Consider the following 63077-nt stretch of genomic DNA (forward strand, 5'->3'; position numbering starts at 1 on the left):
TTTAAGTATTTTAATTACCTATAATTTACTTTATCTTTGTTTTGAAGGACTACCCTCTTGTTCCAATATTATTTCTAAAATGAGCCATCTTTCTCTGTGGGTTTGAAATGCTGACTCTACTAAATTTCTGTTGGTATTGGGGTCTATTTATGGACCCAATAAATATTTTCATTGTTTCATCGAACTTTATGACTATTCATGTGTCAGTACCACACCATTTTGCTTATTATATTTTGATAACATGTTTTATTATCTAATAAGTCCTGTGCTGTCATCACTTTTCTTTTAGAAAATGATAAGCTTGTTTATATTAATTTAATCATGGTATTGGGCCCATACCTAAGGAGGGATCTGACTCTCCATCCTAGCGTACATATTTTTTCTTGGCCCCAGGCCTGAGTCAGGTCTCTATGCTTTAATTCTCTGTGCACAGTTAGAAGATGCTTTACTGAAATGTAAGCCCCCTTAATCCACCCTTGTTTGGCAGGGGCTTCCCAAGACCTCCCCTAATAGTGCTTCCTAGAGGGTTTTACCCTCCCCTGGACCAAACACAGGGTTTGAAGTACTTCTCTTGTTCAAGTTCTCAGAATAAGTTCTGAGGTTTGATGTTATTCTCCAACTAATGTCAAATAGCAGACCTGTAATTTTCCTCAATTTAATAATATTTTCCCCTAGCTTCCTGGCTGACTCAGACTTGTGAAAATATTCTTCATTTCAACCTCACTTCCTCTAACACTGTGTAAGATAGTGTGTGGCAAAGCCTTAGAATATAAAATGTTTCTGACATTTTCACTCTGCAACTTGCCAATTTTTCATTTGATTCTTGTCTCTTCTATAAAGACAAATTAGAAAGCAATCACTCCACAACCTTTGGCTTTGTTATTTCTTTTTCCTTTGTACTACCCACTCCTATTTCCCTGTCACTCTTTCCTATTGATTTCGGGTAGTTTGATGTTTGCCTTTGTGCTTTGCAAAGAGAGCCATTGATTTTGAGTAGATCTAGAAATGTTGGGAGCTTTTTGTGGCATAGCCAGTCTTAGTGTTGTTACTAAAGACATTAGACATTGTTTTGCAAGGGAGATTATTGTTTCTGTCTCTCATTATGGAAATAAAGACTGCTGACAGCTAGCTGTTGGCAAAGACTTTTAGAGATATTATCTGTGTATTCATGGCAAGAGGCAGGAGTGACCTGTTGAATTTCCTGATGGAAAATGTGTTTTCAATTTCAACTCTAGAAATTAAGATATGGTGTAATGGAAAGAAAACTTCTGATGCAGAATCAGGAGACCTGACTATAGTCTTAGTGTGCTCTGGCCAGGTGGAATTCCTCACCAGGGTCTGGACAAGAAGGTTGCTGAATAACTCATAAAAAGAAGGTTGTAGCATAGAGACTATTCTAGAATGCCCCTTAATGATAATATGTTTAGTAAAAGCTACCTTATGTTTTTATCTTTACTTCTCACAAATGATCCCCCAAATTCTTACCCAGTGTCTGGATGATACTGTACTTGAGATATTAGTGGCCAAAGGTAAGCAGTGGAAAAGAGCAAAGGAAAAAATTTAAGTCATCTTCAGGTTGAAGGACTAGATGCTAATCATTTGAAAATTGCCTATAAATATATAGGAAGGATGATGGTGTGGGATGAGCTCAGCCAGCTCCAGCCCCAGAGATGGTGCCATGAGGATGGCCAGAGGGAAGCCTTCGCCCCGGATGCAGTCTAAGGCGCCATGAGGGTGGCCAGAGGGAAGCCTTCGCCCCGGATGCAGTCTAAGGCGCCATGAGGGTGGCCAGAGGGAAGCCTTCGCCCCGGATGCAGTCTAAGGCGCCATGAGGGTGGCCAGAGGGAAGCCTTCGCCCCGGATGCAGTCTAAGGCGCCATGGGGTGGCCAGAGGGAAGCCTTCGCCCCGGATGCAGTCTAAGGTGTCTGCTGCTGACTCAGCCAGGCTGACCTGCTCAGTGTCCCTTGTCACTAAGATCATTCATTCCTGTCAGTGATTCTGCCTCTAAAGAACAAAAGAACTGTTCCTCCATATAAAGTGATATGTGGTAGGTAGCTAGACAGACATGAACAGAGCAAAAACAATGGGCCAGGTACCTAGCAATGGCAAAACGAGGAAAGCAAGGATTTCGCCCTTAGGGTAAACTTTCCACCCCTAGCATATCACTGGTCATGTGTTTTAGACCCTCCCCTGACCTTTCCTCCCCTGACTTTTCCTCCCCTAGCTCGTTGCTAGTCATGCGGGTTAGCCCCCCTTAGAGCGGAATGAACAAGGATGCCAGAGAATCGCCCTTAAGTACTAAGATGCCAGGGCAAGGAGGTTCTGGCCTGCATCAAATACATCTAGGCCTAAATTTTGACTCAGCTGCAGGTCCAGAAAAGCAGCAAAACCGGCCCTGGTTGAATAGCTCAGTTGGAGCATAGTACCAACATCCCTGGTCAGAGCACATACAAAGAGCAAAGAGTTTGCATTTATGAATGCATAAATAAGTAGAGCAACAAATCAATGTTTCTCTCTCTCTCTCTCCCTCCTTCCCTCTCCCTTTCTCCTGCCCCATTCCTTTTTCTCTTTCTACAATGACCCCCTGCTGTGGTATCTACCAATCAGTGGAGACCAGGACCCTGAAAGGACACACCTAGAGAGCTGATGAATATCCTATTGGGATCTTACCCTGCGACTTCCAGATAAATATCCTAACGACAGAAGGCCCAGTGTGGCTCTCTCTATGGAGCATGCTCGTGACTTCCCTCACCTCCTTTCCCCAGGCATGTTTTCCTTGTCTCCCTCTTTCTCCGAAGCTCCGGGGCCTTTCTTTTGCCTCTGTGGTGTGTTTCCTGAGCCCATTTCTCCTGCAGCTCGCTTCTATCCCTGTGACTTTCTAAATCAACTTTTGCTGTTTGAGTCTTGGCTCTGAAATCTTTCTTAGCCAGAACTCGAGGACCAAGGTTCCTGAGCCCAGGTTCAGTCTGACTCCACCGGTCTAACATCTGGTGCCTGTTTTCTACCAACACTTAGGAACTCATAGGCTAATGTATGATGATACTTCAAGGTAAAAGGAATATTTCAAAATAAGAAATGCATCTGCTTACCTGACTGATACTTGCACAGTGGATAGAGCATTGACTTGGACGTGAAGGTCCCAGGTTCAAAACCCAAAGGTCACCAGCTTGAGCACAGCCTCATCTGGCTGGAGGGCAGGTTCACCAGCTTGAGCGCAGGGTGACTGGGTTGAGTGTGGGATCATAGACATAACCCCATGGTCACTGTCTTGAGCCGAAAGGTCACTGGATTGACCCCAGGGTCACTGGCTTAAGCAAGGGGTCACTGGCTCAGCTGTGGCCCATCGGTCAAGGCACATATGAGAAGTAATTGATGAACAACTAAAGTGCTGCAACTTCGAGTTGATGCTTCTCATTTCTCTCCCTTCCTATCTGTCTGTCTTTCTTTCTCTCTCTCTCTCTTGCTAAAAAAAATAATAATAATAAAGAAAGAAAGAAAAGAGAAATGTACTTGCCCTTTGACTCAGCAATTCTTAGGTGAAAACTTGAGAGACCATTAATTTGAAAAATAGATTTTTCAGTTGCTTGAGCTATGGTGAAAAATATGTCCCCTTGAAATCATCAATAAATTCTATGATTCTCATGAGAGGCATAATTTTAAGGGCTACTAAGGAAAGAGCTTACATATTTGGTGAAAAATAAAGAAATGGGTGGCTGACTAGTAACAGCTGGGACTACGGCTCACAAGTTTGTGTGCTGATTTACCTGCTAGTCAAGCAAGACTCTATCCAGGGCATACCTTTGAAGGGGGAATGAAGAAATGTCTCAGGAACATTCACCATTTCACCCCAGGCTGAGTCAGCCTGGCTTCATTCAGACTCATTCATGCTTTTTATCTTCCTGGATATTCAAGCAGGGACCCTGTGTCCAATTAAAAGTCAAAAACTTTTTGGGGGGTCATTTTCTTCTTTTCTTTTTTCCAAAAATTTAACAACTTTTTTTCTCTTAGTTTCTCAGTTTTATTTAAAATATTCTGGGTTTGTCATATATGTATGTTCATATATGTATTGTTATTCCTTTTAAAGATTTTTTTTAATTTTTAAAAATTTTTATTGAATTTATAGGGGTGACATTGGTTATAAGCTAATATAGGTTTCAGGTGTGCACTTCTATAACACATCATCTGTACACTGTATTCTGTGTTCACCACACCAAGTCAAATCTCCCTCCATCACCTTCTATCTCCCTGCTACCCTCCTCTGCCTCCCCTCACTCCTTTTCTCTCTTGCAATCTCCACACTGTTTTCTGTGTCTATAAGTTTATTTTCCCTTTGCTTAATCCCTTCACCATTTTCACCCAGCTTTTATACTTGATTTTCATCTAATGAGTCATTCTCACATTGGTGAGTCACTGTGTCTTAGCCACCTCTGCCTCTTCCTCAGCCAGAGCAGCCCAGACTCCCCACTAATCACAGTAGTGGGAGAGGGTGGGGTGGAGGACTGAGGGGTGGAGCAAAACCAGCATTCTTTCTACCATGGTTGACCATGTGTACAGATGGCCGAGGAGAGACTCTGCCTATACCACACCCTGATTTACCTTACTCAGCTCTCCCTCCCGCTTGGGGAGCTGACTCACATTTACCCGTGGGGGAGTATCTGGAATCCTGTCATCTTATAACAGTCACTTCAATTTTTTATCTTCCACAATGTCTATCTCACCCAATATTTAAAGTGAAAGAACTAGGAAATGTGTCATTCTGGGGCGAACTCTTTTCAGGGGAAAAACCCAGTCATCTTTAATCTGATAAAGGGTGCCTACCAAGTTCCTACTGAGAATAGGTAGGTACATCATGGAGTACTACCCAGCAGTAGAAATAAATGAATTACATCTATGCAGTAGAATGGATGTCCTAGAAACAATTTCCCAGTCTTTATGCTATAATCTCCTATTTGTGAGTTATTCAGCAGCCTTTCTCTCCAGAGCCTGGTGAGAAATTCCACCTAGCCAGAGCTCATAAAAAAAAAAAAAATTTAATGGGCCTGACCTGTGGTGATGCAGTGGACAAAGCACTGACCTGGAGTGCTGAGGTCGCTGGTTCAAAACCCTGGGCTTGCCGGGTCAAGGCACACACAACAAGCAATCAATGAACAACTATAGTGAAGCAACTATGAGTTGATTCTTCTTGCCACCTCCCCTCTTGTCTCTGTAAAATCAATCAATAAAAAATTAATGCCTATATACTGTATATAATGATATAGCATTTTTATAATGATAAAATGTAGTTAAATGAACTAGGTAGATACTTTTGTTTTGTTTTTTTGTTTTTTTTTAATTTTATTTATTCATTTTAGAGAGGAGAGAGAGAGAGAGAGAGGAGAGAGGAGCTGGAAGCATCAACTCCCATATGTGCCTTGACCAGGCAAGCCCAGGGTTTCGAACCGGCGACCTCAGCATTTCCAGGTCGATGCTTTATCCACTGCGCCACCACAGGTCAGGCGGTAGATACTTTTATAGTGCATATGTGTGAAACACTATGTGTGTGTGTTCATTTCCTGTGTCCACTGTAACATATTACCCCAGACTTTGTGGTTTAAAATAACAGATGATCATTCTTTCACAGTTCTGGAGGTCAGAGGGTTGAAATCAGTTTCATGCGGCCAAAATCAGGGTGTCGGCTGGGCTTTGTTTCCTCCCAAGAACTTAGGAAAGAATTCATACTTTGCTTCTTCCAGTTTCTTGTGGCTGCCAACATTCCTTGGCCATCACTCCGATGTCTGCCTCCATGGTCACATTGCTTTCTCTTCTTCTATAGTCGAATCTCTCTCTGCCTCCATCTTATAAAGGACACTTGTGAATGTGTGTATGGTCCACCTGGATGATCCAAAATAATCTCCACATATCCAAATCCTTAACTTAATATGCATACTCTTTGCCATACAAAGTAACATTCACAGGCTCCAGGGATTAGGATATTTTAGGGATCCAGTTTTCAGCCTACAATAAGGCTGGATAAATACTAAATTCAGGGTCAGTGGTGCTGGAACAGGCTTGCAGTCTTGCTAAAGCTGATTCTACACATTTCTTCCCAGCTCCCAACTCAGTTACTTCAGGTTGAAAGCTTGAAATCAATCATGTGGGGGTATTTACACCACAGAAATCAACAAGCATTGTAAATCAGAGCTTCCCCACCCCACCCCCACTTCCCCAGAGAACTGGTTTATGCTGTCAGGAGTGTGATCCCTCATTCAGAAGAGTTACTCTCGTAGGAGGCAGAAGGGCAAAATTGCTTTGGTAATACTCGAGTTTTTAAATTGGGTAGTGTGCTAACAAATGATTGTCTTTTTATTTTTTAAAGAACTTTAAATTTATTTTTCAATTGCAGTTTACATGTTTGCTTTATTATTATGACTTGACCTTAAATAGATTTAAAAATATATGTGTGTGTACAACACACATGCCCCATATAAAATACTGAAATTTTTTTTGTTTAAAGAAGAAAAAAGGGAAGGTAGCAGGAAGTTTCTGATCTTTCAGAAAAGAAAGAAAACAACACCAACTGCTAGTGAGAATGTGGAGATATTAAATCCTTCATACATTGCTGGTAGGAATGTAAAATGGTACAGCCATTCTGGAAAATAGTATGGCCATTTCTTACAAAATTAACATATCTTATTATACAACCTAGCAATTGCACTCTTGGGAATTTATCCCAGGGAAAACTAGGTACAGTATTCATAGCGGCTTTATTTGCAATAGCTAAACATTGGAAGCAACCAAAATGTCCTTCCTTCAATAGCTTACTGGTTAAACATACTATTGTGTTTAAATATTGATACATGCGAAGACTCGAAAAGTTTCAAAAGAAAAAAATAAGTGAAAAAGTGAAAGGCTGTGATTGCCTTTTTTACCCCCCAAATTCAACACAAAGCCTAACTGTGTGCTAATATCTCCTTCAGTTTTCTTCAAACCACCTTTCAAAATACAATAGGTTCCAAAACAAAGCACCTGCTGTTGTTCAGCATTATCACTGAGCACCCTGCCTCCCTGTGTAAGCTGTTTCTCTGACAGCCATCACTGAAGATGCCTTTCACTTGTTTCTCCCTGTCTACTGTGTTTATGAAACCATGTCTGGCTGCCCTGTGCCTTATCTTGACCATGCATCCCCCTAATATTCCTATAACAATCTGCTCGTCAGTATGAGGAGCAAACACAGGGTTTCTTCCTTGTCCTAATCTGCTGGGACTTTCCTCCTCTGCAGCCTGCCTTTAATCTCTGTCCATGCTTGCCCTGCTGACCTTTATCACAGACACTGACCACTGCGCATAGGTTAAAAATATCTTTTGATGATAGCAGTCCACTGAATATTGTATATCTTTTCTCTGCTTTTTTATCATATTTGCATGTTTCCAGCTGGTCAATAATAATTCTTTTTCTCTTCTCTTCCAGTAATTAAATCCCAGCCAGGATCAATAACATCCCTTGAACAGACCAGAGAACTCCAAGTTTCATAAACCAGGGGGTAGAGTTAATGAAAGAAGGACTTACTAATCATGGACAGTCAGAGTCTAACTTACAGAGTCACAGACTCTCGTGGAGGGGACCTGAGGCCCGCACTCCACGTGGGGGAGAGCACCGGGACAAGGATGATGTCAGGCTGACACTCCTCCCACCATTCTTTCCTCGGAATTTCTGCAGATTCCTGCTGGGAACCTACACCTATAGATGAGCTTTCTACTGCCTGCCTACAAGTATTCTTTCTTTTTGTAAACTCATTAATTTTTTTATTTACATGCACAAAGTTCAAGTCAAATTGTATTCCAAGCCTGTGAAGGGAAGCAGTGCTGCTCCACCGCCACCTCCCACTCCAGTCCCCGGAGGCGACACTTTGAACTCCTGCACAAGTTCTCCCACTGTTTGCCATAGTTATCTCCTGCTATTACAGAAATATTGACTCTAGACACAGAACATAATCTGTTGACTTTCCAACTAATGATAGAATGGGGCTTTAACTTTCTTTCGCTACCATCCCTATTTCATCCTCCCTGATAGAGTAGCACAATTTTTTAAAATAAAATTCATGTTTAGTTTTTATATTTTTATGTTCTCAGTCAAGTAGTTAGGGTGATTATATTTCTTATCTTCTATGACTTTTGTCTTATCTGTAGTTATTTGAATTTGCTTTATCTTAGTCTTGTATAATCAGTCATGTGCCGCATAATGATGTTTGGGTCACTGACGAACGTATGTATCAGTGGTCCCGTACGATTCCAATAGCGCTGGAAAAGGCCTGTGGCCTGGTGGACGGGGAGCCATCGTAATACTGTGACACAGGCACTCCACTGTGGTGCTGCTGCTGTAAACACACCTGCACTAGCAGCCATGTCCAAGTATAGTGCATTTAGTTGTGTACAGTACATACTGCTCGGTCATGATAATAGACAACTGTTACTAGTCTATATATTCATAGTACTATACTTCTTATCGTTTTAAAAATTATTTGTTTATTTATTTTCTTGAGAGAGAGATAAGAAGGGAGAGAGATGAGAAGCATTAATTCATAGTTGCTTCACTTTAGTTGTACATTGATTGCTTCTCATATGTGCCTTGACTGTGGATCAGACCTTGGCTGAAGCCAAGCCAGCAGCCCCTTGGTCAAGCCAACGACCTCTGGGATAATGTGAGTGATTCCGCACTCAAGCCAACAACTGCATGCTCAAGCTGACAAGCCCACACTCAAGCTGACGAGTCCACATTCAAGCTGACAACCTCAGGGTTTCTAACCAGCGACCTCAGCATTCCAGACCGGCGCTCTGTCCACTGTGTCACCACCAGTCAGACTATCCTTTTTTAAGAGTGTACTCTTTCTACTTATGAAAAGAGAAGTCTCCTGTAAACAGTTTTATACATTTCATGTTACTGTCTCTTGATTGCATCATTTTATCCCGTGCTCGATTTAATCTTGTGTTGTTTAGTGTAGTGACACGCTGTTCAGGCTTGTAGCCTAGGAGCAGTAGGCTGTCTAAGACAGCCTAGGTGTGCAGTAGGCTATGCCTACTGTTCTGTAAGTGCCTGTGTTCTGTAAGTGCCCTTTATGATGTTTGCACAAGATCAAAATCACCGAACACCGCATTTCTTGGAATGTATCCTTGCTGTTAAGTGATGGTATCCTTGTTCCAGAATCTTTCCAGACTCCCCCACAGAACTGTGAGATTCCACTTAAAATCATTTTCCACATTTTTAACTCTATCAGATTGTCTAATCAGCTTTTGTTGTTTGTTTAGTTTAACCTGGAGGTTGTCTTCTGAGAGCCTGAAGGCTTTCTATCTTAATCCAGGCTGGTTACTCCTCAGGCCTACTGAACAACCATCATTCTAGAACTTCTCTTTGCTTCTCTTCTGTGTTAGGCCCTGTGCATTGGCATTGGTTGAAAGTGTAAAAGAATTATTTGTGAGTGATACCTATGCAAGGAAAGGGGAGAGCAGGATTGAACAAAAGCTGTCAGATTGTATTGCAAACCTGACAATGACTCTTGCAGCCCAATGGGGAACGCCAGGACAGTGTTCTTTGAGAAACTGCATAATGATAGAATTGGCTAGGTCCTTTTATACCCACCTTGCCTTGCTCAGTTATTGATGAAGGGCCACCCCAACAAAAATGTGACCTTTGCTCAAAAGCTGTAGCATATCCCAGAGGAGCTCCTAGCTAGAAGTAGCTAGCTATAACCATGCTGCTTTCAGTTGAGCAACAAGTCACTTCCTAAAGGGGACGTGAGCACCTGATTTCTAGGTCTGCACATCTCTTGTTTTCTGAATCCTGTCTTTCTCGTTCTTGTTTCACTCCCTCATTTTGGTGGAGCACATTCTCAGTAGTACCTTAGACAGAGCACTTAGAATGTAAAGGTTTTAAGACTTAGAATGTCTTCAAATGTCATTAGTCTATCTCACATGTGATAGTCTGCTTGGGTATAGAACCCCACATTTCTTAGATTTATAATTTTGATGGCACTACTTTACTGTCTTTTAGATTCTGGTGTTGCTGTTGATGAATCTGATGTCATTCTGTTTCCCATGCTTATATTCTTACTTTTTTCTTTTTCTGAAAACTTTTAGGATCCAATGTAATTCCCATTGTAATTTAATGTAATATACTTGGTGGACATTTTTTATTCATTAAGTTGGGCACACAATGGGCATATTCAATCAGGAGAATAATGTTATTGTAAACTGAGAACTATATTACCTATTTGATCATTTTCTTCACTCAATTTTTTTCTGTTCTCTCTTCCATGAACCTCCATTAGTCAGCTGTAGAACTTTCTGGATTGACTCTCTACTTTTATTTCCCCTATCTTTTCTCTCCCATTGTTTATTTTTAAATCTCTTTTTATCAACTCTCTGGAAGAGATTTTATCTTTCAATATTTCCATTGACTTTTTAATTTCAATTATCATGACAAATTTCCAAGGTAATTTATTCTCTAATTACTTCTTCATAATATCCAGTTCTTGTTTTATAGACCAAATATCTTCTCCTATTTCTTTGATGGTATTAGAGTTTTGTTTTTTTTCCTTCAATTCTTCTCTCTGTATTATCTTGATTTTTTCAAGTTCTTTTTTTTTCCTGTATGTTTTGTTCTCTTACAAGTTGGAGATTTTCCTCAGCTCTCTGGTGACCCTTAGTTGTCTGGTCATGTTTGAGAGTGAGATATTATAAAGAACACTGAAAAGTATACAGATAGGGCTTGTTAAATGGTGGGCTCTGCTCTAGGGAGACCAAGATGTAAGCTGGCCTTTTAAAAGGTCAGAATCTGTAGGACTTTTCTGTAGAATCTTTAAGTTTCTTACAAAGAAAACTCCAGTCTTTTCTCTGTGTGCTACACTCCTGGCTGTGCTTGTTCTGAAAGCAAGGAGGAAAAGGAGCTGAGGGACTATGTACAGTACCCAGAAGTTTATTCAGCTTCCCTGTTTTCAATAAGGCATTATCCTCCATCCTCCCCTAAGATCTACAATGTTCTGATATCCTGAAATGGGGAGCTCCTTGTGTTCAGATTTTCCAGAGAATAAATTTATTATTTCCAAACTAGGGGGAAGAAAGCATAGAAGGTAAGTAGTTGCTTGCTGGTTTGCTGAGGGGGAAAGACATGGGGTTTTTAATTTTCTTTATACAACTTTCAACTAGCTCTTGATTTTCATTTTCATAATTAATCTATAACTTCCATAACACTTAACACTTCAATTCCTGAGACTTTCCAGGGTTCTGGCGTGTGAATTGGCTTGCTTCTCACTCTGCAGTACTTAGATTCCAGCTTTCTCAGGTCTACTGTATCAATAACTGCTCCTACACCTACTTCTTTCTAAAGTGTTATACCTCTAAGTGACTGTTGTCTCCTTTTCTTTGGATAGTATTGTGTGTGTGTGTGTGTGCATGCACACGTGTGTGTTTAATGTGTCTTTACAGCACTCTTTTAGGCAAAAGGGATATAAATGCATATTTTTAATGTACTGTGTTTAATGGTGGGCTCTGCTCTGGTGGAAATTCCTGACATGAATTTCCAGTGAGGTTACAGGAAGATCATAATAATTTCCTTTTACTTTTATTCCAATTCTTGCAAACATTTGTGCATCCTTATGATACATTTAGGAAACACTGAATTTTAAATAGGCACTCTAGCATACTACGTATGACTCTGGAAATGCTGCTTCCTTAACTGTCCTGGCTGTAACAGTTTCTTTATGCTGTGTTCATGTCTGTCAAGATTGGGTTCTTTGCTCTTTGGGAATGTATTTTGCCATCAGTTTGTTTTGTGATTCATATTCTCATTTTGGTATAAGGGTGGGATAGAAGTAAGCATTGTGTAATGTCATAACTTCCCTGTAGAAATTCAAATCAAAAGGCTTCAGATTTTTATACACAAAGGCTAAGGGTTGGCTGCCCAGAAAGAGTAAATGTTTTCACTGAAAGCAAACCAGCAATCATTTTGCAAGCATGAAACTGTGTTCTCTACCTCTCCTGAGAGTCATAAAATAGCTCAGGGTGAAAAGGACTTCAAAAGTTGTCCAGTTCAACCACTCATGCAATGCTTAAACCTTTCCCTCCTCCAACATGCCCCCTCCCCCAAAAGGGAGGTTGCGACTGTACTTGAGCACCTCTGGTGTTTACTCCTCAGGCAATCTCTTCACCCCTCACAGCCTTGCCTATTCTTATTTTTTGTCATTTACTGCTTATTTGGCCCCATAATGGGCCCAGCTTTTTGCTAAGAGCTTCACAAACATCTTGTTCAATTCTCATCACAGCCCTGGAACTTGTTATTCCCATTTTCCAATTCAGGAGCCTCAGAGAGATTGCGTGCTGGACTGAGACCCGCAGCGCTGAGCGGCCGGCCGGCAGGGGAGCCGCACTCTGTCCAGCTGCACCTCCTTAGTGCTCCTATTTGTTCTCTTTGTCAAGCCAACATATTCCCTCTCTGTAGCTTCCACACACTGGGGCTATTATTTTTTTCTTTTATTGATTTAATTGATTGTGTTTACATAGATTCAAGTGTCCCACTGAGTATAACCCCCCACCTTCCCCATGTTCCCCTCAACATCCCCCTTGCCCCCTCCCCGCAATGCCTTCCCCACTTCCCTCCAGGATTTGCTGTCCTGTTCTCTATAACGCCATGTTTTATATATATATATATATATAATTTCACCAATCTCTTTCCCTTCTCTGATCCCATTCTCTCATCCCCTTTCCCTCTGTCCACTTTCCCTCTGGTCCCTTTGACCCCGCCTCTGCCTCTATTCCGTTCTTCAGTTCACATTGTTCATTGGATTCCTCAAATGAGTGAGGTCATATGATATTTTTCTTTCTCTGCCTGGCTAATTTCACTTTACATAATAGTTTCTAGGTCCCTCCATGTTGTCGCAAAAGGTAAGATTTCCTTCTTTTTCATGGCCCCATAGTATTCCATTGTGTATATGTACCACTGCTTTTTAATCCACTGACAGACACTTGAGCTGTTTCCAGATCTTGGCTATTGTGAACAATGCTGCCATTAACATGGGGGTGCATTTTTTCTTTTGAATCAATAATGTGGTGTTCTTGGAATATATTCCTAAGAGTGGGATAGCTGGGTCAAAAGGTAGTTCCATTTCTAATTTTTTGAGGAATCTCCATACTGTTTTCCACAGTGGCTGCACCAGTCTGCATTCCCACCAGCAGTGCAGGAGGGTTCCCTTTTCTCCACATCCTCACCAGCACTTACTATGTGTTGTTTTGTTGAGGAGCGCCAGTCTGACTGGTGTGAGGTGGTATCTCATTGTCCACCTACTGGGGCTATTTCTGTCTCTGGAGAGCAGGAAGGGAAAAGCCAAATCTCTCTTTCACTTGGGCACCCTTCACCTATTTCAAGATATTTATCTGTTGTCCTTTCCACTCCCAGCTAAAACTTTCTTTAAAAAGACAAAAGACCAATGTCTGTCTGAGAGGTACAGTATTGGGTGCACTTCTCCCTTCCGTCTCTGAGATCCTTTCCTGGTTGTGGCACTACAGGACCGCTGGTTCAGCCTCATAGCAGGGCATGTACAGGATCACCTCAGTGTGTGCGTAGAGCTAGTGCTTGGAGACCGGCTCTGACTCTGCCCAAATCCATCTATGACACAAGGCCTGTGTCAGCTGAAAACATCTGGTACAGCAGCCTCTGAAGCTGCGTCACACTTACTGGCGTCCCTTCAAGACGAGGCCAGCTGAGTCTTGGGCAGAATCACCTGCCTGATAAAAGGTTCTTATGTAGACTTTGTTCTGTGCCATTAAAGCAGCTTCAAATGATAGGATTCACATTCAACAAATGCCCTTGTACATCCCACAGTACTCTGGTTCCTTGGCTGCACGTACATTACTTTACTGTGCTGTTGCCCCATCATGACCCATAGGAAGCTTATTTAAACTACAGAGTCCTAGACCTCCCCCCAGACCTCCAGTGTCAGAATCAGCAGGGAGGGGAGCTGCTGTTTTAGTAAGTGTCTCCAAGGGATTCTTACCATCACTCAAACCTGGAAAATGGTTTTGAGGAGCTCATTGCATAAAATTCTATTCCTTTTCTTTACAAATAGGAGGCAAAACAGACCTGAATAAAGAGTGATGGCTAATCTTATGTGTCAACTTGGCTGGGCCATGGTGCCCAGATATGTAGTCCAGTACCACTCTAGTTCTCTCTGTGAAGGTATTTTTTGGATGAGATTAACATTTAAGTAGACTTTGAGTAAAGCAGATTGTCCTCTAAAATGTGGCCTGAATAGAACAGAAAAGCTGACCTCCCCCAAGCAACAGTGAAACCTGCAGCAAAGAGCCTTCAGCTGCAGCACTGGCTATTCCCGGAGCAGTGATGGAATATTGGAGAAGAAAAGAAACAGAGTTACAGTATTTCTGAAGGAATGAGGAGAGCCGAAAGGTAATTACTACACCGTGAATGAGCAGCACTGTGACACCATGTTGTAACTTTGCTGTGACACTGCTCCTAATCAATAGTGTTGGGAGCAGCAGCGGAGGCGGAGGCCTGTCTGTAACTCCTGATTTGTTTTTCAGTCAGACTAACTGGGGTGTCACTGACATACAGGAAAACTCACCTTTTAAGTAGACCATTGGGTGAGTTTTGATGAATGTATAAACTCACAGAATGCTATAACAATAAAGAGACAGTATTTCCACAATCTCAGATGTTCCCTGAACCTCTTTTTAGTCACTTCCGTCTGCCATTCCCACCCCCTGGCAACACTGAAGTGTTTCAGCATATACTACTAAACTTTCTAGAGTATCATATAAATGGAATAACACCTAGAGTAGCATTTGTGTCTGGCTCCTTTTCGCATAATACTCTTGAAACTCTTTGAACACTGTTGCATCTATCGGTAGGTTTTTCTTTCTATGGCTGAGTTGTATTCTCTCAGGTGGCTGTACCACAGTTTATCCACTTACCAGTTCCCAGTTCTCAGACATTTGGGTTTTTTTCAGGTTTGGACTATCATGAGTAATGCTGCCATAAACATTCCCAGGCAGGTCATGTTGCAGATGAGTATTTTCATTTTTCTTGAGTAAATACTTAAAGTGGGATGACTACTTCATATGCGAAGTTTATGTTTACCCTTATAAGAAATTGACCAACTCTTTTTCAAAATGGCTATACTATTTTGCTGTTCACACCAGCAATGTAATACACTGTAACTTTTTTGACAAAGTCAATTCATTGTAGATCAAAATACAAACACATTTTTGTGTGTGTGTGTGATAAGCAGGGACAGAAAATTAGCTTTGTATAAAGTACTGCTTAAAAATGGTAACCTGGAGTCAGATTGAGTTGGGTGCATTACTAGATTCAACAATCTTGTTTCTGTAACTCTGGAAAAGTCACTAGTTCATTCCAAGCTTAATTTCCCTCATTTGAAATACGAAGATAACTGTTTGGGGATGTTGTAAGAATTAAATGGGACAAGCACATAAACCATTTAATGCACAGCCTGGTACATCATAAATGATAAATATAAATTACTCTTTTTCTTTCAATTCCCTTCTTTGGAATAGTATTTGTGGCAATACAGTTTAACCGTATGAGAACATGTACAATAGATTTTACTTCTTTGGGGTTACTTTTGGGCAGTAATTTACAATTCAGGAAAGCCACAGGAAGCTGAAAAGGATATTTTGTCTTCAAAAGAAGATATTTATAGTTATTTGGAGTGAACAACAAGCGTTTTCAAATCCACTATAAACTTTCTGACCTCGGTTTTCTAATTTGTGAAACAGGACTTATAATTCTTGAACCGGCGACTTTAGCGTTCCAGGTCAATGCTTTCTTTGCTGTGTCACCACAGGCCAGGCAGGAGTTACAATTCTTGTCCTACTTCTCTCACAGTTTTGATATGAAGGTTGAAGGAAAATACTGAACATTATAAAATGAAAAGTGTTATAGAAATAGTTTCTACCAGTGAAAGTTTTAGCAGGAAACTTTCATAAGGTAATACAATATTTAGTTTTATTAGATAACAGTATTCTTTAAAAGTTTTTCTTTTCCTAACATTATATGGTAAAAAATAAACTGATAGTTGGGGAAAATTGCAAGAAAATGCTATTAACATAAAAGATGTATGAAATTAAAGAGACCAAGCTGCCACAGAAGTCCCAAACCAGCATTCAGAGTACCTTCAATGTAAAAAGAAGCACAAGGCACCTTCTATGCCCTGCAGCAGGTTAACTAGCTGAATTCGCAGTATTTGAGTAGCTGTGGGAGAAGGACCTGCATATGCATCCAAACATCTGCTTGCTTAGATGACACATGAGTTTAAACATGCCACTTGAAATCCTTTTTGAGAGCCTATTGATGGCATGAGAAAAGCTGTTTCACAATGGCATTCTTGATAGCACCTGGAAAGTTTTAATATAGTGGTTCTCAACCTTTCTAATGCCATGACCCTGCAATACAGTTCCTCATGTTGCGGTGACCCCAAACCAAAAAATAATTTTGATGGCTACTTCATAACTGTAATTTTGCTACAGTTATGATTCGGAATGTAAATATCTGATATCCATTATGTATTTTCCGATGGCTTTAGGCGACTCTGCCGGGGTCGCGACCCACAGGTTGAGAACCGCTGTTTTAATAGAAATGAAAATGAGAAAGTAGTGCTGACCTTAGAGAGAAATGGCGCCATGAGGAGCGCTCCTGATACCTCTCCCCAAAATTTCAACAGGTTCAACAACTAGAGACAGAAAAACGATCCCAGGAGCATCTGAAACACACACACACTGAACAAAGGTACGATTGGGCAAAAAGGTGCCTGAATATATAATCGACCCTGAAGGAAATAAGATGGAGAATGGAGTACTCTGCCTTCATCACTGACCTGAGCCAGGGCTGCTTTCACTTTGAACTGAGAGAAAGTGAGGGCTGGGGGTGTGGAAAGAGCTGGGCTGGGGCACAGACGTTCAAGCTGAGGAAAGAGTGTGCCTGCGGCTCAGCCCATGCAGAGCTTATGCCGGCGCCAGACCACGGCAAAGGCGGGCGAGCGGTGGCCTTCATTACTCTTCATTATCCTGGTCGGGGAGCGCGGACAGTGTGCGAGTGGTCCCTCCTAGCGCCCCGGGCGTGGGCCCTGCGTTCCCAGACAGAAGGGCAGGGTCAGAGACTTCTGTGTGGGCTGCAACCAGAGTCTCGGTGTAATCCCTGCTCCCGGAACAACAACGTGTGGGGAGTGTGTTAAAGCCGACTTCCTTATGCCCGGACCTCTCTGGCAGTCGGGGCACCTCCACCAAAGCTAACAAAGCCCATTCCCAGGGAAGAAAAAATACAGAAGTGCTAGAGGGAGGGGTGTGCAGGCAGCTTGCAGACAGTCTCTGGAGCAGATCTGCGGATCCGGTCGCTGACGTTAGCTTAACCCACAGCCTGCTCACTGCCCAGCTGGCTTATGCTGGCACGGCTCTGGCTGACAAGGTCTTCTTTCTCAGATCAGCGATCTAAGAGAACTCGACAGAGAGATGTGATATTTTTTAGGGCCTCTTGCTCTGCTCGCAGTAGCTGGGGAAACTTCCTGTTAGCCAATACAAGGTGAAAAACACATTCCTATGGAACAAACCTCAGAGAACACTGCAGAAGTTAGACAGGCTAGGCTGTAGGCTTTTTAAAAAGGGAGAAGTCTGCAGAAACCAATCCCACGGAACGCTAAGGCAAATTTAACTAGACATACCGGGGAACCTTAGAAAGGAGCCTGAACAGAAGTCAACACACTCCCTACCTGCTTAAGCCGGTGGCTCTGATTGGCAGAGCTTTCATATTCAGAGCTGTGTGCTAAAAGGAGGGACTTGGCAGCTTTTAAGACCTCCTATTCTGCAGGCAGCGACTAGGGCATCTTCCTGCCAGCCAATACAGGTTACAAAGTGCAAAAAGCCTGGGGAGAAGGGTCCCACAGAGTGCTGAGGCATACTAGACACACCTGGAGGCTCCTTGAGAGCAATTGGCTCCCAATCCTGCCTGATTATGCTGGCGGCTCTGACTGATTGAGCCTTACCCAGAACTCTGTGTTGAGTGAGGATAGAGTGGGGATTTGCCAGCTCTTTGAACCTCTTGCTCTCCAGGCAGTGGCTGGGGTAACTTCACAGCTGGGTCACCAGGCTGCTGGTTCAGGAAGGAGAGACTTGGAGAGAGGCTCTAAGAAAATGGACTCTCCCATTGTTGGAGCCTGCAAATGCTAACAAGCCTCAACTACCAATGAGACTGAGGCCTAATATATGACATCACCATAGAGACTCATCAACTGCAAATCTCTACCTAAGTGTGCCACAGGGGCAGAGCCTGGGGTACAGAGCCACCGACCAGAAAGAGAGAGAAGAAGGAAAAAGGAAGAAGATAACCTCTCAAAATCAAGAATAATCAACAGTCTTTATAACTTTTTCCACTTTTTTTTTTGTTTCTTTCATTTTCTTATCTTTATTTTTTTTCTTCTACTTTGGTCCTTTTATCCTCTTCTCATCTTATTCTTTTCTCTTCATCTTGAACTACTTTACCCATAGGTGTCACATTTCCCATTTCTTTTTCGTTTCTTTTTTCCTTCTCTCTATGAGGGTTACATCCAAAAACCTTAACTCTCTCTCTCTTTTTTTATTTTGTTTTTCTTCCTCTCTCTTAGTTTCTACTTTTCTTTTTCATGTTTCCTCTCATTCGATCCTCACTCACAAACAAATTATTTTATTCTGGATTCAAATTTTTTCTTTGTGGCTTTTTACCTTGCTTTTTAACTCATTAGCATTCCCCCAACCCTGGCTCTCCATTCTATGTAGTTTTTGTTCCACTTAATACAATAGTATTTTCTTTTTCTTGTTTTCAATCGTCATTTACAAGCAAATTATTTTATTCTTGATCCAAATTTTTTTCTTGTAGCACTTTCTGGATCCCTGCCTCCTTTTTTGCCCCTTTGTCACTTCTCTCCAACTCAGGCCCTCCATTCTAGGTAGTTTTGGTCCCATTTAGCACAATATAATTCTCAGTTTTTCACGATATTTTCTCAAAAAAATAATAATAATAATTTTAAAAATTATTTTTATTTATTTTTTTTACTTTTTACTCTTTATCAATTCTTTGAGTGTTATTAACAAACCCACCCTCAGATGCCATTAAGGAAAAGGAAATCAAATATCATGGATACAAAAGACAGAGATGTATCACAGATAGATGAGGAAAAATCTATAGAAAAAAATTTTAATAGATTGGAAACCTTGGAGTTAAATGACAGAAAATTTAAAATACAAATTCTGAAAATACTCAGAGATATACAAGAAAACACAAAAAGGCAATTTAGAGAGCTCAAAAAATAACTCAATGAACAGAAAGAATATATTATCAAGGAAATTGAAACTCTAAAAACAAATCAAACACAGATGAAAAACTCAACTCATGAACTGAAAAATGAGGTAACAAGCTTAGCTAATAGAACAAACCAGATAGAAGAGAGATTAGTGACATAGAAGACAAGCAACTGGAGGCACAACAGAGAGAAGAGGCGAGAGACTCACGAATTTAAAAAAATGAGAAAGTCCTACAGGAATTGTCTGACTCTACCAAAAAGAGCAACATAAGAATAATAGGTATATCAGAAAGAGAAGAGAGAGAAAATGGAATGGAGAACATGTTCAAACAAATAATAGACGAGAACTGCTGGTGAGGTAGAACCTTTGATTCTAGGAAACTCAAATAAGTCAGTGGCTTTGGGAGCCCTGAATGGAAAGGGAAGTGTTTTCCCACTGTGTGTATTTCTTGCTCACCAGGTACAAGCTAGGATTAAAGGTGATGGCCCACCAGTTCTTGGCTTCATTGTTTCATTACCGTCTGTCTGAATCAAATTTAAGGTCAATATTTCTTTATTGATTTTCTGTTTGGATGAACGATCTAGAGCAGTCAGCGGTGTACTGAGGTCTCCAAGTATGATTGTATTTTTGTAGGTTTTTGTTTTTAGGTCAGTCAGTAGCTGTCTTATATATTTTGGTGCTCTTTGGTTTGGTGGATATATTTTAAGAAGTGTTATGTCTTCTTGATTCAATATCCCCTTTATCATTATGAAATGACCGTTTTTTGTCTCTGATTACCATTGCTGTTTTGCAGTCAGTATTGTTAGATATGAGTATTGCTACACCTGCTTTTCTTTGGATGTTATTTGCTTGGAGCATTGTTTTCTAACCTTTCACTTTGAATTTGTTTTTATTCTTGTAGCTTAGATGTGTTTCTTGTAGGCAGCATATAGTTGGATTTTCTTTTTTAATCCATTCTGCTACTCTATGTCTTTTTATTGTTGAGTTCTATCTATTTACGTTTAGTGTAATTATTGAATTTGAGGGTTTCCTATTGCCATTTTATATATTGCTTTCTGTTAGTTTTGTATCTTGTTTGGTTCTTCTCTTTTATTTTTTTTTATTTTTTTATTTTTTTACAGAGACAGAGAGAGAGTCAGAGAGAGGGATAAACAGGGACAGACAGACAGGAATGGAGAGATGAGAAGCATCAATCATTAGTTTTTCATTGCGCATTGCAACACCTTAGTTGTTCATTGATTGCCTTCTCATACGTGCCTTGACCGCGGGCCTTCAGCAGACTGAGTAACCCCTTGCTCGAGCCAGTGACCTTGGGCTCAAGCTGGTGAGCTTTTGCTCAAACCAGATGTACCCTTGCTCAAGCTGGCTACCTCGGGGTCTCGAACCTGTGTCTTCTGCATCCCAGTCTGACACTCTATCCACTGCGCCACTACCCAGTCAGGCCTCTTTTATTTTCTTATCATTTGTTTTTGTTTGGTTGTAATCCATACTTCTTTTCTCTGTTACTTCTTTTTTCAAGCCATATACTCTGTGTTGGTTTTTTTAGGGGTGGTTACCATTAAGTAATGGAAAGGATACATGTCATGTTCATTGTAGTACATTATCTCATGAGTACTTCTGCACTCCATCCTCCTTTGCTACTGTTCATCTTTGTCCTCTCTCCTTTTTTGTTTCTTTGTCACAGATTAATCTTGATTTTATTGCGATCTTGATGGAGCTTTCCCTTGTAGTTTGTTTTTGTTTTGTTCTTTGTGTCTGGTTGGAAAACCCCTTTTAGTATTTCCTGAAGTGGAGGTTTTCTGGTGATAAATTTCCTCATCTTTTCTGTATCTGTGAATGTTTTTATTTCTCCTTTGTATTTGAAGGATAGCTTTGATATTCTTGGCTGGAAGTTCCTCTCTTTCAGAACTTTATTGGGGTCCACTCTCTTCTAGTTTGTAGAGTTTCTGCTAAGAAATCTGTTGATAATCTAATAGGCCTTCCTTTATATGTTGTATTCTTCTTTTCCCTGGCTGCCTTGAGAATTTTTTCTTTGTCATTGGTTTGTGCCAATTTCATTATAATGTGCCCTGCAGTAGATTTGTTAGGGTTAAGATAACTCGGTGTTCTGTTTGCTTCTTGAATTCGAGGCTTTAGTTCTTTCCACAGGCTTGGGAAGTTCTCATCTATTATTTGTTTGAACATGTTCTCCATTCCATTTTCTCTCTCTTCTCTTTCTGATATACCTATAATTCTTATGTTGCTCTTTCTGATGGAGTCAGACAATACCTATGGGGCTATCTCATTTTTTTAAAATTCATGAGTCTCTATCCTCTTCTCTCTGTAGTACTTCTAGTTGCCTGTCTTCTATGTCACTAATTCTCTCCTCTATCTGGCCTGTTCTATTGGCTAAACTTGTTACCTTGTTTTTCAGTTCATGAATTGAGTTTTTCATCTCTGTTTGTTTCATTTTTAGAGTTTCAGTTTCCTTGGTGAAGTATTCTTTCTCTTCATTTAATTGTTTTTTGAGCTTCCTAACTTGCCTTTCTGTGCTTTCTTGTATATCCTTGAGTATTTTTAGGACTTCAATTTTAAATTCTCTGTCATTTAATTCCAAGGTTTCTAAGCTATTGAAATTTTTTCTATAGTTTTTTCCTCATCTATCTGAGCTACATCACTGTCTTTTGTATCCATGATATTTTATTTTTTTCTTTAATGGCATTTGAGAGTGGTATTGTTAATAACACTAATAAGAGTTGATAAAAAAATTTTTTGAGAAAATGAAGTGAAAAACTGAAAATTCTATTGTTCTAAGTGGAACAAAAATATGTAGAATGGAGGGCCTGAGTTGGGGGGAGTGACAAAGAGGCAAAAATGGAGGCAAGAACCCACAAAATACCACAAGGAAAAAATTTGAATCAAGAATAAAATAATTTGTTGTAAATGATGGTCAAATGAGAGAACTAGTGTAAGAGAAAACAAAAATAAAAGAGAAGGAAGAAAAAAATACAGTGAAAAATGAAAATTCTGTTGTATTAAGTGGCACAAAAACTATAGAATGGAGAGTTGGAGTTGGGGGGAAATGCTAAAGAGATAAAAAGCTAAATAAAAAGCACACAAAATGCCACAAAGAAAAAACTTGAATCCAGAATAAAATAATTTGTTTGTGGGTGAGATTGGAATGAGAGAAAAAGAGAAAGAGAAAAGAAGAAACAAAAAGAGAGAGAGTAAAAAATTGGGTTAAGTGTTTTTGGAATGTAACACATAGGAAAAAAAAAGAATGGAAAATGTAACAACTATGGGTAATAAATTCAAAATGAAAAGAAAAGAATAAAACAAAAAGAGGATAAATGACCAAGGTGGAAAGAAAAAAAAATTAAAAGTACAAGAAAAAAATGGAAAAAGTTATAAATACTGGATTTTTCCTGGTTTTGAGAAGTTATCTTCTTCCTTTTTCTTTCTTCTCTCTCTTTTTGGCCAGTGGCACTGTACCCCAGGTTCTGCCCCTGTACACTCTTAGGCAGAGATTTGCTGTTGTGTCGCTATGGTGATGACATAAACTAGGCCTCAGTCCCGTTGCTAGGCAGGACTTATTGGCGTTTGCAGGCTCTGACAATGTGAGAGTCCTTTTTCCCGGAACCTCTCTCCAAATCTCTCCTTCCTGAACCAGCAGCCTGGGACCCAGCTGTGAAGTTGCCCCAGCCACTGCCTGGAGAGCAAGAGGCTCTAAGAGCTGCCAAATCCCCCCTTATCCCCACTCAACACAGGGTTCTATGTAAGGCTTTGACAGCCAGTGCTGCCAGCATAATCAGGCAGGGCTGGGAGCTGATTGCCTTTCTGGTGTCTTGCTATGAGCCTCCGGGCTTATCTAGTACTCCACAAGTCTGCTCCCCAGAGGCTGTCTGCAAGCTGCCTGTGTGCCCTTCCCCCACCACTTCTACAGTTCTCTTCCCCAGGAGTGTGCTCTGTTAGCCTGTATGGCTGGCGGAGGTGCCGCCCAGACAGGTCCAGGTGTAGGGAAGCTGGCTTTCGTGCACTTCCTGCGCGCTGTTGTTTGGGAAGCTGGGATTATTCAGAAACTCTGGTCACAGCCCCCACAGAGGGTCACTACTGACAGTCTCCAACCCGGCCCCTCTGTCCGGGAATGTGGGCACCCACGCTTGAAATGCCAGGTTGATCCACTCGCACACTGCCCGTGCTCGCCGACCGGGATACCAGGAGTAAACAAGGCAACCACTCGCCCACCTCTGCTGCGGTCTGCTGCTGGAGTTAGCTCCATGTGGGCTGAGCTGTGGGCACACTCTCTCCTCGGCTTGAACATCTCAGCCCTAGCCCAGCTTTTTCTGCGCCCCCAGCCCTCGCTTTCTCTCAGTTCCAAGTGAAAGCAGCCCTTCCTCAGATCAGTGAGGAAAGTGGAGTACTCTGTTCTCTTTCTTATTTCCTTCAGAGTGGATTATATATTCAGCCATCTTTTTGCCCAATCGTACATTTGTTTGATGTATGTGTATTTCAGATACCCCTGAGATTGTTTTAGCATTTCTTATTTAATCAGTTCCTTTTCTAGAAAACAAAGTCAGAGAGTTTATCATAAACTTTTTTTTTAACTCAGAAATAAATTAATTAAGTTATGCTTTTAATTTGCTGTTGGATAAATGTTTTCACCCATTATTTTTTCATGTATTTTTACTGTGAACATTCTGATATAACTGTGTAGACTGAAATTATTATGTGTGCTCAGACATATAGAACACATGGTTTACTCACAACCCAGCCTGAAATGTCATGATACAGAAACATCCACCTTATGATAGTCACTTTCACAATCATTATCATAGTTTATTATCATAATAATTCTGTAATAAGTATTATATATTTAATTCTACAGATGAGAAAACTGAAAGGTAAAATAACTTATCCAACATTTCACAGCTAGAAAGCCAGAGAAAGAATTGAAATCCAGTACCTGCTATATATGGTTGCTGCCAAATCACAGCTGAATACCTCAAAGAACTAATGACATGAAATGTCCCATTTTGGTCTGTGACCCCAAGGAAATTGTTGGAATACCTCAATTGTACTTCAAGGAAATCAACCTCAAAATTGGGGCATACATTTTAATATCAATAATTTCCTTAAAAACCAGACATAGGTCTGCAATCCTTAAATTTTTTAATATATTTATAGTTTATTTTTTAAAGTTATTTATGGCATATCTTTTAGGATAATAAGTACTTTAAGTTTGCTACCAGTTGTGTTATTTTATATTGCTTTTATAAACACCTAAAGCATTTTCCAAACTTCAATGGGCAGTCCCGTTTTTAGTGTTCTGAATGTTGGGTGCACATTCTTTCTCTATCTGTACTTTCAGAACTTCATAAGATTTGCTCTTCTCTTCCTCCTAAACTGAGAGTACTCAATTTCCCCATAACCAAGTCTCAACATTGCAGAGTCATTCAGAACAGTCCACAGATGAAAGGAAAGATAAGACCTGCCCTCCCTGGCCCCCGCCCTGGCCTCCCTCTGGCTGGACATTGCCCCTGCTCCCGCTGCCCTGCACGTCTGCCTTTAGGGCACCTGCTCCTCTCTTTTCAATCATAAATTGATAACCAAGTAAACATCAGGTTCTCTTTTGCCATTAAATAAGTATAACACACTCTTATAGGCCAAAATATATCCTACCTTTCTGATGAGTGCTAGCATCTTAGTCTTAGAAAGCTGTTATATTACAGGAAAAAAAAAATCTGAGCAGAACCAAGCCAAGGATGTAGGAAAGTGAGACAATGACCACTTGATTTGGCGATCAGTAGTTCTGTGGACAGCAGTGTAACTGCCTCAGAAACACCTGCACGTCCCTGGGCAGAACCCAGACCTAAAGAACGAGGCTCTGTGGGGTGGAGTCCAGGAATCTCCTTCTGTTTAACTGGGTTCCCAGGGTGACTCTGATGTGGGTGGTCAGAAACACTTCAGTGGTGTGTTCTGGTCAGTCAAATTGTTCTTTCTGAAAAGATGCAGTGCTGCAAATTGAAAGCCAATGTTACTTGTGACACCTCACTTGTGATAGAAAATTCTGCTTAAAATTAAGAACAATCTAAGAAAGTCAATATAAAAGACACATAAAAAAGACTGAGCAAAAATAAATGACATTTAAACTTAAAACATAAATAAGCTAGACTTAAACTTTATTTTATTCATTTATTTTAGAGAGGAGAGAGAAAGAGAGAGAGAGAGAGAGAGAAGGGGAGGAGCTGGAAGCATCAACTCCCAAATGCGCCTTGACCAGACAAGTGCAGGGTTTTGAACCCGTGACCTCAGCGTTCCAGGTCGATGCTTTATCCACTGTGCCACCACAGGTCAGGCCAATAAGCTAGACTTAAACCTAAAAAAAAGAAAACCCACAGATAATATTAGAGGCTCTCCTATTTTTGAATAGTCTAAAACAAACAACAATAAAAATAAATCCATCCATCTAATCAAATAAACACTGCCTATAAGGATAGCAGTAACTATTTTATCTTCTGGTCTACGATTTGGAAAAAGCATTTCAGTTCTTCTCAATTAAGTACTAGAGTGAGCTGACATGATTAGAGGTCTTTGGGCTCCTCCTCTATGATCCCTCTAGAAAACCTTTGGTTTTTTACCTGACTGAGAAATATTTAAATGTCCACATGTGCAATCAGATAATTCTGCCAATGCCTTTCCCCTGGTCTAACACAATTCAGATAACTGTGTTTGTCTGTGAAAAACCCTCAGAGAAAACATTCATGCCAAATGAGTTCATGCCTGGATTTTGTAAAACAATATGTGCACAAGACCAGAACTTATATCATCACTGAATATGTGTCATTCACAAACGCAGCACCAGGATGTTCTTCAATAGCGTGGCTCCTTTGCCACATCTGAGTCACTTCCTAGGCCCAGGTCCAGGACAGCTTGGAGACCCCTGGCCACCACATAGGCCATAGGAGAACGCAGTTCTGCACTATTTCTAGGAATGTTGTCTTTTAAAATTATTTTACACTTATCTCACCTATTTTGCTATCCCAGATGGTTTTTAAAGAAGGGCCAGCAGGGCTGAAAGTGATGTTTTATTTTTCCTCTAAATAATTTAAATTTTCTATTGTGTCCAACTGAGAGAAAAATCAAAGCTGTGCAGTGATGGTGATGCCTAACCATCCTTGGAGATATTGAACTAGTCTCTGGGGCAAAATTCTGAGGATTTGTTTGTTGCTTTGGGGGATTAGCTATCTTTGTGACTCTATTTGGGGAAACATATGGAAGATTAAGACTCTACTTCTTTTCCAGAAAGACTGAAGATGTAGGACAAGTTATTCTGGATTGAACTTGAGACCACAAACAATTGATAGCAGCACTTCTGGGTGCTTGAGTTTAGTAGACAACATTGCTATGGTTGAAAAACTTTGATACTATCTTCCCATTTGGCACTTCTGGTAGGGCCACCCTCTATATGGCACACAAACATTTTCCTAAATGTGTAGGAGAGAAAGTTACTGTTTTCAGACTGGCTTACTCAGAAAAGTGTCCTGGAGGTTGGTCTGGGCTCCTCAAAAGGAGGACCCCCCGACACCTTCTGAGGACTATAGCATGACATCTCTTAGCTCAAAAAACCCACATGTTGTCTTCCCAGGGACCTCTTCTGGCTTTGTTACAAGGTCTGACATCCTGCCACTGGAAATTCATTTCAATTGATAGATCTTTTTAAGAGGTCAAATAAGAATGAATTGGGGGCCTAGAATGCTCTTTCTGTAGCTCTTATTACCTTACTAACCTGGTCCTATAAAAATTAGAAAACACTTCCTGCAGAAAGCTTTTCTGTCCTTGGACATTATTAGGCCTGCTGTGGGCCCTCATAGTTTTGGGCTGCGTTGTTATTTTCTGTTTGTGATTAGCATTCCCTGTTGGACTACCCGGAGGTAAGAACTGTGTATTGTTCATGGTTGTAGCTCCACTGGGCTCTAGAAGAGCAGTTGAATGAACCCCAATATCTTAAACTGTAAATTAACGATGGCAGTGGTAATGATGCCCTTCTTAGGGTGTCTGTGAGCATGAGATGCATTCATGTCAAAATGTTAGTCAACTGTAAAGAACTGAGCAAGTGGAAGTCATTATAATAACTTGTCAGGAGGTGGGAAAGTCCTGAAGAGAGACACTACAAACGTCACCATTTTGAATATTTTCCAGGGGCCCATCCTAAGTGATTACATTTCGATGTCACTACACATAGGACTTTGCTCTGTCTTTATACCAAGATTCTTTGCCCTGTGTAAATCTGAAAGATCTTAACCTCAGGGGTATTCCCAGAGTTCATCTTTTTATAGAATAAGTAACCAGAGGTTGGAAAATCAGACACTAATTCTTACAGAATCTGCTTGAGAACTAGTTTGGTAGATAATTGCATTAATTACTAAGGTTAAGAGCCTGAGGCAAAAGAAACAAGAATTTGCTTGTTACCTATATGGACCATACAGAGTGGGAGACTGTAAAGAATTATAGAAAAGGCGCTAATTGCTTCTACCCCACTCATATTCCCTCCTTAGAGAATTTGTTTCCCCTCCCAGCCTGTCTGTTCACAGCTATCTATTTGAACAGGGCTGGAAAGTCCTAGCTCAAGCCTTCTTACCTTAGAGAGGTAAAGCCAACACCATTTGGATTGTTGAGAGTTTAAACAGAAGCACAGAGAAAGAGTCTGTCATGTCTTGGAAATATGAACATGGAGTCTGTGTTGGGCTGGACTTGAAGCCTCAGTGCACACTGAAACAAAGAGCAAGAAAGGTGCCTTGGCTTTGACCGACATTTCTCCAGGCCCTGTCTATAGGTCAAGTTCAGCTCTCAGAAAGGATATTTCATTTAAAGGTAGCTAAAATGTAATGGGAATGATGGAGATTAGAAAGTAACACACTTATATTTAAGTAGGACAAAAAAATAGAAAAATTAATGGTTTGTACTTATGGTAGAACCAAAAGAGATTTTTTGTAGAAATTCTGGAGGGACTTCTTAGGCTGGTTCAAGTTCTTCAGTGGTTAATGATGCTGGTGTTTTCTGATACTCATTAATTTCGTATGAAAAATTAATTGCCTGAGGTAAAAGTCAATTTCCTATGATTGGTGGAACTAGAAGTTAAAATAAAAAGGATGTCATAGACAAGATTAAAATTAAGGAGATGAAGGAAGTGGTGAGGAAGGAACAGAGGAAACAGTATAATCCAAGCTTGTCATCTATGGCATTTAGTTTGGCTGCTGTCTGGAGTGGGTGGGAAGAAGGACTTTGATGAGGTTGAAGGTGACAGAGCTGGCTATGATCATCTAACCTATGTACACTTTTCTAAGTCATATTTATGATTGAGTTGTGGCTATTTGGAGATTGTATTTGTTTTTGAGAGGAGAGAGTTGTAGGAAATCCAGATAGCTGTCATATTGTAAACATAAAAACCCATGCTCTCCTTACAAGACTTGAAGATGATACATCTCTAAACTTCAAGACTTCCCAAAGACCTCTGCTCCATGGTAACATTGTTACTATTCTTGCAACTATAGCTTCACAGGTCCTCCACAGGTCCTCCTCTAATGCTTATAAGGTCCTAGAATCCTTATTAATACATGTGTTTTCTTTTCCTTTGTTTGTCATTAAACATTTTTTTCTTCCATTTTCAAGAAATATATATTTTTTTCACTTTTTTTTTTTTATTTTTTTTTATTTTTCTGAAGCTGGAAACGGGGAGAGACAGTCAGACAGACTCCCGCATGCGCCCGACCGGGATCCACCCCGCACGCCCACCATGGGGCGATGCTCTGCCCACCAGGGGGCGATGCTCTGCCCATCCTGGGCGTCGCCATGTTGCGACCAGAGCCACTCTAGCGCCTGAGGCAGTGGCCACAGAGCCATCCCCAGCGCCCGGGCCATCTTTGCTCCAATGGAGCCTTGGCTGCGGGAGGGGAAGAGAGAGACAGAGAGGAAAGTGCGCGGAGGGGTGGAGAAGCAAATGGGCGCTTCTCCTGGGTGCTTCTCCTGTGTGCCCTAGCCGGGAATCGAACCCGGGTCCTCCGCACGCTAGGCCGACGCTCTACCGCTGAGCCAACCGGCCAGGGCTATTTTTTTCACTTCTTTTTTTACCTACCAACTTCCTTTTTGCTTTCTAGAAACTTTCCTTTTATATTTGTTTCGATTTTTAAAAAATAGCTGGTTCTCTAAAACCTGCAACTGGAGACAAAGAAGGACTCCGTGCCTGTCCAAGGTCTCTCCCACGCTGCCCCCTGGCACAGCCCTCACTCCAGTGTCTCTGCCACGCTGCCCCCTGGCACAGCTGTCACTCCAGTGTCTCTCCCACGCTGCCCCCTGGCACAGCCCTCACTCCAGTGTCTCTCCCACGCTGCCCCCTGGCACAGCCCTCACTCCAGTGTCTCTCCCTCACTGCCCCCTGGCACAGCCCTCACTCCAGTGTCTCTCCCACGCTGCCCCCTGGCACAGCCCTCACTCCAGTGTCTCTCCCACGCTGCCCCCTGGCACAGCCGTCACTCCAGTGTCTCTCCCACGCTGCCCCCTGGCACAGCCCTCACTCCAGTGTCTCTCCCACGCTGCCCCCTGGCACAGCCCTCACTCCAGGGTCTCTGCCACGCTGCCCCCTGGCACAGCCCTCACTCCAGGGTCTCTGCCACGCTGCCCGTTGGCACAGCCCTCACTCCAGTGTCTCTCCCATGCTGCCCCCTGGCACAGCCCTCACTCCAGTGTCTCTCCCACGCTGCCCCCTGGCACAGCCCTCACTCCAGTGTCTCACCCTCGCTGCCCCCTGGCACAGCCCTCACTCCAGTGTCTCTGCCACGCTGCCCCCTGGCACAGCCCTCACTCCAGGGTCTCTGCCACGCTGCCCCCTGGCACAGCCCTCACTCCAGTGTCTCTCCTACGCTGCCCGTTGGCACAGCCCTCACTCCTGTGTCTCTGCCACGCTGCCCATTGGCACAGCCCTCACTCCAGTGTCTCTCCCACGCTGCCCCCTGGCACAGCCCTCACTCCTGTGTCTCTGCCACGCTGCCCCCTGGCACAGCCCTCACTCCAGTGTCTCTCCCACGCTGCCCCCTGGCACAGCCCTCACTCCAGTGTCTCTCCCACGCTGCCCCCTGGCACAGCCCTCACTCCAGTGTCTCACCCTCGCTGCCCCCTGGCACAGCCCTCACTCCAGTGTCTCTCCCACGCTGCCCCCTGGCACAGCCCTCACTCCAGTGTCTCTCCCACGCTGCCCCCTGGCACAGCCCTCACTCCAGTGTCTCACCCTCGCTGCCCCCTGGCACAGCCCTCACTCCAGTGTCTCTCCCACGCTGCCCCCTGGCACAGCCCTCACTCCAGTGTCTCTCCCACGCTGCCCCCTGGCACAGCCCTCACTCCTGTGTCTCTCCCACGCTGCCCCCTGGCACGGCCCTCACTCCAGTGTCTCTCCCACGCTGCCCCCTGGCACAGCCCTCACTCCAGTGTCTCACCCTCGCTGCCCCCTGGCACAGCCCTCACTCCAGTGTCTCTCCCACGCTGCCCCCTGGCACAGCCCTCACTCCAGTGTCTCTGCCACGCTGCCCCCTGGCACAGCCCTCACTCCAGTGTCTCTCCTACGCTGCCCGTTGGCACAGCCCTCACTCCAGTGTCTCTGCCACGCTGCCCGTTGGCACAGCCCTCACTCCAGTGTCTCTCCCATGCTGCCCCCTGGCACAGCCCTCACTCCAGTGTCTCTGCCACGCTGCCCCCTGGCACAGCCCTCACTCCAGTGTCTCTCCCACGCTGCCCCCTGGCACAGCCCTCACTCCAGTGTCTCACCCTCGCTGCCCCCTGGCACAGCCCTCACTCCAGTGTCTCTCCCACGCTGCCCCCTGGCACAGCCCTCACTCCAGTGTCTCTCCCACGCTGCCCCCTGGCACAGCCCTCACTCCAGTGTCTCACCCTCGCTGCCCCCTGGCACAGCCCTCACTCCAGTGTCTCTCCCACGCTGCCCCCTGGCACAGCCCTCACTCCAGTGTCTCTCCCACGCTGCCCCCTGGCACAGCCCTCACTCCTGTGTCTCTGCCACGCTGCCCCCTGGCACAGCCCTCACTCCAGTGTCTCTCCCACGCTGCCCCCTGGCACAGCCCTCACTCCAGTGTCTCACCCTCGCTGCCCCCTGGCACAGCCCTCACTCCAGTGTCTCTCCCACGCTGCCCCCTGGCACAGCCCTCACTCCAGTGTGGCCTTCTGGGCTCAGCACATCTTACACCAGTGGTTCTCAAACATTTTGAAGTTGGGTGCATTTAAAATCCTACAAATAATTGTAGGCACACTATATGCAAATTTCTGAGAAATATGTTATAATAATTAAGTCAAATATTAAAGAAAAAAATAAAGTCCAAGCGTGCTTTTATGGTAATTAAACAAAATAAATATGACAAAATTAAATTTATTCTGACATTAAAAAACATTTTTGTTACATTTTTTGAGTTATGCTTTTTAGAATTTGTAAAAAAGGATTAAAAAATTAAAAAATGAGAAAAAATTATCTTTTTATATATATAGATACATTGTTAGTAAGATGTAGTAAATTTGGCAGGTCCTGGCGTAAATGTGTTAAGTTTTTCATTCTTGTGTTTATGAGAAATATGAGCCTGATGTGTCCTAGTGATTTCTTCAATGTTTGGTTATATATTTGAAAGACAAACTCTCATTTCCTTGTCAGTACATTGAAGAATTCCTCTCTTTTTACTCTTAATTGTGTTGAGTGCAGAAAACCCCCACCATACATATTATTCTAACTTTACACCAAACACAGGATAGAAGAAACTTGCCTCTAGTCTTTCCGGGGAATATGGGGAGCAGTGTAAACAACCCAGCACCACAGCTTCACAGTCTTTTGCAACCTAACCAGGCAAGTGAGGTGGGGGGTTGGGCAGACTGTCAGCTTACAGCCAATTCCCCAGCCCTCTGTCCCCCAAAAATCTAAACTCCAAAAACCCTGTCGGTTTTTTGGTTCCCAACAGGCACATATTTCTGTGGAATACTATAGGACACACCTGGAAATCCTCTAGGGCACACCGGTATGCCCTGCCACACACTTTGAGAATCACTGTCTTAGAGTAATGCAAAGAGTTTAAGAGGACTATAACCCTGAGGCCATTTGCAAAGTATTCATTCTGTAAGAACAAAGTTTAAGTGAATTTTAATGTCAGCTTATCTCATATTCTCATTTGTTGTTCATTTAAACAATAAATACACTCAATTTATTGCTCTAATCTTGTACAGGCTGAACTCAAGATTTACCCTAACATTTCTGGTCCTTTTCCAAATCCTTGCAATTTCCAGTGATCTCCTCATCCAAGCTCTTCCCTGTGATCAAGGGTTCTTCTTTACTTGCCAAACTGTGTGTAATGTGAGGATATTGGTGGTGCTAATGGTTTACTTTTTGGCTACTTCTTTACTTTCATAAATAAAAAAAATAAGCTATGTAATACTTTCAGGCAGTAGATAATCAAATCTATCCTTTCTTTCTTTAATCAAATGCCCAGTGAGTGTCTACCATGAGCCAGGCACAGTGATAGATCCTGGGGGTGTGGTGATGACAACCATAGAAATAGTGACAACAATGTACCTGCCTTGTGGGGCTCACAGTCTAGCACAGGTATGATAAAGGAGGTAATAATAGGGCTAAGACGCAACCCCAAGAGGCCCAGTTTGACACCAATTTCAAAGAAGAGAATTGCATTATTCAGAGTTTAATATCCTCTTTTAGATCATTCTTGACATCATTGTTAAATTTAAGACCATTTCTTCTTGGCAACATAAAGACCTTTTGATCAGCACTCTCTTTTTTTTTTTTTTTATAATTTTATTATTTTTTTAATGGGGTGACATCAATAAATCAGGATACATATATTCAAAGATAACAAGTCCAGGTTATCTTGTCGTTCAATTATGTTGCATACCCATCACCCAAAGTCAGATTGTCCTCTGTCACCTTCTATCTTGTTTTCTTTGTGCCCCTCCCCACCCCCTTTCCCTCTCCCATTCCCCTCTCCCCCCCCCCCGTAACCACCACACTCTTATCAATGTCTCTTAGTTTCACTATTATGTCCCACCTACGTATGGAATAATACAGTTCCTGGTTTTTTCTGATTTACTTATTTCACTTCGTATCATGTTATCAAGATCCCACCATTTTGCTGTAAATGTTCCGATGTCATCATTTTTTATGGCTGAGTAGTATTCCATAGTGTATATGTGCCACATCTTCTTTATCCAGTCATCTATTGATGGGCTTTTTGGTTGTTTCCATGTCCTGGCCACTGTGAACACTGCTGCAATAAACATGGGGCTGCATGTGTCTTTACGTATCAATGTTTCTGAGTTTTTGGGGTATATACCCAGTAGAGGGATTGCTGGGTCATAAGGTAGTTCTATTTTCAGTTTTTTGAGGAACCACCATACTTTCTTCCATAATGGTTGTACTACTTTACATTCCCACCAACAGTGTATGAGGGTTCCTTTTTCTCCACAGCCTCTCCAACATTTGCTATTACCTGTCTTGCTAATAACAGCTAATCGAACAGGTGTGAGGTGGTATCTCATTGCCGTTTTGATTTGCATTTCTCTAATAGCTAAAGAAGATGAGCATCTTTTCATATATCTGTTGGCTATTTGTATTTCTTCCTGGGAGAAGTGTCTGTTCATGTCCTCTTCCCATTTTTTTATTGGATTGTTTGTTTGTTTGTTGTTGAGTTTTATGAGTTCTTTGTATATTTTGGATATTAGGCCCTTATCTGAGCTGTTGTTTGAAAATATCATTTCCCATTTAGTTGGCTTTCTGTTTATCTTGTTATCAGTTTCTCTTGCTGAGCAAAAACTTCTTAGTCTGATGTAGTCCCATTCATTAATTTTTGCCTTCACTTCTCTTGCCATTGGAGTCAAATTCATAAAATACTCTTTAAAACCCAGGTCCATGAGTTGAGTACCTATGTCTTCTTCTATGTACTTAATTGTTTCAGGTCTTATGTTTAGATCTTTGATCCATTTTGAGTTAATTTTTGTACAGGGGGAGAGACTGTAGTCCAGTTTCATTCTTTTGCATGTGGCTTTCCAGTTTTCCCAGCACCATTTGTTGAAGAGGATTTCTTTTCTCCATTGTGTGTTGTTGGCCCCTTTATCGAAAATTATTTGACTATATATATGTGGTTTTATTTCTGGACTTTCTATTCTGTTCCATTGGTCTGATTGTCTATTTTTCTGCCAATACCATGCTGTTTTGATTGTCATGGCCCTATAATATAGTTTGAAGTCAGGTATTGTAATGCCCCCAGCTTCATTCTTTTTCTTTAGGATTGCTTTGGCTATTCGGGGTTTTTTATAGTTCCATATAAATCTGATGATTTTTTGCTCTATTTCTTTAAAAAATGTCATTGGAATTTTGATGGGAATTGCATTAAATTTGTATATTGCTTTGGTAATATGGCCATCTTGATTATATTTATTCTTCCTATCCAAGAACAAGGAATATTCTTCCATCTCATTATATCTTTTTCGATTTCTCTTAACAATGGTTTATAGTTTTCATTATATAAGTCCTTTACATTCTTTGTTATGTTTATTCCTAAGTATTTTATTTTTTTGTTGCAATTGTGAAGGGGATTATTCTTTTGAGTTCGTTCTCAGTTGTTTCATTGTTGGCATATAGAAAGACTATGGACTTCTGTATGTTAATTTTGTATCCTGCGACCTTACTGTATTGGCTTATTGTTTCTAGTAGTCTTTTTGTGGATTCTTTGGGGTTTTCGATGTATAGGATCATATCATCTGCAAAAAGTGATACCTTTACTTCTTCTTTTCTGATATGGATGCCTTTTATTTCTTTGTCTTGTCTGATTGCTCTGGCTAGAACCTCTAGTACCACATTAAATAAGAGTGGAGAGAGTGGACAACCCTGTCTTGTTCCTGATTTAAGGGGGAAAGCCTTCAGTTTTTTGCCATTTAATATGATGTTAGCTGATGGTTTATCATATATGGCCTTTATCATGTTGAGATATTTTTCCTTCTATACCCATTTTGTTGAGAGTCTTAAACATAAAATTGTGTTGTATTTTATCGAAAGCCTTTTCTGCGTCTATTGATAAGATCATGTGGTTTTTGTTCTTTGTTTTGTTGATATGGTGTATTACGTTAACCGTTTTACGTATGTTGAACTATCCTTGAGATTCTGGGATGAATCCCACTTGATCATGATGTATTACTTTTTTAATATGTTGTTGTATTCGATTTGCTAGTATTTTGTTTAGTATTTTAGCATCTGTATTCATTAGAGATATTGGTCTGTAGTTTTCTTTTTTTGTGCCATCCTTGCCTGGTTTTGGTATGAGGGTTATGTTGGCCTCATAAAATGTGTTTGGAAGTATTGCTTCTTCTTCAATTTTTTGGAAGACTTTGAGTAGAATAGGAACCAAGTCTTCTTTGAATGTTTGATAAAATTCGCTTGTACAGCTGTCAGGGCCTGGACTTTTATTTTTGGGGAGGTTTTTAATGGTTTTTTCTATTTCTTCTCTACTGATAGGTCTGTTTAGGCTTTCTGCTTCTTCTTGACTCAGTCTAGGAAGGTTGTATTGTTCTAGGAATTTATCCATTTCTTCTAGGTTGTTGAATTTAGTGGCATAAAGTTTTTCATAGTATTCTACAATAATTTTTTGTATATCTACAGTGTCCGTGGTGATTTCTCCTCTTTCATTTTGGATTTTGTTTATATGAGTTCTTTCTCTTTTTTCCTTGGTAAGTCTTGCCAAGGGTTTGTCAATTTCGTTGATCTTTTCAAAGAACCAGCTCCTTGTTCTATTAATTTTTTCTATAGTTTTTCTGTTCTCTAATTCATTTATTTCTGCTCTGATTTTTATTATCTCCTTTCTTCGGCTGGTTTTGGGTTGTCTTTGTTCTTCTTTTTCTAGTTCCTTAAGGTGTGAAGTTAAGTGGTTCACTTGGGCTCTCTCTTGTTTGTTCATATATGCCTGAAGTGATATGAACTTCCCTCTTATTACTGCTTTTGCTGCATCCCATAGATTCTGATATGTCGTATTGTCATTTTCATTAGTTTGTATATATCTTTTGATCTCTGCACTTATTTCTTCTTTGACCCATTCATTTTTTAAAAGTATGTTGTTTAGTTTCCACATTTTTGTGGGATTTTTTTCCTCTTTTTTGCAGTTGAATTCTAGTTTCAAGGCTTTATGATCAGAAAATATGCTTGGTACAACTTCAATTTTTCTGAATTTGCTGTTGATCAGCACTCTCTTAATGAGAATTCTACATCTATTTTAGTAGCTAGTGATCAAACTGCCCTTTTTTGTTTTGTTTTGATGCTACCATTTATATCTTGAAGGTCTTATTTGTCAGTTCTTACAGAGCCCACTGATATCGTTAAGCATCTAATTTGTCTCTAAAGGGTTTTCCTTGACTCTGGAGAGAACAGAGCACTAGGATCTACCAGATGATAGTGGACAGCACTTGAAAGAGAGATTTAAAATTTTCAGGGCAAAAGCATTGTGTTCTATTGTATCACATGCATTTTCTTTTGGAAAACACATCTGCTCATTTGGGCCACTAGGTTAAAGGAAGTAAGAAGCCCTAAGTAATATTTTTCATTAGCAACTGCTACAGCTCCAAATCATGCTAGGGTTTGGGCAGCATCGAAAGAAGTTTAATGCCTGACCTTATATAAACAAAAGGTGTTATTATTATAAGCAGTGTTGTTGTTACAGTCCTGTGTTTCTAATGGCCTTTCGCTGAGAGTAATGACTGCCTCTATATGTTTAAGCACTTAATAAACCTGCAATCCCACAATGTTATATCTTGGCCTCCTTAAAGTGTCTTAACGTTCCCATCTCATTACTCCTTGAGGAAGCTTTTCAATCCGTACAGTAAGACTCATGCTTCCACCTGTCCCGGCCTGCGGATCTTTGCAGGCAACTGTTCTGCAAAGCAAAAATCTGTATTTTCCTCAAGAATACCTTATACATTATCCTGGCTGCCTGATTCCCAGAATTGGACAGTAAGTCCTACATTTCTTTCCTTGTTGTGTCTCTTACATTGGTCCCTTCTTTCTTTCTCTTTTAACACCATTACCTGTACGATGAAAACTACCTACCTCTCCATAGACGTGATTAGACAATTGAAATCTTGGGAAATATAATATAATATCTGGCTCATTTTTATGATTGTCTTTTGGAAGACATGCAAATGAAACAATGAGCATAAACACTGCCAATCATTCTGGGTAAAGATTTTAAGTGACATCTAGTCTGAGCTTCACCTGCAATTTTTAGAAGAGACCAGGACCAAAAGTTTTTGGACACAGGGAAGCAGTGAGCCTCTTCCAAGTCTCAGGAAATAGCTCAATTTAGGCAGAAATAGCTCCAAATCCCTTAGAACAGTGTTTCCCAACCCCCAGGCTGTGGACTGGTACCAGTCTGTGGGCCATTTGGTACCAGTCTGCAGAGAAAGAATAAATAACTTACATTATTTCCGTTTTATTTATATTTAAGTCTGAATGATGTTTTATTTTTTTTAAATGACCAGATTTCCTCTGTTACATCCGTCTAAGACTCACTCTTTATGCTTGTCTCGGTCACGTGATACGTTGCCGCTAAAATTAAACCCATAAAATAGCAAAATGAGTGAAAAACAAAATTCCATCAAAAGTTTTTTTGCAGAAGAGAGACAAGATGGTGATGGAGTAGGCAGATGTACCAACTTCCACCTCCCAGCACCAAAATGGATTACAAACTAATTTTAAGAACCATCATCTGGAAAAACCAACTTTGGACTAAACTAAGAGGACTGTTCAACCGAGGAACAGTGAAGAAGCCACACCAAGACTGGTAGGAAAAGCAGAAATGTGGAGAGGGCTGCCCAGCTCCCTGGAGCGAACAGCAGCCAGGAGAGGCTTGCGAGGCGGGAAGTGAGTTTAGCAGAGAGGGGAGGGTCCTGAGACCCAGGAACAAAGCCCCAGCCTGCAGCCCCAAAGCCTAGAAGAGGCATATGGACAGTATTTAGCTGGAAACAAGAAAGGATACTGTTTGTGAGAAAGAGACTGATTTCTCAGATGCAGGATTCTTCCTAAAGGGATTGTACAGAAAACCTCTCTCACAACCACTCACCGGGGGCTCCGGGGGACGGGGAGAAAGGAGAGGACCAGAGCAGCGGGAATAGAGTGTAATCTAGGAGGCACAGGGAGAAACATTTTGAGAGACAGCCACCCTAACCCCTGGGACAAGTCACTCCCCAAATCTGAAGTGAATATTTCCCATGGAAACAGCAATACCAGCAAAGGGAAGCAGGACACCAGCCAAACAAGCTCTCCTGCAGCACTCAGAGCAGAGTAACTTAGAAGGAGGGAGCTTTTGGGACTACAGTAGTGAGTTTTATGGTCTGAGCTGCAGCGCCCCCACCCACACGGCTGAGGGCTTGTCCGAGGGCAGGCGGTGGCAGAATGCAGAAGCACAGTTCTGTCGGCAAGGGCGGAAGCCGGCTGGCCACCACTGAGGCCCAGGTATGAGCTCAGTCTTGCCCAGCTGGGGAGGAAGGGACGTGCAAAAGTGGTCAAACTCAGCTGCGGGCCGCCTGCAATCCAGCCTGCGGGGGAAGGGCAGGAGCCCTGGAAGGGGCAGAGACCCACCCTTGAGCAAGGGTGCAGGGACACAGCCTTGCCCCACCTGGGGAACCGAAGCTTGTGGCCTGACTTGAGAGCCGGCTCCTCCCACAGGGGTGGAGCCAAAAGCCCAGAACAGGGGGAGTCCTGCTACTGAGCGTGGGCATGCAGTCCTGCCCGGTCTGTGGAGCCAAGGCTTGCAGCTGTCCCATGAGTGGGCTCCTCCTGCAAGGGCAGGGCAAAACCCTGGAATCAGGTGGAGACCCGCAGTTGAGCAAACGTGCTCACACCTGCCCTCAGGGCCGAGCATAATGCCACCCGCGGGGGCAGGGCAAAGGCCAAGTCCACCGAGGCTTGTATACCCAAGCACTTGATCACAGCCACTCCCATGAAGGAGAGGCAGAAACCACAGAAACAGCCCCAGTGGGCAGGCACTGGAAACGCCCATACTTGAATGTCCTAGGCAGCAACAGCAGAGGGGATGGTGGGCCTGCAGACAGACCACACCTAGGACATAGAGGACACACCCAGTGGACTCCAGTGACCAAAACCTTTTACACAGACAAAATGAGAAAGCAGAGAAATGCAACACAAATTAATCAAAAGAAATCCGCAGAAAAGGACCTGAATGAGTTAGATATAACCAAATTACCAGATGCAGAGTTTAAAACAACAATTGTTAGGATGCTTAAAGATATTAGAACAACAATAGATAGTAATTACGAACACCAAAATAAAGAGATAGCAAATATAAAAAAGGACATTGAAATAATAAAAAAAGAATCAGTCAGAAATGACAAATACAATATCAGAAATGAAGAACACAATGGAAGGAATTAAAAGCAGGATGGATGAAGCTGAGAATCATATCAGCGAGTTAGAGGACAAGATAAATAAAGGCACAGAAGCAGAGCAGAAAAAAGAAAGACTCAAAAAGTCTGAGGAAACTCTAAGAGAGCTGTGTGACAACTTGAAGAGAAATAACATCTGCATCATAGGGGTTCCTGAAGAAGAAGAGAAAGAACACGGGATAGAGACTTTGTTCAAGCATATCATAGCTGAAAACTTCCCTCAATTAAGGCAAGAAAACATCTCACAAGTTCAAGAATCACAGAGAACTCCATTAAAGAGAAACCCAAAGAAATCTACACCAAGACACATCATAATTAAAAACCAAAGCTAAGTGATAAAGAGAAAATATTAAAAGCTGCTAGAGAAAAAAAGACTATCACCTACAAAGGAGCCCCCATAAGGATGACTTCCGACTTCTCAAGAGAAGACTTTTCAACAGAAACCCTTGAGGCCAGAAGGGAATGGCAAGAAATATTCAAAGTAATGCAAAACAAGAGCCTAAAACCAAGACTACTTTATCCAGCAAGGCTATCGTTTAACATTAAAGGAGAAATTAAAAGCTTCCCAGACAAAAAAAACTCAAGGAATTCACTACAACCAAACCAAGGCTGCAAGAAATACTAAGGAGCCTGTTGTAAACAGATCAAAGGAGAAAAAGAGTATAGCAAAAGAGGAATACAGTTTTAAAGAATAAAATGGCAATAAACAATTACATATCAATAATAACCTTAAATGTAAATGGATTAAATCATTCAATCAAAAGACACAGGGTAGCTGCGTGGATAAGAAAACAGGACCCATACATATGCTGTCTACAAGAGACACACCTTAAAACAAGAAATGCACATAAACTAAAGATAAAAGGATTGAAAAAAATATTTTATGTAAATAGAAATGAAAAAAAAGCTGGGGTAGCAATACTTATATCAGACAAAATGGACTTTAAAACAAAGACTATAGTAAGAGATAAAGAAGGTCACTACATAATGATAAAGGGAGCAATCCAACAGGAAGATATAACTATTATAAATATCCACGCACCTAATATACAAGCACCTAAATATATAAAGCAGACTTTGATGGATTTAAAGGGAGAGATCAACAGCAATACTCTAATAGTAGGGAATTTCAATACCCCACTAACATCACTAGATAGATCCTCAAGAAAGAAAATTAACAAAAAAACAGCAGACTTATTGGACACTCTAGATCAACTCGAATTAATAGACATCTTCAGAACCTTTCACCCAAAAGCAGCAGAATATACATTCTTTTCAAGTGCTCATGGTACATTCTCTAAGATAGACCACATGTTAGGGCACAAAAGCAGTCTCAACAAATTTAAGAAGATTGAAATCATATCGAGCACTTTCTCTGATCACAGTGGAATGAAACTAGAAATCAACCACAAAAGAAAAACTGAAAAATACTCAAATACTTGGAAACTAAATAGCATGTTATTAAATAACAAATGGGTTAACAATGAGATCAAAGAAGAAATTTAAAAATTCCTAGAAACAAATGATAACGAGTATACATCAACTCAAAATTTATGGGACACAGCAAAAGCAGTCCTGAGAGGGACATTCATAGCATTACAGGCAAACCTCAAGAAGCTAGAAAAAGCTCAAATAAACAACTTGACCCTACATCTAAAAGAACTAGAAAAAGAACAGCAAGTAAATCCCAGAGCTAGTAGAAGGAAGGAAATAATAAAGATCAGAGCAGAAATAAATGACATAGAGGCTAAAGAAACAATATAGAAAATCAATGAAACCAGGAGCTGGTTCTTTGAAAAGGTAAACAAGATCGATGAACCTTTAGCCAAACTCACCAAGAAAAAAAGAGAGAGTACTCAAATAAATACAATTAGAAATGAGAGTGGAGAAATAACAACTGACACAACAGAAATACAAAATATTGTAAAAAAAATACTATGAAGAACTGTACGCCAAAAAACTAGACAACCTAGATGAAATGGACAAATTTTTTGAAACATATAATCTTCCAAAAATTAATCTGGAAGAATCAGAAAACCTAAACAGACTGATCACAACAAATGAGATAGAAACAGTTATCAAAAAAACTCCCAAAAAAGAAAAGTCCTGGGCCTAATGGCTTTACAAGTGAATTCTACCAAATATTCAAAGAAGAATTAACTCCTATCCTTCTCAAGCTATTTCAAAAAATTCAAGAGAAAGGAAGACTTTCAAGCTCCTTTTATGAGGTGAGTATAATTCTGATTCCAAAACCAGGCAAAGACAACACAAAGAAAGAAAATTATAGGCCAATATCCCTGATGAATTTAGATGCTAAAATCCTCAACAAAATATTAGCAAACCGGATCCAGCAATATATGGAAAAAATCATACACCATGATCAAGTGGGATTTATTCTGGGGAGACAAGGCTGGTACAATATTCGCAAATCAATCAATGTGATTCATCACATAAACAAAAGGAAGGAGAAAAACCACATGATAATTTCAATAGATACAGAAAAAGCATTTGATAAAATCCAGCACCCATTCATGATCAAAACTCTCAGCAAAGTGGGAATACAGGGAACATACCTCAACATGATAAAGGCCATCTATGACAAAGCCACAGCCAACATCATACTCAATGGGCAAAAATTAAAAGCCACCCCCTTAAGATCAGGAACAAGGCAGGGGTGCCCCCTTTCACCACTCTTATTCAACATAGTTCTGGAAGTCCTAGCTACAGCAATCAGACAAGAAGAAGAAATAAAAGAAATTCAAGTGGGAAAAGAAGAAGTAAAACTATCATTATTTGCAGATGATATGATATTGTATATAGAAAACCCTAAAGTCTCAGTCAAAAAACTACTAGACCTGATAAATGAATTCAGCAAAATGGCAGGATATAAAATTAATATTCAGAAATCAGAGGCATTATTATACACTAACAATGAACCGTCAGAAAGAGAAATTAAGGAAGCAATCCCCTTTTCTATTGCAACCAAAAAAAGTACCTAGAAATAAATTTAACCAGGAAGATTAAAGACTTGTACTTGGAAAATTATAAAACATTGATAAAAGAAATCAGGGAAGATACAAACAAGTGGAAGCATATACCGTGCTCATGGTTAGGAAGAATAAACATCATTAAAATGTCTATATTACCCAAAGCAATTTATAAATTCAATGAAATACTGATTAAAATACCAATGACTTACTTCAAAGATATAGAAGACATATTCCAAAACTTTATATGGAACCAAAAGAGAACACAATTAGCCTCAACAATCTTGAAAAGGAAGAATAAAGTGGGAGGTATCACACTTCCGGATATCAAGTTATACCACAAGGCCATTGTACTCAAAACAGCCTGGTGCTGGCATAAGAACAGGCATATAGATCAATGGAACAGAACAGAGTACCCAGAAATAAACCCACAGCTCTACGGACAACTGATATTTGACAAAGGAGGTAAGAGAATAAAGACAGCCTCTTTAATAAATGGTGTTGGGAAAATTGGACAGCTACATGCAAAAAAAATGAAACTAGACCACCAACTTACACCATTCACAAAAATAAACTTAAAATTGATAAAAGACTTAAATGTAAGCCATGAAACCATAAGTAAATTAGAAGAAAACATAGGCAGTAAGCTCTCTGACATCTCTCGCAGCAATATATTTGCTGATTTATCTCCAAGGGCAAGTGAAATAAAAGACAGGATAAATAAAGGGGAGTATATCAAACTAAAAAGCTTCTGCACAGCTAAAGACAATAAGAACAGAATAAAAAGACAAACTACACAATGGGAGAATATATTTGACAATACGTCTGATAAGGGGTTAATAACCAAAATTTATAAAGAACTTGTAAAACTTAATACCAGAAAGACAAACAATCCAATCCAAAAATGGGCAAAAGAAATTAATAGACACTTCTCCAAAGAGGACATACAGATGGCTAATAGGCATATGAAAAAATGTTCAATATCACTAATCATTAGAGAAATGTGAATTAAAACCACAATAAGATATCACCTTACACCAGTCAGAATGACGCTCATCAACAAAACAACACAGAATAAGTGCTGGTGAGGATGTGGAGAAAAGGGAACCCTCCTGCACTGCTGGTGGGAACGCAGACTGGTGCAGCCACTGTGGAAAACAGTATGGAGATTTCTCAAGAAGTTAAAAATCAAACTGCCTTTTGACCCAGCTATACCACTTTTAGGAATATACCCCAGAACATCATAGCACTGTTTGAAAAGAAGAAATGCACCCCCATGTTTGTGGCAGCATTGTTCACAATAGTGAAGATCTGGAAACAGCCCAAGTGTCCGTCAAAGGACGGGTGGATTAAAAAGCTTTGGTACATATATACTATGGAATACTACTCAGCCATAAGAAATGATGACATCGGATCATTTACAACAACATGGATGGACCTTGATAACATTATACTGAGCGAAGTAAGTAAATCAGAAAAAACTAAGAACTGTATGATTCCATACAGAGGTGGGATATAAAAATGAGACTCAGAGACATGGGCAAATGTGTGGGGGTTACGGGGTGGGGGGAAGTAGAGAGAGGGGGTTGGGGGAGGGGAGGGGCACAAAGAAAACCAGTTAGAAGGTGACGGAAGACAATTGGACTTTGGGTGATGGGAATGCAGCATAATCAAATGTCAAAATAACGTAGAGATGTTTTCTCTGAACATATGTACCCTGACTTATCAATGTCACCCCATTAAAATTAATTTTAAAAAAAAGAGGAAGACAGAGAAAGAGATTTGTCTGTATGTATGCACCAAGGAAAGGCCATGTGAAGACAGAGAAGGTGATCATCTGAAAGTGATGAAGAGAACTCTTCATAGGAACCAAATTAGCTGACACTTTTATCTTCATTTTCTAGACACTAGAACCTTAAGAAATAAATTTTGTATTAAAAAAAAAAGTTTTTTAGTGAAGCGGAAAAGGGCCAGTGAGGAGACAGAAGAAGAACCTACAACCTCAAAGAAAAAGAAGGCTTCACTTAACAGACAATACCAGGAGTCCTACTTGAAGTATGGATTTATCGCAACTGGTGATTCTCGCACACCAAGGCCGCTCTGCATAATATGTAGCGACCGGCTAAGTAATGAGGCAATGAAGCCTTCAAAACTGCTTTGCCACTTGAGAACAAAGCACCCTACTTTAAAAGACAAGCCTTCTGAGTATTTCGAAAGAAAAAGGCATAAACAAGAAGGACAGAAACTATTACTGGTGGACACTACATCAATAAATGAGAGTGCACTGAGAGCATCATACTTGGTGGCTAATCGTATTGCTAAGGCTAAGAAGCCATTCACCATTGGTGAAGAATTGATCTTTCCAGCCACTAAAGATGTTTGTCGTGAACTTCTAGGAGAGGCTGCGGTTAAAAAGACAGCACAGATGTCTCTTTCGGCTACCACCATCACACGGCGCATTGAGGAAATAGCAGAGGACGTTGAATCACAATTGTTGGAAAGGATTAATAAATCACCGTGGTACGCTCTCCAGGTTGACAAATCTACAGATATTGACAACAAGGCAATGCTACTTGTTTACGTGTGTTATCTTTATCAAGAGGATGTGCACAAGGATATGTTATGTGCACTATCATTGCCAACCAAAACCATAGCCGCAGAACTATTTAAATCGCTGGATGACTATATATCAGGAAAACTGAAATGGTCTTTTTGTGTCGGCATATGCACAGATGGAGCTGCTGCCATGACCGGAAGGATGTCTGGTTTAACTACTCGGATTAAGGAGATTGCACCTGAATGCGAGTCTACGCATTGTGTCATTCACAGGGAAATACTGGCTAGCTGAAATATACCACTGGAACTTAACAGCGTATTGAATGATGTTGTTAAAGTTATTAACCACATCAAAGCACACGCCCTTCACTCGCGCCTGTTCGAGCAGCTTTGTGCGGAAATGAACGCGGAGCACAGACACCTTCTCTTATACACAGAAATAAGATGGTTATCCTGAGGGAGGGCCCTGGCCAGAGTGTTTGAATTACGAGAGCCGCTGCAGAGATTTTTCAGAAAAATGTCACCACTAGAAGCATATTTCAGTGACAAGGAATGGGTCGCAAAACTCGCTCACTTGTGCAACATATTTAACCTCCTCAATGAACTCAATCGGTCACTTCAGGGGAAAATGACAACTGTCTTCAAGTTGGCAGATAAAGTAGCTGCATTTAAGGCCAAACTGAATTTGTGGGAACAACGCATGAACAGGGAGGGGTATATTTGACATGTTTCAAACATTCGCGGGAATTTTGGAAGAGACTGAGCCCAAGCCTTCATTGTCCCAGTTGGTACAGGATCACCTGTATTTGCTTTTAAAAGAGTTTGAACGCTACTTCCCAACCATGAAAGACCCACGAATTGCCAAAAAATGGATCCGCAATCCATTTGTCAACAAACCAGGTGAATCCAGTGTGCCTATGCAAGAAAAGGATCAACTACTAGAGATTGCAAATGACGGCGGCCTTAAAAATATGTTTGAGTCTACAACTCTGCCAGTGTTCTGGATTAAAGTCATGGCAGAATACCCCGAGATCGCCACAAAAGCACTCAAAACCTTGTTGCCATTTCCGACATCCTATTTGTGTGAAGCGGGATTTTCTGCAGTGACAGCAACCAAAACAAAATTATGGAATAGACTGGACATAAGCAACACAACACACTTCAGGTGTCATTGTCTCCCATTACCCCTAGATGGGACCATCTTGTTGCAGAGAAACAAACTCAGGGCTCCCACTGATTTAGCGTTATGGTTGTTGAGAGATAGGCTACTATCTCTCACTCTATATAAACATTATAATAAATAACCCTTAACTTACAATATTCATAACAATGGTGAGTTGTATTTTTCATGCACTTTATATTTGTTTTTGTGTTGAATCTTATTTTTAAGGCATGTTTAAATGTTACCATAGTGACTGGAAAGTGTTTGGAGGCAGAGAGGATGTTACTCATGTTATGCTGTTGGTGCAATGTTAAGAGGACGCTTCTAATAAAGTTGCATTTGAGTACACAGTGGATTCATGTTTATTTTTATTGTCATAGGTTCATGATTGGTAGCGAGCCTGAACCTATCATATTACATTTTTTTTTTTTTTTGTATTTTTCCAAAGCTGGAAAAGGGGAGAGACAGTCAGACAGACTCCCGCATGCGCCCGACCGGGATCCACCCAGCACGCCCACCAGGGGGCGACGCTCTGCCCACCAGGGAACGATGCTCTGCCCCTCCGGGGCGTCGCTCTGTTGCGACCAGAGCCACTCTAGCGCCTGGGGCAGAGGCCAAGGAGCCATCCCCAGGGCCCGGGCCATCTTTGCTCTAATGGAGCCTTGCTGCGGGAGGGGAAGAGAGAGACAGAGAGGAAGGAGAGGGGAAGGGGTGGAGAAGCAGATGGGCGCTTCTCCTGCGTGCCCTGGCCGGGAATCGAACCCAGGACTTCTGCATGCCAGGCCGATGCTCTACCACTGAGCCAACCGGCCAGGGCCTCATATTACATATTGATGTCAGACATGAAACGTTGTCAGAATAACCAATTTAAATACAACCTGAATAATGAGGACATACTTGTTCCTCCTTTAACTTAGCCCAATAAATATCGTAAGTTCGACAATTATATTTAAAAATACCAGAGTTTTTACACCGGTCGCATAATTTTATTTTGCGCATTTATCTGTCCCACCCTAAAGGCAGGTCCATGAAAATATTTTCTGACATTAAACCAGTCCATGGCCCAAACAAGGTTGGGGACCACTGTCCTAGAATACACCCCTCAAACATTATTGGAGGCTCCCAATTGCATGAAGTATAGAACTCAACCTCTGACCTGCCTTTCAAGCACTTAATATCTATCAGGTAAATTAGTCTGTTTCTTCAAATGAACTTTCCTCAGATCAAAGCTCTGTGCTTTCCTGCCTTTCCTCTTTAACTTCAGCTGTTTCCTGCATCTGCAATGCTTTTCTTCTTCTCTCTGCCTGTCCAGTCCTCAGCACTGATCACCTCACTCAGTCACTATGACATTTTAAAGAAGAAGAAGAAGAAGGAGGAGGAGGAGGAGGAGGAGGAGGAGGAGGAGGAGGAGGAGGAGGAGGAGAACAATAATAATTCAGCAACTAGATCTCACCACAGACCTAGGTATCATATCTCTGAGGGGACAGCCGAACTCATATCTTTCTTTAAAATGTGTTGAGAGCCACTGGCCTCAACACATTTCATGCCTAATCCTTTCATGCTCAGTTCAAACCCCACCTCTTCTGGGAAGCCTTCCCCGACCACACAGGGAAGAAAGTCCTTTCTGCTTGGTCCTATGAGTGTACTCAATGGCACAGGCGTGTATAGCCCTATGTTAGCTCGGAAGCTCTTAGACACAAAGTCAATTCTTGCCACCCTCTAGTCTTAGGCTATTAACACAGTGCTTTGTCCACAGTAACCTTTGTAAATATTTACCAATTATGGGCCCCAGGCTGGAGGCACAAGTGTGACCAAAAATAGGTATAAAGCCTGTGAAGGAAGAAAACCGATGCTGGGATTAAGGCAGGGTGTGGCAGGAGCAATGAGCTCTACAGCAGAGATAAGCTGCATGAAGGCAGCTCAGTTTGGTCCAGGTGAGTGGAGAACAGGGTCCTCAGGAGTGAGGAGAGGTGGCGTGTAAGACCATGATGATGCAGGGGGCCACAAGCTATATCTCAGGGGCTGGGGGCGACAGCTTTTAACTGGAGGGAAGCTGGTCCCTGACCTAGGCAGATAACCTAAGTCCCTAGGGAACCAACGGTATTGAAGAAGAAACCTTAGACTTGGATAGGCAGCTGGAAATAAGGTCAGACACAGAAAAGGATGGCTCCAAGGTGGAGCTGGAGAAGGAAGCCAGAGTTGGGGTTGGGGGAAGCATGCCTGCCTCAGACAGATAAACTGCTTGCGCCATGTTTTAATCATTTGTGAGTTTCTTGACTAGCAGACTTATATACTAATTGTTCCTTTTATTCATTTACTTAATTCCCAAAGTAGGCATGCTCTTTATTTTTTTTTATTATGCATTCATTGGTTAATTCTTGTATGTGTCCTGACTAGGTTCAACCCACTACCTTGGCGTGTTGAGACTATGCTCCAACCAACTGGACTACCTGGCCAGGAGTCCCCATGATTTTTTCTGTGCAGCAATTTATTTTGGTATAAGATGTGAGATGTGATTCCAACTTTATATTTTTTCAGATGCACATTCAACACCAATGTATATTGGATTACCTATCTTTTTCCCCATCAATTTGAAATGCATTCTTAATCACATACTAAGTATAAGTATGTATGAAAATAGTTATCTTTTAATTACATTAATGTAATCTGCAACACACTTCCCAGTCCATGCTTGTTTGTTTGTTTGTGAATACTATTATTAATGTTGGGGAGTGTAGGGAATCACCCATCTAACCTTGAACCCTCTATGACTTGGGTTAGGGAACTTAGTTAAAAGCCCTGAGTGGGGGAGGGGAAGGGCACAAAGAAAACCCGTCAGAAGGTGACAGAAGACAACTGGATCCCGGGTGATGGGAATGCAGCACAATCAAACACCAAGACAACCTAGCGATGTCCCCTCTGAACACATGCAACCCAATTCATCAATGCCACCCATCAAAAAAAATTTTTTTTTTAAATTTTACTAGGGTGACATCAACAAACCAGGGCACACATGCTCAAAGAAAACATATCCAGGTCATCCTGTCTATCAATCACGCCGCATACCCATCACCCAAAGTCAGATTGTCCCCCATCACCCTCCATCTAGTCCCTCCTGTGCCCCTCCCCCGTTCCTTCTCCCTCACCCCCCCCCCGTAACAACCACACTCTTATCAATGTCTCTTAGTCTCATTTTTATGTCCCACCTACATATGGAATAATGCAGTTCTTGGTTTTTTCTGATTTACTTATTTAACTCCGTATAATGTTATCAAGATCCCACCATTTTGCTGTAAATGATCCGATGTCATCATTTCTTATGGCTGAGTAGTATTCCATAGTGTATATGTGCCACATCTTCTTTATCCAGTCATCTATTGAAGGGCTTTTTGGTTGTTTCCATGTCCTGGCCACTGTGAACAATGCTGCAATGAACATGGGGCTGCATGTGTCTTTACGTATCAATGTTTCTGAGTTTTGGGGGTATATACACAGTAGAGGGATTGCTGGGTAATAAGGTAGTTCTATTTGCAGTTTTTTGAGGAACCACCATACTTTCTTCCAAAATGGTTGTACTACTTTACATTCCCACCAATAGTGAATGAGGGTTCCTTTTTCTCCACAGTCTCTCCAACATTTGCTATTACCTGTCTTGTTAATAATAGCTAATTTAACAGGTGTGAGGTGGTATCTCATTGCAGTTTTGATTTGCATTTCTCTAATAACCAATGAAGATGAGCTTCTTTTCATGTATCTGTTGGCCATTTGTATTTCTTCCTGGGAGAAGTGTCTGTTCATGTCCTCTTCCCATTTTTTTATTGGATTGTTTGTTTGTTGTTGAGTTTTATGAGTTCTTTGTATATTTTGGATATTAGGCCCTTATCTGAGCTGTTGTTTGAAAATATCATTTCTCATTTAATTGGCTATTTATTTTGTTGTCAGTTTCTCTTGCTGAGCAAAAACTTCTTAGTCTAATGTAGTCCCATTCATTTATTTTTGCCTTCACTTCCCTTGTCTTTGGAGTCAAATTCATAAAATGCTCTTTTAAAACCAAGGTCTATAAGTTTAGAACCTATGTCTTCTTCTATGTACTTTATTGTTTCAGGTCTTATATTTAGGTCTTTGATCCATTTTGAATTAATTTTAGTACAAGGGACAAACTGTAGTCAAGTTTCATTCTTTTGCATGTGGCTTTCCAGTTTTCCCAGCACCATTTGTTGAAGAGGCTTTCTTTTCTCCATTGTGTGTTGTTGGCCCCTTTGTCAAAAATTCTTTGACCATATATATGTGGTTTTATTTCTGGACTTTCTATTCTGTTCCATTGGTCTGAGTGTCTATTGTTCTGCCAATACCATGCTGTTTTGATTGTCGTGGCTCTATAATATAGTTTAAAGTCAGGTATTATAATGCCCCCAGCTTCATTCTTTTTCTTTAGGATTGCTTTGGCTATTCGGGGTTTTTAATAGTTCCATATAAATCTGATGATTTCTTGTTCCATTTCTTTAAAAAATGTCATTGGAATTTTGATGGGAATTGCATTAAATGTGTATATTGCTTTGGGTAATATGGCCATCTTGATTATATTTATTCTTCCTATCCAAGAACAAGGAATATTCTTCCATCTCATTATATCTTTTTTGATTTCCCTTAACAGTGCTTTGTATTTTTCATTATATAAGTCCTTTACATTCTTTGTTATGTTTATTCCTAGGTATTTTTGTTGTTGTTGCAATCATAAAGGGGATTATGTTTTTCAGTTCATTCTCAAATGTTTCATTGTTGGCATATAGAAAGGCTATTGACTTCTGTATGTTAATTTTGTATCCTGCGACCTTACTGTATTGGCTTATTGTTTCTAGTAGTCTTTTTGTAGAATCTTTGGGGTTTTCGATGTATAGGATCATATCATCTGCAAAAAGTGATACCTTTACTTCTTCTTTTCCGATATGGATGCCTTTTATTTCTTTGTCTTGTCTGATTGCTCTGGCTAGAACCTCTAGTACCACATTAAATAAGAGTGGAGAGAGTGAAAAAGCCTGTCTTGCTCCTGATTTAAGGGGGAAAGCCTTCAGTTTTTTGCCATTTAATATGATGTTAGCTGATGGTTTATCATATATGGCCTTTATCATGTTGAGATATTTTCCTTCTATACCCATTTTGTTGAGAGTCTTAAACATAAAATTGTGTTGTATTTTATCGAATGCCTTTTCTGCATCTATTGATAAGATCATGTGGTTTTTGTTCTTTGTTTTGTTGATATGGTGTATTATGTTAACAGTTTTACCTATGTTGAACCATCCTTGAGATTCTGGGATGAATCTCACTTGATCATGATGTATTATTTTTTTAATATGTTGTTGTATTCGATTTGCTAGTATTTTGTTTAGTATTTTAGCATCTGTATTCATTAGAGATATTGGTCTGTAGTTTTCTTTTTTTGTGCTGACCTTGCCTGGTTTCGGTATAAGGGTTATGTTGGCCACATAAAATGTGTTTGGAAGTATTGCTTCTTCTTCAATTTTTTGGAAGACTTTGAGTAGAATAGGAACCAAGTCTTCTTTGAATGTTTGATAGAATTTACTAGTATACTTGTCTGGGCTTGGACTTTTATTTTGGGGGAGGTTTTTAATAGTTTTTTCTATTTCTTCCCTACTAATTGGTCTGTTTAGGCTTTCTGCTTCTTCATGACTCAGTCTAGGAAGGTTGTATTGTTCTAGAATTTATCTATTTCTTCTAGATTGTTGAATTTAGTGGCATAAAGTTTTTCATAGTATTCTACAATAATTCTTTGTATATCTATGACATCCGTGATGATTTCTCCTGTTTCATTTTGGATTTTGTTTATATGAGTCCTTTCTCTTTTTTTCTTGGTAAGTCTTGCCAAGGATTTGTCAATTTTGTTGATCTTTTCAAAGAACCAGCTCCTTGTTCTATTAATTTTTTCTATAGTTTTTCTGTTTTCTATTTCATTTATTTCTGCTCCGATTTTTATTATCTCCTTTTTTCTGTTGGTTTTGTGTTGCCTTTGTTCTTCTTTTTCCAGTTCCTTATGGTATGAAGTTAAGTGGTTCACTTGGGCTCTCTCTTGTTTGTTCATATAGGCCTGAAGTAATATGAACTTTCCTCTTATCACTGCTTTTGCTGCATCCCATGGATTCTGATATGTCGTATTGTCATTTTCATTTGTCTGTTTATATCTTTTGATCTATGTGCTTATTTCTTCTTTGACCCATTCAATTTTTAAAAGTATGTTGTTTAGTTTTTACATTTTTGTGGTGGTTTTTTTCCTCTCTTTTGAAGTTGAATTCTAGTTTCAAGGCTTTATGATCAGAATATATGCTTGGTACAACTTCGATTTTTCTGAATTTGCTGATGTTATTTTTGTGCCCCAACATATGGTCAATTCTTGAGAATGATCCATGTACACTGGAGAAAAATGTATACTCTGTCACTTTGGGATGAAATGTCCTGTAGATGTCTATCATATCCAGGTGCTCTAGTGTTTCGTTTAAGACCAATATATCTTTATTGATTCTCTGTTTGCATGACCGATCTAGAGCCATCAGTGGTGTATTAAGGTCTCCAAGTATGATTGTATTTTTGTCAGTTTTTGTTTTAAGGTCAATAAGTAGCTATCTTATATATGTTGGTGCTCCTTGGTTTGGTGCATATATATTAAGAATTGTTATGTCTTCTTGATTCAGCGTCCCCTAATCATTACAAAATGACCATTCTTGTCTCTGAGTACTTTTGTTATCTTGTAGTCAGCATTATCAGATATGAGTATTGCTACGCCTACTTTTTTTGGATGTTATTTGCTTGAAGTATTGTTTTCTAGCCTTTCACTTTGAATTTGTTTTTATCCTTGTTGCTTAGATGAGTTTCTTGTAGGCAGCATACACTTGGATTTTCTTTTTTAATCCATTCTGCTACTCTGTGCCATTTTATTGGTGAGTTTAATCCGTTTACATTTAGTGTAATTATTGACACTTGTAGGTTCCCTATTGCCATTTTATACATTGCTTTCTGTTAGTTTTTTGTATTGTTTGATTTTTCTCTTTTGTTTTTCTATCCTTTGGTTTTGTTTGGTTGTATTCCATACTTCTTTCCTCTGTTGCTATCTTTTTTAAATCATGTGCTTCTGTGGTGGTTATTTCAAGGGTGCTTACCATTAAGTAATGAAAAGGATTCCTACCCTGTTCATTGTAGTGCACTCTCTTGTGAGTACTTTTACATTCCATCCTCCTTTCCTACTGTTAATCTCCATCCTCTCCCACCGCTCCTTTTTTTTTTGTTGTCACAGTTTAAATTTGGTTTTATTGTGTTCTTGGTGGAGCTTTTACTTGTGGTTTTGTTTTGTTTTGTCCTTTGTATCTGGTTGGAAAACCCCCTTTAGTAATTCCTGGAGTGGGGGTTTTCTGATGATAAATTTTCTCATCTTTTCTGTATCTGTGAATGTTTTTATTTCTCCTTCGTATTTGAAGGATAGCTTTGATGGGTATAGTATTCTTGGCTGAAAGTTCCTCTCTTTCAGGACTTTAAATATTGAGGTCCACTCTCTTCTAGCTTGTAGAGTTTCTGTTGAGAAATCTGATGATAATCTAATGGGCCTTTCTTTATATGTTGTATTCTTTTCCCTAGCTACCTTGAGAAGTTTTTCTTTGTCAATGGTTTGTGCCAATTTCATTATGATGTGCCTTGGAGTAGGTTTGTTGGGGTAAAGAAAACTCAAAGTTCTTTTTGCTTCTTGAATTTGAGTCTTTAGTTCTTTCCACAGGCTTGGGAAGTTCTCATTTATTATTTGTTTGAATATGTTCTCCATTCCATTTTCTCTCTCTTCTCCTTCTGATATACCTATTATTCTTATGTTCTTCTTTTTGATGGAGTCAGACAATTCCTGTAGGGCTTTTTAATTTTTTAAAATTTTTGAGTCTCTTTCTTTTTCTCTCTGTTGTGCCTCAAGTTGCTTGTCTTCTATTTCACTAATCCTACCTTCTATCTGGCATGTTCTATTAGATAAGCTTGTTGCCTCATTTTTCAGCTCGTGAATTGAGTTTTTCATCTCTGTTTATAGTTTCAATTTCCTTGGTAATATATTCTTTGTGTTCATTAAGTTGTTTTCTGAGCTCCCTAAATTGCCTTTCTGTGTTTTCTTGTATATCTCTGAGTATTTTTAGGATTTCTATTTTAAATTCTGTCATTTAGCTCCAAGTTTTCCAATATATTAAATTTATTCTCCATAGATTTTTCCTCATCTATCTGTGCTTCCTCTCTGTCTTTTGTATCCATGATATTTGATTTCCTTCTCCTTAATGCCATGTGAGGGTGGTTTTGTTGATAGTACTAATGAGAATTAATAAAGAATAAAACGTTTAAAAATAAATAAATAAATTATTATTCCCCCCTCTCTTTTTTTCCTCTCCTCTCCTCTCCCTTCCTTCTTGAGAAAATCTTGTGGTGAACTGTGAATTATATTGTGCTAAATAGAACAAAAGCTACCTATAATGGATGGCATGAGTTGGGGAGAAGTGATAAAGGGGCAAAAAAAGGGGTATGGACCCACAAAATACAAAAAAGATAAAAATTTGGGTCAAAAATAAAATAATTTGCTTTTAGGTGATGGTTGACTAAGAGATATAATGACAGGAATAAAAAGGAAACAGGAAAAAGGAAGAAAAAAAATAAAAAATTACTATTGTATTTAGTGGAGGAAAAACTAGATAAAATGGAGAGCCAGGGTTGGGAGCACTGCTAGTGAGTTTAAGAGCAAAGTAAAAAAACCCAAAGCGCCATAAAGAAAAATTTGAGTCCCAAATAAAATAATTTGTTCTTGATTGAGGATTGAATGAGAGGAGAAGTAAAGGAGAAAAGAAGAAACTAATATAGAGGGAGAAAAAAAAGAAAGAGGAAAACACAAAAAGAAGAAAAAAGAACAAAAGGAGAGAGAGAGTTAAGGGTTTTGGAGTGCAACCCTCATAGAGAGAAAGAAAGAAGAAAGAAAAGGTAATGGGAGATGTAACACTTATGGGTAGTGTAGTTCAAGGAGAGGAGAGAGTAAGACCGGCAGAGAATTAAACAACCAAATTGGAAGAGGAAGAAAATAATCAAGACAAGAAGATAAGAGAAACAAACAAACAAATATAATAAAATGGGATAGGTTATAAAGTCTGTGGATTATTCTTGACTTTGAGAGGTTATCTTCTTGCTTTTTCTTTTCTCTCCCTCTTCCTGGTCTGTGACTCTGTACCCCGGGTTCTGCCCCTGTGGCACGCTTAGAAGTTTGCAATTAATAAGTCTCTATGGCAATGTCATCTATTGGGCTTCAGTCTCGTTGGCAGTCAAGGTCCATTAATTAGCATTTGCAGGCTCTGCCAATGAGAGAGTCCATTTTCCCAGATCCTCTCTCCTAGTCTTTCCTTCCTGAATTAGCAGCCTGATGATCTGGCTATGGGGTTGCTGCTGCTGCTGCCTCTGCCTGAGAGAGATCTTGTTAGTCAGGGTCACATAGGTCAGTTGGGAGGTGAGCAGACTGTGGGTTAAGCTAATCCTTCACAGGTCTGTTAGCTTGTATGGCTGGGTGAGGCGTCCCACCCGCCCGGAGAAGTTCGAGCATAGAGAATCTCACTTTCGCGCGCCGCTCTTCAGGGCACAGGGGCGACCCCCAGACTCCAGTTTGGGCCCACACAAAGGCCTCTGACTCTGCCCCTCTGTCCGGTAACACGGGCGCCCACTCCCCGGAGAATCTCTCGCCCACTATCCGCGCTTGCCGACCAGGATATCAGGCCAGCCGCCTCTCACTCCAGGTGAGGTGCTCTTTAAAATGGTCATTCATATGTGCCACACTGCAATAAACAGGGCAGAGGGCCACCTGACTGCCCAGAACCCTGTCTGCTGAAAACTGCCTGTTCTCCTGTCAGAGGGGACTCTGGTCCGGACCAGGCCAACCAGGCGGGAGCCTTTGAGAAGTCACCCAAAGAAAACTGTACAAGGGAGCCTTCTGTTTGGGAACTGGCCTGGGGTGCCTGCTTCATCATAAACAACACTTCTATTTCTGTGATTCCACAAGTGATAGATATTTTTTTTTTTTTTTTTTTTTTTTTTTTTTTCATTTTTCTGAAGCTGGAAACGGGGAAAGACAGTCAGACAGACTCCCGCATGCGCCCGACCGGGATCCACCCGGCACGCCCACCATGGGGCGACGCTCTGCCCACCAGGGGGCGATGCTCTGCCCATCCTGGGCGTCGCCATATTGCGACCAGAGCCACTCTAGCGCCTCGGGCAGAGGCCACAGAGCCATCCCCAGCGCCCGGGCCATCTTTGCTCCAATGGAGCCTTGGCTGCGGGAGGGGAAGAGAGAGACAGAGAGGAAAGTGCGGCGGAGGGGTGGAGAAGCAAATGGGCGCTTCTCCTGTGTGCCCTGGCCGGGAATCGAACCCGGGTCCTCCGCACGCTAGGCTGACGCTCTACCGCTGAGCCAACCGGCCAGGGCAGTGATAGATATTTTTTAAACAGAGGCACTAGATCTTCCTGATAACACAGTCATTGACACAATCCCACCTACCACAGTGGAGCAGTCTTTCAGCAGAACATTTGATCAGAAACAAATTAAGAAAATTCAGTCTGCCGGCCCAGGAGCCCCTCTCTTCTAGATGGGTGGGACTCTAGGTAGTGAGAACTCTGAGGACACTATATTCAGTGACCTGTAGATCCTAAGAAGAAAAATACCCAAATGCCAGCATCTGCGCTCCCTTCCTGCCCCAAAAATCCTGTCCCCAAACCTACTTGTTGATTTGATACATTTTGCAATGTAATAATTATCACCATAGTGCTAGCTGACACCTCTATCACCTCACATAATTTTCTTTTTTTGTGGTGGGAATAATTAAGATCTGGTCTCTTAGCAACTCGGAAATTTATAACGCAGTTTTGTTGTCTACAATCAATATGCTGTGTATTAATTCAATCTCCAGGACTTGCTGGTTCCAAGTTTGTACCCTTAACATCTCCCCACCTCCCGCAGCCACCAAAAGTTGTTATAAGCACTCCACATGTGCCCACTCGCCACAATCCTACAGGTTAACATTATTGCTATCATTTTCCTTTTATATACAAGTAAACAAAAGTATAAATAGATTACATAACTTGTTTGATGTCATAGTATTACATGGCATTGCTGGGATTGAACCTAGACATGTGACCTAGGTGCTTCACCATGGGAGTCCCAGGTCTTCCTCATCCTTCTTGGCTCGCACTGGCCTTCTCAGGCTGGTTGCACAAGACACTGTTAAATGGCAGTGTAGGTGACCCTGGCTGGTTGACTCAGTGGTAGAGTGTCAGCCGGCGTATGGATGTCCTGGATTCAACTACCAGTCAGGGCACACAGGAGAGGCACCCATCTGCTTCTCCACCCTGCCGCCTCTTGCGTCTCTCTCTCTCTTTCTCTCTCTCTCTCTCTGAGAGAGATCTTGTTAGTCAGGGTCACATAGGTCAGTTGGGAGGTGAGCAGACTGTGGGTTAAGCTAATCCTTCACAGGTCTGTTAGCTTGTATGGCTGGGTGAGGCGTCTCTCTCTCTCTCTCTCTCTCTCTCTCTCTCTCTCTCTCTCTCTCCCTCCTGCTTCCCTCTCTCCCTCCTCCCCTGCAGCCATGGCTCAATTGGAGCAAACTGGCCCTGGGCACTAAGGATGGCTCCATGGCCTCTGCGTCAGGTGTTAAGAAGAGCTCAGTTCCTGAGCAATGGAGCAGTGCCACAGATGGGTAGGACATCACCCTTTAGTGGGCTTGCCAGATGGTTCCCAGTTGGGGCACATGCAGGAGTCTGTCTCTGCCTCCCGTCCTCTCACTGATTTAAAAAAAAAAAAAAAAAAAAGGCAATGTAGGACACATGGTGAAACAGAAAATTGAAGTGTTTTTAAAAATGATTATTGAAATATTTGTGGTCTTAAGGAAGATGAATGAAACCCTGAGGATTCCCTCCAGAACGGGCAGTCTGGGTCGGTCACTAGCAAGTGTAGAAACAGGCCTTGCTTGGAGGGAGGCATTTAAAATTGGAGCAGACAGAATTTTCACTGACATGAGGAAATGCTTAGCCCATGGTGTTAAGTGAAAAAAGAAAGCTGAGAAGTTCTCTACAGTACATCTCGATGATACAGAAGGATGCACACAAATGAAATAAATGAATTTAGAGCAGCAGTTCTCAACCTGTGGGTCGCGACCCCGGCGGGGGTCGAACGCCAAAACAAAGGGTCGCCTAAAGCCATCAGAAAATACATATTTATTATACAATACATTTTTAAATAAAATATGTATTTCCTGATGGCTTTAGGCGACCCCTGTGTTTTGGTCGTTCGACCCCAGCCGGGGTCGCGACCCACAGGTTGAGAACCGCTGATTTAGAGGGTGGGTTTTTTTTAAGAATTTTAAAATTTTCGATCAATCAACAATAAAGAAACATCTTTCCACTGGGAACATTTTTCCCGATTCAAGATAGCTCCACAAGCACTTTCAAGCACCTCTTGTGCTAGAGGCTGAGGAGCAGCCTGTGCGCTGGTGCCGCTGGCCGGGCCATGAGGCCGCTGGTGCCGCTGGCTGGGCCGTGAGGCCTCCCTGCCACCCCTGCTGGGACAGCAGACTTGGCTCACCCGGCTGCGCCGACCTCTGGAGTAGGCGGAAGTTTACCACCTCCTTTCTGCATCCTGCACCTATCACCCAGCCACTCTCTTGGCATACAGTCAAAGGTACATCTCTCCCTGTTCCTCAACATAAAATGTTCCTTAAAGTCAAACAACTTCATTGTCAACCATTAACTAATAACCTTGAACATAGTAACTATCCCAGGGGTCGGGAACCTTTTTGGCTGAGAGAGCCATGAACACTACATATTTTAAAATGTAATTCTATGAGAGCCATACAATATGTTTAACACTAAATACAAGTAAATGTGTGCATTTTATGTAAGACCAACACTTTTAAAGTACAATAAGTCTCTGAATTCTTTTTAATAACGTTGTTATGCTGTTGCTAACCAATGATGAATAAAGTACTTCTTACCATTAATGCGACTTCTGGTGCTGCATGGTTTTGCTGATGGCTTTGTAGTCTGGTTGATATGTGGTGAGGTTAAGCTTCATGCAGGCATTGAGACTTCCATCCGTTAAACATGATCATAGGCTGGTCTTAACGTTCTTTCCATGTGAGAAACACTGCTCACATGCATACGTAGAGCCAAACATTGTCAGTACAGCAATACTCAGACGCTGCAGTGTGTGGTATGTGATGGGAAGCGTGTTCCAACTTTTGATAATCAGCTGGTCCGCGGGTTGAAGTTTTTTCATTTCTCCCCACTTGTGCTTGCTTGCCAACTCTGCTTGCTGTCATGCAAGTCTTTCCAAATCTTCATTCAGTGACTTGAACTTACCCACCTGTCTGAAGCCTTCAGGTCAGCAGCTTGTAGCTCAAAATCGCTGATGGAGACACCAGGGATGTAACTCAGGTTGGCGCTGTCCACTGCACACTTGTGTGGATGGTTGATGAACTTAAAAAGATGTTTTAAACTGGTGATCATTTAAAGCTCAGGCAACAATAAAGTTGACCGCCCAAATGATCAGCGACATCACCTCACCAAGCAGCTCGTCACACATCTGAGCACAAAGTGTCTCCTGATGTAGGATGCAGTGAAAACTTAGGATGGGTCTCTTTTCATGTTCACGAAGAAGCGCTACAAATCCTCTGTTTTACCACACCATGCATGGAGCACCATCAGTACACACTGAAATAAGTTTATCCATTGGTAGATTTTTTTTTTTTTTTTTTAGCAAACTCAGTGAAAGACTTGAATAAATCTTCCCCTCTTGTTGTCTCTTTCATAGGCAAAACAGCAAGACTTTCCTCACATAGTGTGTCACCGACAGCATACCTTGCAATCACGCTGTATTGGGATAAATGGCTTATGTCTGTTGACTCATCCAAAGCGAGAAAAAAGAATGGTGCTGCATTTATGTCCTTCACTTGTGTTGCCTCAATTTGATTTGCCATCATGATGGTACCATCGTGAGCAGTTCTTGCCAACAGAGGCATGTCTTTTATTCGTCTGATTATCTTGTCTTTATCCGAAAAGTTGTCAAAAAGTTCATTGGCAACATCAAGCATGAATGTTTTGGCATGCTCCCCATCTGTGAATGGTTTTCCATTTCTCACAATTGCTAAAGCACCAGCAAAGCTAGCCGAATTCCAGTCACCTTGTTGGGTCCTAACACGGAGTTGCTGCTGACTAGCGTGCACTCTGCACAGTAGCTCTTGACATGCTTTCTTCCTGCTGTCCCCCGCTGGATATTTCGATGCAAATATAGTATGGCGTGTGTCGAAGTGCCACTTTATATTTGACTGTTTCATCGATGCAATTTTATCATTGCGAATTAGACACAGTGCAGAACCTGCTCTCTACACAAAGGTAGAATTCCTCTGTCCATTCCTGCTGAAAAGTACGATACTCCTCATCTTTTTTCTTTTAGCCATCTTCTTCGTCAAAAGGGTTTCTGCAATTAACTAGCTGACTACTTGATTAAAAGGAGGAAAGTTTACTTCCTGACCTCACAATGACCCGTGTATGTTATGCATTATCCAATAAAAATTTGGTGTTGTCCCAGAGGACAGCTGTGATTGGCTCCAGCCACCCACAACCATGAACATGAGAGGTGGGAAATGAATGGATTGTAATACATGAGAAAGTTTTATATTTTTAACGTTATTTTTTTATTATTATTAAAGATCTGTCTGTGAGCCAGATGCAGCCATCAAAAGAGCTACATCTGGCTCATGAGCCATAGGTTCCCAACCCCTGAACTATCCTTTTCCAGGTTTTCTTCATAGAAATTAAATCAGTGTTAACACATGTACAAAAAAAAAAGCCTTACCACCTTTCAGTCTCATTCTTCTAAATACATATATTTTTACTTTTGCAAGAAAAACCAGTGAATTTTAGTATAGTAGAACATAAGTTAATTGGTTTGACTACAGATTCCACATAAAAAATAACCTCTTAAAAATTACCATTTGTTGAATTTTGGTGTTGCAGAAAGAAGGCTATCCACAATTATGTAGAAAGGCTGTTTAAATTTACTCATTTTTTCCAACTACTTATCTATATGAGGATGGATTTTTAAAATATATTCAGCCAAACAACATTGCAACAGCTTAAATGCAGAAGCAAATATGATCATCCAACTCCCTTCTAAGTCATGCATAAAGATATTCACTAATTTCTTTTTGGTTTGGAAAAATCATTTTAATTGAGATAAAATTTGCATAACATAAAACTTACCATTTTAACTATTTTATTGATTGATTTGAGAAAGAGAGAGAAACATCGATTTGTTGTACCACTTATTTATGCATTCATTGGTTGATTCTTGTATGTGCCTTGACTGGGGATTGAACCTGTGATATTGGAGTGTCAGGACGATGATCTAGCCAACTGAGCTATCTGGCCAGGCATTTAAAGTATTTTAAAGTTGGCAATTCCATGGTTTCCCATGCATTCATGAGGTTGTGCAACCATCACCACTAATTTCAGAACATTTCATCACCCCCCAAAGATACGCTATACCTACTAGCAGTCACTGCTACCCTCCTCCAGCCCCAGGCGACTACTAGTGTGCTTTCTGTGCCCATAGCTTTACCTTTCTGAACATCTCATACAATAATAGGCTTATATAACATGTGGCTTTTGGTGTCTGGCTTCTTTCACTTAGCAGAAAAGTGTTTTCAACGTCTATGTATTTTGTAGCATTTGTAGCATGTATCAGTACTTCATTCCTTTTTCTGTGGCTTAATAGTACTCTGTTGGATGAATATACCACATTTGGCTAAACATTTGGTTTGTTTTCACTTTTTGGCTTATTAAAAAAGTTGCTATAAACATTCATGTACAAGTTTTTGTCTGAACACCTCCTTTCAGTTCTCAGAACAGAATTGTTTGGTCGTGTTTTAACCCTGTACTCTTTTTGAGAAATTGCCAAACTGTTTTCTGAAGCAATTGCATCATTTTACAGTCCCACCAGCAAGTATGAGGAGGTTTCCATTTTCTCCATCTCCTTGCCAACATTTGTTATTTTCCCTTTGTTTTTTAAAATTATAGTCATTTTAGTGAGTGTGAAGTGTTATCCCATTGTTTTTTATTTACATTTTCCTGATGGCTAATGATGTTGAGCATCTTTCAACGTGCTTATTGGTCATTGGTATAGCTTCTTTGGAGAAACGTCTATTCAGATTCTTTGTCCATTTTTAATTGGGTTGTTTGCCTTTTTGTTATTGAGTTATAAGAGCTCTTTATATGTTCCTTATACTAGATACTTATCATATATATAATTTGCAAACATTTTTTTCCTATTCTGTGGACTCTTTTTTTATTTTCTTGATAATGTCCTTTGATATATAAAAGTTTTATATTTTGATGAAGTACAATTTATCTATTTTTCTTTTGTTTCTTTTGGGTATAATATCTAAGAATCCATTGCCAAATCCAAGTTTATGGAGATCTGTTCCCATGTTTTCTTCTAAGAGTTTTAT

At 40.9% G+C, this 63077-nt stretch overlaps 1 protein-coding gene across 1 annotated transcript; it reads left to right on the forward strand.

Moving 5' to 3' along the window:
* Positions 1-23288: 23288 nt before the first annotated feature.
* Positions 23289-31580, forward strand: LOC136404243 (proline-rich protein 36-like). Its single transcript, XM_066383632.1, has 2 exons — positions 23289-23590; positions 29630-31580. Exons 1-2 carry the CDS (start codon positions 23289-23291, stop codon positions 31578-31580), a joined length of 2253 nt encoding a protein of 750 aa, XP_066239729.1.
* The last annotated feature ends 31497 nt before the right edge of the window (positions 31581-63077 follow it).

The sequence above is a fragment of the Saccopteryx leptura genome, chromosome 4, assembly GCF_036850995.1.
Source record: "Saccopteryx leptura isolate mSacLep1 chromosome 4, mSacLep1_pri_phased_curated, whole genome shotgun sequence".
NCBI classification, from domain to species: Eukaryota; Metazoa; Chordata; class Mammalia; order Chiroptera; family Emballonuridae; genus Saccopteryx; species Saccopteryx leptura.

Bases quoted from the DNA above. Each gene is read 5' to 3' on its own strand.
- LOC136404243 (XM_066383632.1), top strand. From the start codon at position 23,289: ATGGCTGGCGGAGGTGCCGCCCAGACAGGTCCAGGTGTAGGGAAGCTG. The intron at 23,591-29,629 runs GTGGGCTGAGCT...CCCCTGGCACAG, and splicing joins GCTGCTGGAGTTAGCTCCAT to CTGTCACTCCAGTGTCTCTC.